The following is a 72,089-nucleotide window of genomic DNA, read 5'->3' on the forward strand; positions in this document are numbered from 1 at the left end:
AGTTGTACACATCAGATAGACGTATAACGAATATTATAATAACGAGATGGTGATAGTTTACGATTGCATGATTATATGTTTGAAAGTCATGTCTGTCAAATGCTTTGTCGTTGTATGGTTGTAGGAGAAAAAATTTGAGAAGGGGTTATATTTGATATGTTTGATGCAAAATTGTACAAGCAGTTGGAAATGCAATATTGCGAGTGCAGTTGTTATTCTTTAGTAAGAACCTCTCTTCACCTTTGTTACAGTCGTCCGAGAAATTACTGTCCTGGATTTAAAAAGAATAAAACAAATAGATTAAAAAAAAAATAGCCGTTTGCGTTCGTGTTCAGTGAGACCATTAAGCAGCTACAAATGCATGCAAAAAAAAAAAAAGCACAAAAGTCCATGGCATGACATGGATTATTAAGGCCAACTTTGCACATTCCACAAGTTTGGTCCTTGTATGGAGTCTACTAGATACAATAATATAAAATTCTTTCTCTTATAATACAACATACACATTGTGCATCGTAAATAGGAATGAATGCTGTTAAACAACAACAGAGGGCATACAGGTCATACACCGTTAGTGTCTCATTCGCTCCTTTTCTGTCAATGTTCAACATTGCCTCCATAAGCTGATGATGATATACAAAAAATAAGGCAAGTAGATTCGACATTCACCTCTTTTCAATGGGAGCATTTGCGGCGTGGGTTTAGCTCATAAGAATACAGAGTACCAACAGGTATGAATCAGAGTACGAGCACGATGATGACATCCCTGCGGAGACCATGGTTAGCCATCTTGTCTATATGTACTTGCAAAATATCACACCTGCATTGTTCACTATGAATGCTGAAACTCTTATTCATGTCGTTGATTTCCTACCAAACGTCAGTCGATCATCTTGCAGTCACAGGATGACTTGAGTCATTCCGCCAATGATTATGTATGGCATTCGTCGTTTTTACGCTCAGGAAGGCATTTCTGGCAGTGGCTTTCCGTGTATTTGATACATAGCGTACGTCACTTGACAACATTAAATGGTCACTATCGAAGGTTTTAAACGTATGCGCGCGTATGCCAGTTTGGCTATCGGTCAGTCGGTAATGTCACACGAGACATCGTCATACAATGACACCAAGTACAACTTGTAACCGCTAACATGGAGGCACCAACCGCATCAACCACATCATCGCATGCAAGGCGGTAAAAACAGTCATTCTGCGATCTCATTATCTGACAAGTCGCTCATAACCGCATGGTCAAACTTTCTGTTCATCAGCCCCATGGGTGTGACGAAGCTGGTAGAGCGTTCACGCGGCCGCGGTGGGCAATTGTCCAGGTCCATTTTGGGGACACTATTCTTTTTTCTTAATGAGAATTTCTGCGTAGTCGATGATGTCCGCTTCCGAACACGGTACTCGCTCATGAGTTTCTCGAACGCGTTGTAGACCTCCTCAAACGACTCCCGTACAGACACTTCGAGGAAAGCACAGCCGAGGCTTCTGGCAAGCTCCTCACCCTCGTCGGTCTCGACGATGCGGTCGTACTCCAGATCGCGCTTGTTGCCAACGATGAGGATAGCGGGATCGTGTGATCGCTTCGACGTCGCTCTGGCACAGAGAAACTTAAGACGCATGACCTCGTCAAAGCTGCAGCGATCGGCTATGGAGTAGACAATGATGAAGGCATCAGCCCATCTCATCTTCTCCTCCGTCTTGTCCTCCTGGAGAGGAAAACGAGCAGAGAAAAGAGAAATGAAACATACGGCATCAAGATGAAAGCACTCTTTCATATCATGCTGCAGATTTGTGTTTTCACCATTACTGTTGGGAACATCAGAACCCGATCACAAGCCAGTGGTGCAATCCACCAGAAGATGTTGTATACATACTGACAGCTAAACTACATATTACAGTCTTCTAATTTGAAGAGACGACGTTGCGTTCATACACCTTCGTCTTCATTTCTGAGTTATATGCTCTGCCACTGGGGTTAAATTGAAAATAATGTTTATTCCTGTGGTGATAATTACACAACACTTTTCCAGTCTATGCGTCACACGTATGGCTCGTTTTCTCTCTGCAGTCATAGTTACCTGGCCAGCTGTATCTAGGATTTCGAAGTCAACTGGAGCTGTCTCTTCGGGAAAGAAGGCTCGATGCCGGTAGATCATTTCTGCAAATCAAACACGAGAACAAAATCACATGAACATGTCATTTTTGTTTTAAAAAACGAAAGTAATGTAGGCATATGTAGACAGAGGACCGGAAGACAATAAAAGATTTTACATAGAGATTGCGAGTACCTGTGTAAACTGTTGTTTCTGACAACGAGGAGAGAAAATGAATGTCCAACTGATGGCCTCCTCATTCTAACAAGACTTAAAGTTATTCTCTTCTCAAACAAGTTACGGAAGTAAATACTTTGAAAGTCCACTACAACGAGAACCACAGTTACCCATTATAACGAATTCACTTCCCGCAGGTATCAACGAAGGGGAATGTCATTATTTTCGTCAAACAAAGTGTCGGTTCAAAATTGAAAGTGAATAACTTCAAATGTTCATTTTTCTTCTTATCTCAAAGACCGGAAGAAAGGCAAGGAGGATCTATCGCCATTATACCCCACCCACCCCCGCCCCAAACAAAAAGAGAAAATAAAGAAGAAAGAACAGCTTTATATCCTGGTTTGTACAATCATAAGTGATGGAAGGACAAGCCACGATGATCCTAATCAGATTTAAGACTTACGATCATCGACAAACCCACTTACGGCCTCACGCATGGGCCTCCGATATCAAGTAGCATAACGGTTGCATAATCAAGGGTCCTCCAAAGTCATTACCCGTGCCCAGGGGAATACAAAGGGGCATTTTCTGAACTTGGGAATCGTGAAGGAGGATTGACACATTGCAGCCTGCTAAAGGCCCCGTGTGATTGCTCCCTTGAAACCCTTGAAATAAGGTAGTCATGTTCAATACACGTGAAACATTACGAAATGCAAAGACCTTATCTTTACAACATGGAATTAGCGAAGGTTTTGGCCATGGAAGAGGATGGATATATAAAACCTTACGAAGATGAATAAGAAACTGTTTGAACTGTAAACATAGCACGGATGGTTATCTTCGAGAAGAAAGACTGGATGTGTCTATGCTTTTATCTCACAGCAGCTTGTTCGAGGACACTGTCTTGTATAGGGAAGTGAGTTCACGTAAGAGTATTATGGATAGCCCCGAGAACTTTGCACAGGTGAAAATACAAACACTAGACAATGGCGATAATGACAATCAACGTAACATCCAGAGACAATGCAGTCTACAATTGTTAATCAGCTATGTGAAATAAACTATGTCTTTCGGTCCCGTGGGCAACATGTTTCTGTACATTGTCGAGAGGACCCTAGAAAGGTGGTACCGTGGAGGGATAAAGTGTTAGTAAAGATGAAGGACTCACCTAGGGTGGGGTCGTACTCCCAAATAAACCTCCTCGTGACGAACCTCACAGTGAATGCTGGAAAGAGAAGATAACGGAAACAGTAAGATGCGTGAAATTGCGCAAAGTAATCATCATAATTATCATAATGAATGCTAGGCGATTTCATCGCACCTTACCGTTGTCGACTGCCGCAGAATGATTGATAAAATAAAACATTGATCAGTGAAGTAACTTACATATTATATTATGACCGCCGAGGGATATCAAATCAAATTGGTGAAGGCACATTATCAGAGAGAGAGACAAATAAAGGAGGGAGGTGGGGAGAGAAAGGGAGGGTTAGAGTTAGACAGACAGACGAATAGACGGAGGTTAAAATAATGTTCAATGTATACAACGAGACGGTAACATTATCATATGATTTGTAGGGTTGTTGGTTTTTTGTTGTTGTTGTTGTTGTTGTTGTTTTTTTTTTTTTTTTTGGGGGGGGGGGGGAAATGAGAAACTTGCGCATATTTACATAACTGCAGTCTTTAGTTCTCTTCCACAAAATGAATAAGATCATGATCGCTCGAATGATGATCGGTCGTGAGACTGTAAACACCTTTTTCAAATTCACAATATGCAGCAGAATTCTAAGATGTATAATATACATCAAAACGCGTATCCGGGCAATTACCCCCGGCCAATTTCTGGTCGGTGGTAAGGTTAGAGTAAAGATTAGGGTTAGGGTTAGGTTTAGGGTTAGGAGTTTAGTTTAGGGTTAGGGTTAGGTTCAGGATTAGAACTAGGTTTAGGGCCAGGGGAAGGGTGCGGGGTAATTGCCCAGGGGGTAATTGCCCTAGACCCGAAGCGGAAAGATGAAAATGTGAAAAGACAATGCGAACAGAAAGGTTACTTTTTGTCTAAATGTAAAGAAAATATCATGATATCAAGGCAAAGAACAGAGACATTAGGCCGGTTTCGGATAGCTTTTTTTTTCAACCCGACTAGAAAATAGGTCGTATTACAATGTATATGTATTTATTTTTGCAAATGAAATGAAATGAAAATAAGCAGGAAACGATATAGATTGAGATAAAGGGAGGAAGACAAAAAAGTAGGGAGAAAGAATAGAGAAAAGATAAAAGGTAGGAGGAGGTGGGAAGAGGAGGAGCAGGAGGAGGGGCAGGAGAGAAAAAGCAAGAGAGGAAGGGAAAAACTTTAGAGACAGGCTCTGTATGATACATCACCCTCTGACAGTCCCCTGGTAATTTTATCTGATATCATACCACCAGCTGGCATGCAATTGTCTACATCATTTCATATGCCAACGAAGTTGGCCCTTGGATTATCCAGGGGTTACTGTTGAACCAATACGGAATTTCATCAATAGTATCACGTCCATGAACGTTGATATATGTCAACCGAAATCCAAGTCTCGTTGCTAGGGAGCAAAACATCATCCAAGAACAGAAAAAGTTGGAAAATTGACCATGCCACGATGAAACGAAATAGGGTATCAAACTATATAGCAGGATACAAGTTTAGCGCTCTTCGTCAACTTCCACAAAACATAATCATTTTCATAATTTCTTCCCATTATAAGTACGCTGGATAGGAGCATTTCATTCTGATAAACAAATTCGACAATACGTTAATTTGTTCAGTTGCAGTCTGAATGAGTAGAACTGTTTATACATATAAGTATGCACTGTCAAGGATTGGTTTTAACAAGCAGGGGTGAGACGAAATATCACCTCTCTGTAACAAGAGAGACTACACATATTCACACAGTGCACTGTCAATGGACAAAGTTCGAGAGGCACTTTTTGTATTTTGTTTTTTTCTTCTGCCGCACCTACTTTATGAAATTCTCTGCCAGACCCACTGAGAAGTGAGATGCCAATAGACAATTTCAAACAAAAACTCAAAACTTATCTATACAAAATAGCATATTATGATTGTTGAATTTGAACTCATTAATGTAGTAATGTCAGATGTATTGGCAACTATGACCCTTTATGTACGTATAAGAAATAATTATTGTATAGAGTAATATATTGTATTTGGTAAATTGTAATTTTTGTTTTATATTTTGTATTGAGGTATAATTTGTTTGTAAAGCGCATTGAAAATCTTTTCAAGTCTGAAATGCGCTATATAAGAATTTGTTATTATCATTATTATTATTATTATTATTATTATTATTATTATTATTATTATTATTATTATTATTATTATTATTATTATTATTATCATCATCATCATCATCATCATCATCACCATCATCATCATTATCATTATTATTATTATTACTTGTAGGGCATACTGTCGTTACACCGGGCCGGCAAGGGTCTATCCAATCATATAAGGTACATTAGTTGTGTTCATTGCAGGTGATGAAATCTTCATCTTCTGTTCAAGGGGATCACACACACCATGGAGCTACAACAGGACATGAACAAACTTTGATGGGTGACCTATGTACACAGTATCCGAGGACATCCAGTCATTGGTCGGGTATACGATTAGATAATACGCATTATATTGATAAGGGGTGTTGATTCCAATCATAAGTGTAATGAGAAAATACTCACGCCACCGAGAAAATCAATACCAATGGTCGCTTTTTATTATAGTTTGTTTGAAGTTGTCTGAAATCGTTCTACGAAATCTCAAGGTGGCAACGCTCATTTCAAGACTGTGCTCGTAGATATCATCACCCAACCATGATGTGTCCGTCCAGGGAGGTGAGACGAACTCACCTCCCTGGTCCGTATTTGATTATAGGCCTATGGTTGATCTCAAAAACTATAGCGGGTCTGCGAGAAGCCTGTTTTGCGCTTAAGGCACAGACCGTTCCCATCGAAGCACCACATGGTTTTCAAACAGAAATCAAACGGGATTCCTCGATTCATGCGCTTGCTGGATAAACTTGAATATTGGTAGATTCCTATTCTACCCAACCTAATATTCATTCCCCAAAAGTCGTACTTGGGCCCTGCACATCAGACATTAACGTATCCTGAACATCATGTAGACTGGTGGTAGGCTGAATGCATGGCACTCTTCTGAGGCACCCTTTACGGCTCGAGACTAGCAACCAGGGTAACGATCCAAAAATCTGAAATCATAGACACTTGTTGACATTTCAAACATTCTGATCCAATTTTTATTGTTCTCATCGCCCCGGTGGAGAGCATGAGCGGGGTTGTAAGACAATACGTCAGGTAGGTAATGGGTCATAGCTTGTCGGGTTGCCATAAAAAACAGGCGGACATAGGGATTACGAGTTCAAGAAAGACAGGCTCACTCAACAACGAATTTGCCTATTTTGTCTCCGTCTAAACACCATTTATTCTCTTTCGTCCACAATATGACATTACAGTCGTTGCACTTACCAACTCGCTAAATTCTTTAGATTGAGACGAGGGGCAAATCAAAAATTAGATTGAAAATCTCAATCTAAAGATTTAGAACTAAATCTCTTTTCTCACTCTTATTTTGGATTTGTCCTTAACCAAAATCTTATAGATTGATTTCCAATGTAAGGAATTTAGAGAGAGCAAATATTCAGGGGAATCATGAAGGTAAACATAAAACCAAGCAAACACCCAGCCCTCACACAGAACTTGAACTGTTGCACAGAAGTATAATGTCCATGACTATTTCATGTTAATTACGAGCTCGTGTAACGAAACTAGATTATGTCCGGTTTACTATGCTACATACGGAACTGTCAACAAATCACTATTGATGCATGTCAACAAGTTGGTTTTTTTTTTGTTTTTTTTTTGTTTTTTTTTTGAGACAGCAATGTCTGATTTTAATGTAGGAGTCGACGACAAGCGATATTCACCACTTTCTCTGTGGGTGTGTAGATGATGGGGTCGGAAGAGGGGTCTGTTTACCGTTTTCACTAAAATTCGGTAGTTTTATTGTGTAAGACGGGTTTCATGACATATTTCACTTTCTTTTTCGCTTCTATTTATAACAGATAAGTCTTTGAGAATAAAGAGGCAATCAAAAGGTATTAACGACTTTTTTGAGCGTTGGTGGTTTCTTCGTTGTTGTTGTTATTTTTTTTTTTTTTTGATTGACTGAACAGATCTGTCAGAATAGCTGGTGTTAAGTAGGGAGTGCAGTTACTGTGCCAAATCATCGCATGACTGGTTAGACAGGTCTTCAACCTGCGAATCCCCATATCAAAAATCAAAACAAACGTCTGCTTAACGCTTAGACCTTCGAAGATGGGATGGTGCGGTGCGCAAATTGGCAACCTGCCGAACAATCACAAGGCCACGAGGTGTCAGGCGACTGGTGGTATGTTATATTGAGTTGCGTAACATTCCACGTGGAGTGCTTGTTTTGAAATCGAGAGAACTCCTTACGTCACACAACTCTGAATGTTATCCACTTTCTCATTTCGATGGATGATTAATGGGTTGGGTGTGATATGATCCAAGGCACTTTGATAATCTGGACATTGATTTCACTGATCACACAGATACAACATTCCACCATGAGTAACTTAGACTATCCCTGTAAAAAGTGACTGTTACATTTCATTGGGGAAATTGTGATACGTCTGATATTATATCATGAGCGAAATGTGTCAGTCTGATAAGTTTATATTACATCTATCGGTTTCTGTGGCACTGATTTGAATACAGCATTGTATTCTTACATACAGCTAGCAACTTCGTATTAGCATTCTAATAACATGCATGGACTTGTATGTGATACACATCACGCTCGTACAGCAATGCGACAGGAAAGAAATATGGCTTGCACATAATGGAGGGGGGAGCGAATGGAGATTTAACAGCTTTTGTAAGTAATATCATTACCAGAAACTTTATGTTTAAATATATTTACGATATGAATAACTGTGATATTTCAGAGAGTAAGGCGCTTCTCAACTGTATTTGCACTCAAATATGCCATAATGAGTCCGTAATATATTTCGATAGTCAATAACTCTGAAAAAAAAATGTCCATGTGATAACATGTACCAGAGATGATACCACCTATAAGTGGGTAATGTGGGCAAAAGCTGCGTTCAGCTCTCCGACAATGCATGCGTCCCATCTTTATGCTTAAAGATGGCTCAGGAAAGTGCATTCATTGAGAAATTTGACCCAATTCAGTGGTAAATACCGTATTATCGAATGCATCGTACAATGAAGGCGTTTTCAGCCGCTTGTCCAGACAAGAAACCTCAAAACTCGCCATTAATTACCCGTTTAAATCTACCGTTAAAACCCCCGATTTCCACATGATCGACCAAACAAAGATGAGTAAATTCCACTCGTTCTCTGTATTTCTACGACCAGACACGCTGTCTAACTTTCGAATTTGGTGAGAAAAATGAGGGCCCACACACTCCCCTCGTTGAGATACTGACGGCAATTATTGTTTGCTATGATGCTGTGACTCGAAGTAAAAACAAAACAAAAAATACTTGTGTCTGCCTTTCAACTTTTTGGTGATCTGAACGTACTAGACCTTAAATTGTCTTGGGCGAGGTACAGTATATACCAGTTCAATGACGGAGGCACAATGCCGTAATCACATGACATGGAATAAAGGAAATGTTAGATGTAAAGGTGATGTGGATCCTAGTTTCAGACTGATGTACTTCTGCATACAACGCCAGCAAGTGGAATGTCTTGACAAGACGCCGACAGATCATGATGGTAGTGGTTGTGATGACGGTGACGACAACCAACGGTGTTGATGATAATAATAATGTAAGGAGGATGAGAATTATGATATCATTAACGATGAATATAATTACAATGATAATATTAACACAGTGACTAATAACATTGATTACAATCAGCGTCGTAATAACCATCTACTATTGTCTTCTCCATGCATTAGAAGGTTCCTAGCATGTTTGTTTCGAACTTGCTTTTTTTTTTAATAACAGCTAGTTGTAATTTTGCTTTCACTGGACATTTTCGCTGTTATGATAACTTACTGGTATCATGAGAAAAGAAACGTTTTCTCTTGATGCAAGTAACATGAAACTTTCGTTGAAATTTTTTAACCTTTTACCCCCGCAGAAAGAAACTGTGATAAACACAAGGGTATCCGACCGAAACGTAGACTTCTTGACTAATTTACTAAAACGTTCCCTCGTCAGTACGTAATCATCGAGAATGGCGGGTTTATAAGATGTCATAGTTTAAAAATCAGAGACATGAGCAAGCTGCTATTCCTTTGTTTACTTAGGCCTACTCAATTTTCGTTTGTGTCTTTCTTGTTTTCTTTATGCTCATCCCTGATCAACCCCTGACTATTCATTTCGTGCCACTAGACTCGCGTTCTGTCTCGTTTTGACCGAAATTATCGAGATCGCATCGCATGTGCATGCCAAAGTGCCAATACTGACGGCTTGCAAAGGGCGTGGAAAAGCGTCGCGTCCAGCACTCTTTCTGCAAACACGGGAGGGGGACGACTTTGGATGAATGACGGGGTTCCAGTCAACTCGACCCGACGGTATACAAGCTATGACTGACAATGAGACTCGAAGATGTAAACGGACTTTGAGGGTAATCAAGCGTGAGTTGGTTTGTGTTATGGGTATACGTACTATGTAATGTGTGAATGATTGTCAAAAAGTGCATTGACACTAGGTATATCACCTGATCTCCTTTTACAGGAAGTGAAATCATTGTGTAACGTCAAAAGAGGAGTAAAAGTTAATCCACATCCCTGCTGCTCATCATGATCCACATATAACTGTTTGTCATCATCATGTGCTGACTTTGGATTTCTTCATGTTAACATTGTTGTTCGAAAGCAACGTAGGCAATGATATTATTGATTTTGATGATAACAAAATAGACATGAGAGCAGTGTTCAGTTTGACCAAGACACTGATTCAAAAGTGAAGCATTAATTGCATCTTATGATATATATAATATGTGAAGGGGTTGGAGAATCAAAACAGTGTGAAGTTATCATCAGTTAAGTCAATCTCGTCTTTCCATCTACGCATACATAATAATTCAAAGTGTCAAATAAACACTGAAAGTCCCTGATCGTAACTCCGGTTTCACACTCATCCACTGAAAACAAACAAACAAACAAACAGACAATACACCAAAACACCTGATTTACTCTTTGCTCTAAGGATTTCGATCATAGTAGGTAGTCTGATTCTGTAGTAGAACCTTGGCATTGTTGCAGTACACATTGTACCGGAATTCAATCGACATTGGAGGGATCGCAAAGGCTCACAGCATCTTTGCACAATGTCTGGATTAACAATACAATTAACATCGAATACTCGAGTACATCAGGAAATTAAACACATTTTATCCCTTATGCCGTCGGCTGCTTTTGAACACTAATACTGTATCTTAATCCTCTTCATCCAACCAAATTTGCTCCTGTCCAAATATTGTGAAATTCTAGCATCACCCCAAAGTTGTTGTCATATACACAAAAATGCTTACTGTATTCCCTCTTTTTCGCTGCACACGATAACACGTTCAGCATCAATAAGCCAAATCGGTTTGTCTCCCTGATAAGGGAACCATATCACCATGTAACTATTTTAATTGGCATTTCAAAGAAGCCGACATTGCAGCTCCGAAGTTTTTGACAGCATGGTTTGACCATAAGACCAATATGGAGATGATGATCGTTATAATATCTAGCAGGGACAAGCCAGAAAGAAAGGAAATATGGATTTTTTTTTTTCAATTGCGTAAATATAATGCAGCTTCTTACTGCAATCTAGTTGTTTTGTAAAGATCTTGTAGAATACTTTACCCATAAGCATACACAGAAATCACAACAATCCAGTTTTTGTCATTAGCTGTGAAAAGGCAGGGGAAGTTAATCCAATGGTCATGTTAGTCATTTCCCTCCCCTTCAGTCTAACTTCAAAGATGAGGTAGTCATATTAGCATTTCAGGGTAAAATACTTTCTTTTGACAAAAAAAAAAAAAAAAATCTCTTAATTTAATCATTTACTGCAAAACAAATTGTTAAATGTTATCTTCAAAGTTGGAGCAAAGTTTCGGGAAAAATATCAGTAGAATAATATAGCTTTCACTTTCACGTTTCTTTCCTGGTCATGCTCATCACTGAATACTCATCAAATATTATATCACGTCTCTTGTGCAGGTAGCAAAATAGAGGAGAACTTGATATTGGATCGAAAGTACAAGGTAACCAATTGATTGATTCATCAATTAATTGTCATCGAGAGACGGTATGTAGCCATATCCATGCAAAAATAATGCTTATCTTGAGCAATGTACCCTTCCAAACTTTGTTATCAATTTCTTTATTGTTTACTATATTTCTCGGCGCTGCATGAGCTTTTAGACGTTAACTTACGCTAGACTGAAGGTGATTTAATTCAAACATGTTTCATCTTGAAATTTCCTTTGGAAAGAATGACTGAAAGCCTGGTTTTTCCATACAATCTATATTGAGATGCTAAGAAAAGACAACTATCAGTTTCGTCTCCTGAATTTAGAGCCGCCGGGTTTCCTCATCAAATTCCGGAAGCATCAAAATAAACGCACGTGCTTTCCCGAATTCACACTACATTAAAATGATATCTACCTGACAACGGATTAACGGTCTGTTGCTAGCGACGTAACCACGCAAGCCCTGGGAGGAGATTTCAAGGGTCGTATTTTGAAAGTCCATCGCCACAGCGTCGGTCTTACCATGTGCATACTCCTTCCCATTGTAATATTATACGGGTGCACCTGAGCTATAAAAACCAATGTGGTATCATTGATATGAGAATCCATCTTCATGGACATGGAATTTCATTAACAACTTTTTACAGTCAGCTCCGTATTGTGTCGTAAACTGACGATCCATTTAATTCAAAGCACGCCTCTATCTAGTCTATACCGATTAAGTATTATATCAACCACTAATTTATCATAACTGTAAACCTGCACGTGAATGTTACGTCGAATGACAGATAAAATGGTTACAGCTCGTTATTCCGAAGGTTCGTTATTCCGAAGGCTCTTTATTCCTAAGATTCGTTGTTCCGAAGGTTCATTGTTCCGAATTTCATTTTCGGATTAATCAATCTTCGGAATAACGAACCTCCGGAATAACGAAACAAATTTTCGGATTAACGAACCCTTTTTCATTTTCGGATTAACGAACCTCTAGGTATAGGGAATTGCGTGTTTCGGATTAACGACCCTTCGGAATAACGACCCTTCGGAAAAGCGAACCTTCGGAATAACGAACAGCACCCGATAAATTACCCTTGTTGGTAAAATCGCATCAATTGCAGTTGAATTAAAATGTGAAACATTATGATGTTTTATTAAAGGAATGACTTTAATCACATTCCTTATTCAGCAAAACATTTTGAAGAAAAGCTACACTAAAAACAAAGTTTGCTCGTCATGTCTGGCTACGGACATAGTTATTGTTGAGAATTCACACTGACCTGGAAAGAGCAATATCGCGTGTCTGACTAAGAAAACCTTCACATTAATCTGTTATGGTGGAGTAAACCTACAAAGATCCTCTCTTGTGTCACATTTTTCTTTTCATCGTCGACTTCATACTTTCCAAGCAAGTCACGTAGACCGTCGCGAGCCGTGTATGCAGTCCGCAATCGTCAATGACCACGGCATCTTTATTTAGACCGCGACATATCGAGGGAAATATAGCACACGTTAGGGGTGCTACGTGGGTGGAATTATGTCGCTTTGTTGATGATTGATACCAAGGTCACCCAAGTACCACTAAACTGTTCACTTTTTTTTTTTGGAATACATAGTCAAGTCAAACATATAAAATTACGTTTTCTTCTCCTTAAAGATATGCTGATTATATATACACGTTTAATAGTATGCATGTATGTCTGTCTGCATGCGTGTATGTGCTAATGTAAATTACAATAATACATCATGTAGGGCCTAATATATATGAAGAGTTTGTTTGCAAAAACCGATAAGTCCATTTTTGAAGATTTTGAAGTACGGTCTCTGTCACAAAGTACAAAATGATACCTTTTAAATGATATATTGGTCACTACATATAAAGGTATATTTTTTAAGTTACGGTCAAAAGAAGCAAAAATTTTCTTATTATTCTCTTTATTTTTCTTGACCTTTAATTGCAAATATCTCCATTTGACAAAATATGGACTTATCGGTTTTTGCAAACAAACTCTTCATATATATTATATATATATATATATATATATATATATATATATATATATATATATATATATATATATATATATATATATATATATATATATATATATATATATATATTATATATATATATACATATAGCCTATACTTCAACGAAAAGCACACAAACACTATTTTTACATACACACTTGTTACGCAAAGTATAGGCCTATGTTATAGAGGTGATGATAGCTCATCCACTGTAGCTCATTATGATCACTGTACAGTATTGTATTCGTGACAACAATTTAACACCAACGTTGACTCGGGATTCCAAGAAAAACAATATGAAACAGAGACGTACAGACATGTGCGATGCTTAAACTTCATCGCAGCACAATAATTGCTCTCTCTATATGAAGAGCTTGCTTCCGAAAGGCGCTAAATCCATCATTTTCAATGGATTTAGCGCCTTTTGGAAGCAAGCTCTTCATATAAGGAAAAAAATCAATTCTGTTTTTTCATATATATTCCTGTGTATGGCGAGCTTGTACTGGAAAGTGGAAGCACACATCACAAATAAAATAATATGCAAAATTATCTACCATAACTTCAGAGGTATATTAAAAATACATTTATGAGGGCATGCAGTTTGAAAATAATCATTCTCGCATATGCATTTCCCGACTTCTGTAACGGGTTGTTATAATCATAGACTTCCTGCTTCTCAAATTGGTGCGAGTGAAGGCTGATCTGTAGTAGATCCAGATTCTCAAGGATCACTCCTCTCCTGACAGAGCTACACTGGCTTCGAATTCACCAACAAATACCGTTTCAAGATCTCGCTGATGGTTCACATAGCACTTACTGGTCAAGCCCATTTTACTGCACAAGTCTCGCATAAACACTAAACCTGTGCAGTTCCAAAATATACCCTCCTTTTGCAAATCCCAACTTGGAAAAACAAACAAACAAACAAACAACAATAAGACATTAGAAGACAGAGGATTTGTTTGTGTATAACTATAGAATGAATTAGCATTAGAAATCAGGATATCCCCAAATGTCATGACAGGATAGCAACATTCAAATTAACACTTAAAATGTATCTCTTCACTTAACTGTTTGGCTTACCAGGAGTTCTTGCAGAAGAAAATATGTACCTCAGTTCTATAATTTATCCATCGATATATTCTTACTAATAGAAGAAAAATGTAATCTCGCCTATATATGACAAGGATATATTATTTAAGCACACGGAGATGGAAAAACGTGGTGAATCACTTCACATTCATGGTTAATCTCCATCTACAAAGACACGAGTTGTGTAACTCCGATCACATGCCGCTGTGCCGTATATACATAATTATGAGAAATGTGAAAAGTAATTATAATCCAGATCCGAGCTTTCATATTACTGCACCTTAACTGATGGTTCAGGTGTACTAGGTGTAATATATTTCCTCTCCTTTCATTAGTTGTTGGCATCATTATAAAAAGCAAAATTTTTAGCTTGGGATATTCTCGTTAATAATCAAATATCCCCTCCTTATATCCATACATGTATCGATCGAAGCACTTACTTCAATCTTGTCGTCTCGAACACTTTGTTTTGTACTCACATACACCCGCACTATGCACACACACTAAAAATGTATTTTAAAAAAAAATCAATTTTAAAACATTAAATAAGTGCCTGCTTCCTAGCTGTGGTGTGGGTGCAGGGCTCCCCCCCCCCCCCCCAATCGCCGATTACATCTTTAAGAGATTCCATTATGAGCATGTCGACTTCCTTGGCATACGCGCAGTCTCTAGTGAAAGACTGTATCCCTTCATCTCTACGGACTGGATATTGAGAAATCTGCCCTGGAACGTTGAATATATCGAACGTGATATAAAGGAGACCAGAAAGAAACAGCGCATGAGCCTGAAAGTAAGGCCACGCAGATGGTATTTGTAACTATGGCAACCACTCACTCTTTAGTATCCTACCAGCGTGAAATCTGCAGAAGGTATTGAAGTCTCAATGAGGACATTTCGCTTCGTATTCGCCCCTCGATATGCAAATTACCATTGCAGTGCATACATAGAAAGGAAGTAACCACGATCGATTGAATTTGAGCGATAACAAGCCACGAGTGGTTTTAAACCAGGATTTGATGGATGCTGACATTCATGTACTACAGTAACTGATGCTCTATTGCAAGTCAGATTTTGGCGAGAGAAAAACATCAATCTGTATTGTAATAAACAAGAAAGAAACACACACACACATACACGCACACACACACACACACTGAGCATTCCAATCATCTTCCACACATTATTCCACACACTCCAACAATGTTCTATCACGAACCGCGAGAGCTAGATTGAGGTTCCCTGCCGTGAAAAGTAAAATGATTGTCCGTTATGTTACATTGCTGTTCGCCAAGTTCTATTCTCTACTCGCATTTCAAAATATCATTAAACCTGTGAGGTGCAGCATAAGAGTGATCGTACGTGTAGACTGGAGAGTTTGGTGATTAGTGCTCCAATTAAAGGGATGGTATATTTTTGGTTAAGATGGGAATTCAGGTGTGTGTTGTTGGTTTGTTTTTTTTGCGAGGTAATTAGAAACCACTTAAATGAAATATTAAAGATCAATCAAAGTTTATTCAATGAAAATCGGTTTTGTAACGGCCGAGATATCCAAAAAAAAAAAAAATGAAGCTATATAAGGTGGGACCTACTTTTTATTAAGACCAGTTTGTTTTGCTTTGTTTTTGGAAATATCAGCCATTTAAAAAACGATTTTCATCAAATAAACTTGAATTTCTTTTAGATTTGTAGTGGTTTCTAATTATCTTGCAATAAGAATCTGAATCCTCATCTCAGCCAAAACTGTACCATCCCATTCTGGACCAGGTTTAGTTGGGTAAAAACGCAGTGGCCTTCCCAGATCAAAAACGAACGTATTGTGGGCCTTCACGCAATCAGTGACATGTAATATGTTATTATCTATCTGTCTTTACATTGGATGTAACCACTCGAAACACTCAGTTATTGATTCTTTTATGCTTTCGCTTTGACAATGATTAAAAAAATGTCTCCCTGGAGCAAAAATTGTCTGCATTTTTCTTATTCTCTCCCCATGGGAACTACCTTGTATAGTCATTCAGAACAAGAGTATTGTTCAGCTGCCTCAGTTTAATGAGGCGTTAATAATGCATTTATTCTACAAATCACAATGCACTTTTACGACTCGAAATAAAATGGTACATGGCGTGTACAACCGTGTCAAAATCGATCTTGTCAAAACCTTGAAAGGTATGGTGGTGTTAAAGTGTCCGATGACAAAGCAAACTATTGCTCGGCGCATTAGTATCGCGTCATTCAATTCGGTAGTTTCCACACCAGCCGCCAATACGCAGACTGCATTTTGAGCACCGGTCAGGCTGTTGTTCAATCCGTTCCGTACACAGGGCTGTACACGTGACGGCAAAATACTAATGAATGAAAGGGTCAATGACTATTATTCACAATGAAGAGGGGAATCAACATCTATTGAATTAAGGGTTTGGTCATTAAAATGGAGTTCAGGGAATACACGCTAATATAGGCCAACTGAATTTAGTTCACAGTCTGCCACAAAGGTGGACGATAAAAAAAAGGCCTAGTCCGTCATCACCTATCGCAATCATATCATTTCGTAAAGGAATGATACATAACATAATATGTGAATGAACATGCATGGAAGCGTAGGATAAGAACTCAGTCCTTGGTCTATATAAATCTATGAACACAAGAAAGCAAACAAAAAAAAAAATAGTTAGGGAACTAAAGCCTACAATGGGATCAATTATTGGAATGTGATGTGCTTTGGGAATGCTGTCACAAATCTTCTCATGGTCCGTTTACATGTTTCGTGCCAAATCTCTCTCCCACTCCCTTTCCTTTGTTGATCATCACGTTGCTGCTGCTGTTGGTGTCTTTCGTATTCATTACGTTGTGTTTGTAGATAGCATCATCGATTCTTCTGTCACGTATTTCCGGCCTGTAAACTAGTTCACTGCACTTCTCGAAAAGACCAGGTCCAGATGTAAGATACATCACAAGTGATCGCCTTCTCCGATGTACAGTCTGAGCTAAATCAGGACGATTCAAGTTTGATAGAAAAGCAGTGGATAACAGTTCCGCATTGTTAAACATGTGCACGTGAGCTTATAGGCGCGCTATGTAACCGATGATTTCGCGTCGCCAAGGAAACCGAGTGCAAGGTGCCGACTGTATATGGCAGCTTCTTTCTCTTCTTTTTTATCTTCTTTTTTTATTTCTTTGTAAGTACTGAGGTATAACTCAGTCAGCATTGATATCAGTATTCGTCGGTGACATAAAGAAAGCGTTGTATCTTTACGGATTTATTCTATACTGTATTCATCGCAGCCTCGATGAAGAGTAACGGCAGTATTCATCGGTTCTAATCTCTGCCGCCGGTCATTTTATCTCCAAAAATATATTTCCCTATAACCGATTCACGCCACTTCATCGTGTTCTAAATACGTCTGAATCGTGAAGGGATGAAATGAAGACAAGCATGACATACATTGTCAGCTGTGCCAACTGTGAGAATAACAAGAAGAGAGAGGCGGACCATAATAATATCTTCTGGAATCGAAACAGGTTTATGTAGAGAATTATATATAGGCTACTTTTGCAACCCTGATAATTAAGATTCCTTTTGTAAACTGGTCCCTCGTATAGAGGTAAAGGTAATTCAGACCTTCCCTCGGAATGATAAAGCAGGAAACTTCTTTATGATGGAGGGGAACTAATATACTCCAGATTTCCAGTGAATTCATTTGGATCCCGAAAAAATTCCATCAGTTTTTTTTTTCTTCGTACAAGAGGGGAGCGTATTCTCCAGTGACATGAGGTATAGCTTGTTATTTCTTATTCTAAAATCTCTGAGGTGTGTTTCCATAAGATTTCATACACGATGTTTGAAGACATTATTTTTCAAGCGTGCAAAATTTCGTGACGTTTGCAAAAGGGATTTAAGACTTTAAAACGATTTCCTTTTTCATTCCTTGCATCAACAAAATATGAGCGGCAAGAAAAAAATGCAACGGCCTAAGCATATACTGAAATGAAATGAAATTACTTTTCTTTTTTGCTTATTGCAGCTAATATATTATGGCCAATGAGTTTTGTGTGTTAGATTAACATAATATATGGTTCCAATCTGATACTTGTGATAGTTCGCTTTCATTTTGTTATAAGTACAGTAAAACATGCATTTACATGCACACCAAGATATCATACATACGGCAGGCATGTCGAGTCAATACAAAGACCAGTGGTGACTGAAGAACCTACACACGATGATCCTTAATGTCACTTTTGGCTGCTACGGGAACGGCATATACCTGAGACAGTATTTTATGTGACTATATGTTTTCCTGCATTGCCCTTTATGGGTTCTTTGTGGCTAATGCCTTTTGTCAAAAGATCCGTTGAGGAAATACATAATAGAATTACATCTTAGTCTATGCGTGCAAAATGCCCGAACGAAATGGTGAGGTCATCACTAGACAAATAAGATGGAATCAAGAAAGTCGCATTTCGCGCTCTTCAGACAGTATAGTCACTATGTCAATCTACCCCACGAGAAAAAGGATTACAGCTGTGCAAGAATTTGATTGTCTTGGAACTTGCATTCTAGGTCGGTATGGAAAGGGATTTTATTTTCATCTCATCAGCATGGTCCATCTTTGCTCCGATTGCACATTCCGTGATATTAAATACCGACATGAACGGCAGTTTCTGTCATATTTCTGCCAATGCTCTGGCGAACTGTCCCCTTTAAAAGACAGATCGCTCTCCCGCGTTGTCAGGTAGGCACTTCAATACGACTCTAATGATCATTAATTGAATGTTGTGATTATGACATGGACCATAATCATCGTTATGAGGGTTCGAAGGGCGCATTTCTGGTCCCCCATGGTGAGCCCCAAGCTATTTGGTCACTTGTAGGGATCTACCCACCAGATTCCAGCGGTAATATCCGGATACTTTCCACCCCCTCCCCAATCTATGTTTGGTTGTTGGTTTTATTTTACCCTGTTTCATTGCTGACATCACAATTGGAATGATATATGCACGTACACCGTGCTGGTACCACTCCTGTTTGAAGAAAATGTTCCGAAGAAATCTCCTAGGGATCATTGACTGCGATACTATGGACGGAGAAAATTTCACGGCGCCATATTGTATGGGCTTTATTCGGGATCCTGAAGATCAGGGGTTTAGAAACCAAGGCATGAAATCCATTTGTTTACATTTTCCCTTCCAATGTCATGCTCTAATTGATTCGTTTGTCGCGATGACATGCAATCGATAAAATCACAAGAGAACGGCGTCAGAGATCAAGATAAAATCAAATTTCAAAAGACCCTCGGATCAAGATTTTGAGTCCCGACAAGCGCTCATGGATAAACAGTGAGCACTGCGCAGCTCCGATATTTCTTTGAAAATAATTATTATTGAGGAGTTTGATGCTCTTTCTCTGGGATTTAGACCCCTAGTCGAGCACATTTCCTCCGGAATACGTGAGTCTGGAGAATCAGCCGTTGACTCGGCTTGGTTTTGGGCACGTGTTACCGTCAGAATGAATGGATAGATCATGGAGCATGTTACGGGCCTAATTAGTATACAGTCAACTTACACTCCCAAGTCAGGCAAGACAAACAGCCCTCAAACCCAGCATTCTTGAAAGTAACATGACTTCAGACACATGTCAGAATAGTGTTGTTGTTTTGTTGTTATTTTGTTACTGTTGTTGTTGGTTGTTGGTTGTTGTTTTTTTTTTTGGGGGGGGGGGGCGGGGGGGGGGGGGTGAGGGTGTGATCTAACCAGGGATCACCTCCCTGATAAAGTTTCAAATATTCAACATGTGCCACGATGGCACGATGATATGTGAATCCTGCAAAGTAAGGTACCGTACTTTGTCGGAGCGAAAAGCGACTTGCGACTTCCTTTGGTCACAATCTCATAGAAATGTGTGATATTATGCTGGTCATTGTATTTTTAACGAATACATAATAATTATGTAGTGACATTAGCTGAAATCTGCACGGTCCATCAACAAATATTGCTTGTCAAATACAAGATTGAGAATTTCCTTTGAAGTGCGTCACCGTTGTTTGATACATGATCTCATCTTCAATGGATACTGAGAGAGAGGACGAGAATCTCGTCATCTTCGAGAATGTGACCTTGAACTTCACACATACACACACGTCACGTCTCATTACTCCGGTATATTGGGTCAGACACAGTGGTGTTAGGAAATGAAAATCGGGCTGTCAAAGCTAAACCGTTTGAGCGTTGATTGCATTTGAAAAGTTATGCAGCTGAGAGGGTGACGGGCCAGATTGGCCACTCGTCATCGTGGGCGGCGCGCTCATTTTTCTCTCATCCCATTATCATTATATTTTTTTTTTCTTACTTTAGTCTCCTAGAGGTGATGGAGATCGGAATGCTATCCGAGTCAGTTTGGGCGCTCACCTAGATACATGCAAACGGTCTGGCACAAAACACATCCTCCGGTTAAACGTAGGATCAATGGAATTATATCTGACACGGGGCTTACGGATTGTGTCACAGCTATCGTATTCATATGAATGGAAATGGAAAGCCTTTATGCCAGTAAAATCGATACTGACAGGTTTAAATACCCGTGTGCTGTGTTATCTCTTTATTATGTTTTATAATTGGTTGTATCCAAAACTTATGACTTAATATAACATCGTATGGATGATTTTGCACATATTATTGTGAGTGTGAGTATATATACCAACAGCGCCCTTCTATTTTCTTTGCAAATACAGTTCTGCAAGAGAGACAATGTCATGGTTCATCCACCTAATGAAAGCGACAGCCAAAGAGCTAATTCTTCTCTCTGTAGACAAACCAACCCTAACGAACATTCATGAACCATCATGAACACAATACGTCATATATGTCATCACTGAGCGATCAAAACCTCTTTCCCTGCAATAGCATTGGTTTTATCCCTCCGCCTCCAACACACAAAGAATCCTACATAGCCTCAGAAATACAACGTCAGGGGTACACATGGACACAGACATACAGACAGACAGACAGACAGACAGACAGACAGACAGACAGACAGACAGAAAGAAATAAAAACACACATATATACGCAAACAACACACACACATACTAATACAACACACATGTTGAAACTAGAAGAGAACGTGGATAGCAAGAATTGCATTCACGAAGAATCGTTCGGAATGTCGGTAATGCGTAATTATTTTGCCCTCAAGACGGGAGCTGAAAGGACGTTGGTGGACGGGTGGCGGGCGGGGGGGGGGGGGTGCTGTATGTTCATGATCATCAGAAGATTCATTGCGCGTTACAAAACACATGATATAGCGATTAAGACATCGTCGTCGATTACTGTGATTGTGATATGGCATGAAGTCTGGCGCGACTCCACTCCTGGTCGTGCTTGGTTAGTCAATCGTCTTGTCTCCTCCCCAACTCACCAAGGATTCAGATGCGGTGTGTGCCGCCATCGCCTCCTGGCATACCAGAGTAAACCACAACCTATCATTGCGTACGGAGCAGAACATCTCACAACACATTCCTTCCTCAGATATTGTTGGTTTAATTGTGACTTTTCTGATGCTCTGGGATTGTGCACACTTTAGGAAATCCACTAAATGATAACAATGAAAAACAAACTGATTCCAGCTAACCTCATTTTATTTCTGATATCACAGGAAAGAAGGGAACACGTTTCGTAGCGCGGTAGGGGGGATCCTTGTAACCAAAATGATAATGCTCAATTATGTAATCTGATATTGAGGCGTAATAACATTATCTTGTCTCAAGAATTAATTTTCTTACTCTTGGGAAAGCTGTTGCCTGTTCACACGATGCAGTTCGTGCTTACCAACTTTTCTTATTTACCCTCTATTTCCAGTTGCAGACGACTGCAATTAAAATTCAGTTTTGTGCATTCTTTCAGTGTGTATCGGTTGATTAGCTTGTTCAATTCATTTTCTGTCACAAACAACATGGATTTATCCATTGGTAACTGACAAACAATCTTATGACTCCTTTAAATAACCAACATCTTATCAGAACATCCTGTCAGTATGGCAAGTTTTTTTTTTTTTTTTTTTTTTGGATATCTGAATTCAGATAGATTACTACTTTAACCTTATTTGTAGCATTATTGTAGTTACTGTGAATATCGGCGTAAATCTGCCCAACCCCTCCCCCCCCCTCCCAACAATTTAGACTCTTCTCAGACGGAGGCACATGTCATCTGGTAGGTATAAAATCGGTGCTCATGTGAAAACTGCTATAACATTGTGGTGGTCGGCATATGGTATGTTCGGTCACGTAAAACCACATTCTTTCAAAACCAGGTTAAGCCGAGGACAAAAACAGAGCAAGCGGCAACAATTCTGTAATATGACATTTAAGCACCGCATAATATGTAATGGGAAACCTCCGTTCCAAGGAAGGATCGTGTTTTACTCTATTACCATGTCTACAGACCCGACGATTATGAAGTCCACGCGATAACACGTCCTCGGCTATTCTGGGTCACGAAATTAATTTTGGAAAGCAAAAACGTAGACGAACTTGATATCACAGAAAAACACGATTTTTATCAAGTTTTGTGGCTCCTCAATGTGTGACATTGTTCAGGATTGTCTGATTTCCACAGCACTGGGGAAAGTAAAGATGTTGATTGATGTTGTGTACCTCACGTTCCCTGATGGTTCCACCACAGGGTCTACTGTTACGTACACAGCGCCACTTCGGTTGCTACTAGTCGGTAGCACACAATCTTTAAATGTGCTGTATTGATGACAGCTTAAAATGTCATGCGATGTAATGATTTCTCTAGATGTTTTCACGAGTTTCAATCACTTTCTTGTGTGTATAGAGCTTGCTTTTTCTTCATCATGTGCTATTACGGGGGGGGGGGGGGGCTGTGGCATAGTGGATAAAACTCCCGACTCCATATCGGAGGACCCGAGTTCGATTCCCGCCCGGCCCGGTGCATATGTCCTTGGACAAGATGTTTTTACCCACCACGTCCCTTTCCACCCAGGTGTATAATGGTGCCTGGCAACGCCAGGGTAATGATAATGGCAGGGCCCTCTGGTAGAGCAGTGGTGCTACCCTGGATAAAGAAGACCTTATTGTTATTACATGTACTATCATATTTGAAATCGGTCAATATGGCTCTTTGCCTGCATACAAAATGTAGCCAAGATGTGTCCAAAAAAGACAAACCCGTTATAGTTCGATAGGAATAAAAAAAAAAAAAAAAACTTTTATGTTGTTCCGTGAAATCTGTGCTTTTCTCATAGCATCGCTTCATCCAGCCTTTGACATTTCGAAGCATCTTTACATGCTGACAACATTCACCCTCTTGTTTAGTTTAGCGATGTTGGATATTAAAGGCATAATTTACCATTTGCAGATGAAACAGAAACCCAGCATTAGTGCTTTAAAATAGTTCTAAAATGTGAGTTAGGGATAGAAACAACCACTTTTAAAATTTGAATCCGTATAATCGATGTTAATTGTTGTTAAATACACAAAATGTGAACAATAGTTATAATAAAAATGTTTCCAGACTAAACCGTATACAGTTACGGTTTATTGAGAAAAAAAAACTGATATCTCCTTATATTTTAGGTTTATTGCAAATATTTCATATGGTAGGATGTTTTATGATACAACAGACCTACACTGTTGGTCATATGCATCAAATGTGATATCTTGAACATTTTTGAAATCACTGCTCCCAAAGGTAAACTGGACCTTTAACATTCTTATCTGTTGAACTTTCTCATCATGCAATGTTATACTCTAACCTCAGTCAAATTTGGCTCATTCTCTGTTGCTATATAATTAATATTCAATTTTCCAATTTCATCGTGCCCACTATTAAAGGCATTATTTACCATTTGCAGATGAAACAAAAACCCAGCTTTAGTGCTTCAAAATAGTTCTAAAATGAGAGTTAGGGATAGAAACAACCAATGTAAAAATTTGAATCAGTATAATCACTCTTAATGTTAAATATACAAAATGTAGACAATAGTCATAATAAGAATGCTTCTTGACTAAACCGTCTACAGGTATGGTTTAATGAGAAAAACAGTGACATCTCCTTATATTTAAGGCTTTATTGCAAAATTTTTATATGGTAGGATGTTTCGTGACACAACTAACCTACAATATGCATCAAATGTGATACTTCGAACATTTTTAAATCACTGCTCCCGATGGTAAACCGAACCTTTCAAGCTCCAAGCTCCATTCGCCTCGACAAAATCCCACTTTACCTTTACGAACGCTCTGCATCAGACTGGTTAGCATTATTTCATCGGTAATGATGATAATGATTAGGGGAAACAAGCTTGCCTCATTTAACCAAACATCATCTTGACAGGGCAATTTTCTTTCATTGCATTAAATGAGTGTTTATTCTGACGCCAACTTGTTCGACATGACAAAGTGTAGTGTTCAAAATCTCTCTTGAGCAACCTGTCGTCAATCAACCCATATTACTGGCGCGGACAATATTAAAATACATCAATCACAAAGTGACATGAATTTATGAATATTTGTTGTAGAAAGGGATGGCGCGGAGATGGGTATGAGGATAAGAGTGAGAGGTGACAGCAGTAATAATATATACCATCTAACTTTGAGCCACGCAACGTGCTTGGCGCTATAAGTACACTTCAATCAGGAGTGCGATTGGTAGATGATTGCTATCGTTATGAATGTAATGTTTCATTAGCACTCTAGTACTGACAATCTTTCTGCAATTTTCCAATCTCGAGACCGAAGTACAAACTCAACCACGACACTGGTTAGCTCTTTGTAGGATCTTCGATAAATCTGGAATGATAGATTAGCAAGTTTCGCGTGTGTAATTATGAATACTGGTGACGCAACTTCCGTTAAGATGAAGATCTTACGTGGAAATTCATTCTTGGCGGCTGAGAATGCTGACCTGCTTTTTCCCTCCCGTCCCGCCACCATCCAACATCCCCCTCAATCAATCACTCTTCCGATATATAGCTATGGATGAGTGACTGTATAGATGCTGGCTTGGCTTCCGGGCGCATCACCAGGCCTGGAGCAAGATTTATCATATATATATTATTTTTTGCTTTAGGGAAGACCCTCCTCGTGTCTTGCATAGCAGTCAAAGTAGTTTGCACGCTTTGCGCATAATATTCGTCTCACGGTTGAGCCGCGAGCATGCAGGCACTCCGACAAATCAGAGCTTGTGGTTCACGCCGGAGATATGGACGAGCTATTTGACTGATTACTGAAAATCGTGCAGGGTTGAATTAAGACAACAACAAATTCTGCAGAAAATCTGCCTCGGCGCATGAGAAGACTTCGTACGCACGATCTTCTATTAATAATTTTTGTTCTTCATGTTTCAGTTCGGAGAAATGCAAATCGCATTCATTACGCTCGACAGCAACAATTTCGCCGCTGCTGAAAACTGAATCACGACTGTTGCTTGTTCCTCTCAAAGTTGTCCGCATGTTGTAGGAGTATACTTGCATAATTATGACGACAGAACAGTTCCTGAAAAAAAAAAAATCCCGTGTGGTTTCGTTAGTACCATATTTTTCTCATACATAGTCGATTGCTCTATATTTCATTTGACCTTTCTTTCTCCATAATACACATCCATGCAAACAAACACTCCTTCTTACAGGAAAAAAAAAATGCTGTGTAGCGGTTGCCCATCATACACATGTCGATCACAGCTCTTTGAACACTCGCACTGGTAATCAAGATGATGTCGAAAGCTGATTACATCTTCAATATAATAACACTCAGACAAGCCAACGAAGTAGAATTAACAAATAACGCTTCATGAAACCCTGACCTATGCCAATATGTATTATTACAGGCTTTATGAAAGGAGAGTGACGTCATTAAAAATTCGCCTGCCGTTTCATACAGGCGCTATGTAATGTACCACATCTGAAATATTATCTGTGGTGAGGCAATGGTCAGATCTCTTTTCACTTCCCTGGTCAAATGTGTGTAACCCGACGAAGCACTCCGCACGTTACTACCTGTCGAACTTCTTTCATTACCCTGATCGCCAAGCAACCTTTTGAAACTCATTCTCGTAAGCCAGGCAGCAGCGTATTAGGTCAGTTATGCTTTTATCCCGAATCTCAAGAACAATTTGATCTCATTACCGCTACTTGAATTTCAGACTCCATAATTAGAAGTCCCGCTGGGCATTTCGAACCCTGGAAGAACGGTGAGACGTGAACGAGATACACCCATGTTATGAGTTCAGGAAATACTTTGTGTGATTAATCCTCTAAGCACATTTGACCCAGCCAAAGCACAGCACGACGTGAGCAATGGGGAAACTTAAAATATTGATCTATATCGTCAGGGTGATTTTGAACACCCTCAAGGATAATAAAAGACATGAACATCATTTAACACGTAGATAATCAAACTGAAATCGATTATTCTCTGTATACAGTTATTTCTATTATATACTAGTACAAATTGCATATATAATATAAATTAATACAATACGATAATATCATAAAATAACATAACAAGGCATAATACAGATATTGCCTTTTTAGAGGTGCAGTAAAACATATGGCATTCCCGCGGTGGTTATATTATTCCCCCCTCGAGATTATCTTTTTCCCGAAAGCGCGCAGCGCCAAGTGAAAATATCGATTCGCGCACGAATATAAACAAAACTAGCGTCCACATAGGAAATACATATAGCATTATGATTTGAGATTGCATCGATGTATACGCATGTTGTACTGTATTATTGTGAAAAAAAAACAAAGAAACTGGATCAGACGTTCTCATGTCTACCATCTACTGACAGAAAGGATTATTGGTTTTGTAAGGCGAATTCTTCTGATCAACATAATCCAGAAGTACAAAATTCTAACAAAATATGAGAATCAGTTTATGACTATAACCTTAAGAAACTTTATTCATGAGTGACACACCAAAACAAAAAATACGACAAACAGCACTGGCAAAGGAATGTTTATGTTTTTGCCAGTATGTTTACAGATATGTATATGTGCGTTGTTCGCTTGAGGCAAACCCACGTATTCTGTTACTATTACGATAGGCGGGGTTGCCATGTGAACGGAAGGTGTTGGGTAATTACATCCCAAATCCCGGGTTTGCGTAGAGAGGAAAGTAAAACAAATCTCACATCATCCCTGAATAACCGAGGAAGTGCATTAGGAGTGTTACAGTGACAAACAGGCGCTATAAACTGAAGCTGAAACGCCTACAAGCCTTCTGCGAGTCGGGATTGGGCCAGAGGTGTTAGCAGCTCGCCACGCTGTCAGAAACCATTACTCCCGCTGCTCCCCAAAAAACTTTGACTCGACTTTCAACCCCGGTGGATTCGACAGGGGCGACATTCTTTTAAGCCTCGTTCGCCACCGGCGGGCAAAAATGTCATTCTTATAAAGCTTATACAGCGTATTTGTTTTTTATAATGTGGCAAATCAAGAGGGACACACTGCGTGAGAACGGGGGATCCAAATAATGGTAGAGAGGGTGGACAAAGTTCGGAGGAGAAATAAAAATGACACTGAAACACAAAATACAATGCGGCTACAACTTTAGCCTGTAAAGTTCTGGGAAATTTTGCCGCAGAAATTACAATCTTTCAATCATTTAATCACCATTTTTAATTCAACGGCAGATTTTGAATAAAAAGGAAGATTACATCAAATTCATATAATCTGAATGAAATCACAAAGAAATCGAAATTTGCCAATTTCAGAGAGGGGTATGAATAATGGAATCTTCTGAGGTTTGCTACCAATTTACAAGGATCAGTTGTAAATTTAGAAGTCAGGAGGCTTTTGGAAATTTTGCAACCAAAACGAACAATTCAGTAAGATAATTCCTTACTGGGCTTACTCTACTCTACCTTAAGAAATAACAACGAATAGACAAGATTTGATAAAGAAATATAGTGCCGAATCACAGAAAATAATGTGGTTTCCGAAATCGATGGGTTAGACCCATCTATAGCATGAGATGTTCTCAAGCATGCTAACAAACGTAGCCCCAAGATGTCTTTACCTCTTCCCTTGCTGATTGTTTAATATGTCACGCACTGAAGTTCTTAATCCTAGTTGTATCATACATTTATTGTGAGCAAACAACCAAACATATGGCTTCGCCATGCAAGCTTTACATATTAGATCTATGCCTTTGGATGTAAAGAAATTGCGTGAAAGCAGTTTTTCTTTCACGTTGTCAACATGTTTTCCTGCTGAGAATTTGTCGACGTAATACACGGTCTAAATAGGCTTAAATGGATTATTATCAATAGCATAAAGATTCCTGATTTACTGTATGTTTACAATGGTATTCAAATCAGAAGTAACAAATAAGCAAATCACTTAAAAATCAAACCATTTTATTTGATTCATGATTACACAATGCAGTATTCACCCAAGAAATCAGCAGTTTGACCTTACAGGTGATTGACAGAAGTCTCGAATACATGTAAACAACATAACAGAACTTCCCCGTTTCTCAGTGTGAGACCAGGAGGCTAGCTAGAACCATGGACCTACAAGTAGGTCCATGCTAGAACTAGGGAGGTACTTCCCTACTAAAACCCATAAATTCAACACATGCTACCCAGATGCTCATTTTCAGTCATAAATGATTTTTATTTTAACTTGGAATAGCTATATACTATAGTTGTATGCGCTTAACCGAAAAAAGCCACTGACATCGAATTAAGACAATGTTTAGGCGATATGCATGGGGTTATAACGATAATATTATCAGCAATGAGTGAATTACTTGTCAAAAGATGAACATTGTGAGAACAGAAATTATGATTGCTATCAATAGAATTCTAAGGCTTGCAGCAAACATAAAATAGATATGTGAAATGCTACATGAACACAACACACACACACAAACAAACAAACAATTAAACATGTATATTGACTTCTGGGAGGGATTCAAGAAGGAATACTATGTATATCATTTCTACAATGCAATATTTATCATTTTGAGACAACACTAAAACCAAATGAAACGTTCTTCGATTGATTTGATATATCTCTGGTGAAATATCCAGAAGTTCCAGCTGCCGATAAAAATAGGATTTTCTCTAACCCTGAAATAAATCCTACATATTTTCTTTCCTGTCAATGAATGACAGAGTCAAACGAACTCTTTTTTTCTGACTGGCACATGACGTGTACAACGCGCGGTATTTTCCAAAGAAACTGGGTTATTTTTCTATTCTCCTCAAAACGCCATAGGACGTTTCATCAGAAAACATAGCTTGAATAAAGCAATAACAATCCAAATGGAAGGAAATGAAAACAGACCTAGATTGACGAAACCACCAACCTCACGTGGCCGAAGGGCCCTACATTAACAAGATTGCCCAGAAAGAAATATTCTCTTGAACATGACTGTGAAAAGGAAGGTTATACGCACTCTTTAAGGAGATTTATTAACAGCTTCACCATTCAATGTTATCACGTGACGTGAAAATGGTGAACTCATGTATAAGTATTCTAGACCTCGACAAAAATTTGACCAATATAAAAACAACAACACACAAACAAACGAACCCTACAACAGCATACCTACCAACATTTCAAGATGAAATATCTTACTCGTGGATTGCAAAAATCTTATTTTATATGCAAACTGAAGTTAAAAATCTTACTTTTGGTCAAATCTTCAGAAAATACACATGAAAGGTATATCTAAATATTTTTTTAAAATCTGATTTCTCTGACAGAAAATCTGATTTTGCTATTTTTAACGTAAAAATCTTACTGAATCTGATAAAATCTTACTAGTTGGCAAGTATGCAACAGAGAACAGATTTATATTATCAACATTTTGTTCTCTTTCTCTCCCTTGAGTCCCCCCCCCCTCATTATATTCCGTTCTTTATCTTAATGGGCTAAGAGACCTTAATTCTTTTGAACGATTCTCATCATTATATCGCAACTCTGAAGTCTTCTAATGAACCTAGAACATGCACGTAAGTCTGTATAATAATCCATGGAATTATTGTTTATTTGGTTAATTGAATGAAAGAGACCTTGCCATTTATAAAAGAAAAAAATGACGTGCATGAACTTTCGTTGAAAAGAAATAAGTAATCTGAGTGTTTGCGCAGCAATGGGGGAAGGTATTGGGGACTTTCATTTCTGTCAGTAATTTGCTCCGAGCATACTGGTTGTAATCATCCATAATGATAGTCTACACCTCGGGAAATAAATCATCTGTCTTCATTGTCGGTTATCATATCCTACGGAAGCTTATCTATAAGTGCCACCGAGAAAACGAGATAGTTCCTCGTTTTCTCGACCTTTCCGGGCCCGAGAAAACGAGAAAGCAAGTTTTGAGATCTCGTCTTCTCAACTTCTCAAATCTATTTATTCATTCATTCAATCATGCATGCAATATCTCATCAAGCGCTTTTTCCAATCATTCTCTTACATATTCATTCATTCATCATTTTTCATTCGTTCATTCATTCATTCATCTTTTTTTCCCCTCGGTAAGGAGTGACATGAGATCTAATGTATTGTCTTCTCGCCTTCTCAGACCAGAAACTGTCGAGAAGGTGAGGAACTACTCTTCTATCTTCTCGTTAGCATTTCCAAACTTCTGTAGAATATCTTACATACATGTTTGACCTTTCGTTGTAGACTTTGACGTTCATGCGAATCGGGTTGTTCAGTCAACATTGGGAATGGGAGCCTCTACATAGGCTCTGAAAGTGAGCTTCAAGTGGAGACAGTAAGTTCAGTGTCATTGGCCATATATTTGCTAGGTCATAACCGGACACGATTTGAGAACGGGTAATATAAAGGTCGACTAGAAAGATTAGAGGCACGCACGTTGAGGTCGACGAGGAGCAGAGTGCCACAATCTCACGTCTAATACATCGTGTCTGGAGAAGTGTTGGGAAACAAGGTCCATTGGGATAGAAGGCATGGAAGGAGGGGAGAGTTGGGTGAGGGGGGAAGTGGAACGGAGATGGGGGAAGCTTCACATGAGAATGAATACATCATATCAATAAAGATCGACGTGCAGGCGCATACGGGATTCACGATGTATTGACAGGTTTCCTCACTTTTCATCAAAGTCGTTCTCATGCTTACAAACTCAATTCCTCTTTTTTTACGAGCAAACTGCGTGGCAGGAACTGATCGCATTAGAAAGATTTTCCAGAGGAAAACACGGTCTAAGTTCTTTGACCGTAAAATAAAAAGAGAGATGGAAGAAGAAGAAGAAGAAGAAGAAGAAGAAGAAGAACAGAGGGAGAGGCGATACCGGTTGAAAAAAGAGAGAGGGAGAAGGGAAACAAAGAAAGAAGAAAGAACTGATAGAAGAGGGACATATAGATAGAAAGAAAAAAAAAAAGGAGAGAGAAAGGTTTGATTTCTTCCCAGTCGTGCTACTTATCACGCACTTGGAGGCCAGGCATGCGCTACTCAAGGCTCGCACTGTGCGCGGGCATTTCCTGCTAAATATGAATCAGAAACGTGTGTGTGTTATTTCAAGTTCCACTTTGGGCTATATTTAGACCATCGTCTCGCCACTGCGCCATAGGAAAAAACAATATTACCATCGCGAAGATTATAAAGAGGTAAAGTGTGTCACTCTACGCTGTGATGAAACGGGAAGGTGGAATTGTTTCCCCGGTGATGCCAACCCACACATCTGTTACAGGAAGTTGGAGTAGTTCCCAGTAACATGGTAATGAGCATAGGTCATTCAGTCTGTCTCGACAAGACATTACAATCTCAAGGCACCAAGTTTAGCTTCAGTCGCGCGCGATTGTTGTTGGCGGAAGAACTGATGATACACATAAACGAATGAGGAGTCGACGCAGAGCCATGCCTCGTGTAGGCAATCTCAATTAACGGAACGCAATTCGTCTCTCGTCGGTGAAGGAGAAAACTCTACATTATATAATATGGGAACGTTACATCATTAACGTGTCATTGTCTGCGATCATTGGCCGGCAGCATAAACGTAGAAGCAAAACCATATAATAAAACCAAAAATATTATAAATCATTTTAAGGTATTTAAAGTTTGTCTCTTGCATCTCACAAAAGTAAATTCATAGATCTACCCTTTGCATTAATCAATATATAGATAGTAGGCTATGTCTTCACTATGCATTCTTGTCATTAATTAATTCATTCGTGTCCAACTGATAATGTTAATTCACTTCTTTATTCCTTCGATAATCACGCAATTATTCATTGAATCTCCTCATTCATGCAATCACTCATTAATCATTTCTGTCAATAAAAGCATTCTCTCATTTATTTATCATTTTATTCAATTAGTAGTTCTTTCATTCTGTCATTCTTTAATTCATCCATTCATTCATTCATTTTCGGTTAATGTGAGATACAAGCCCCTCGGTGGATATAGAGCGGGATAGACCCCATCAGAAAATCACAGGAAACACTACTTGGCATAGTCATCATCAAACACATTTACACTCGGAGAAGGCAACATTCCCTTGGCAGTATCTGGTAGAGGAGGTACAAGGTGTACAGCGGTAATACCGGATTTCTCCCCTTTATATCATTACCTCTCCACGGGCTTGTGGCGCATTTTGGAGGCCACTAATACTGTGCGTTTCCGATCTGTGAAACAGCACAGAATCTCGAAACTGAGGGATATATACCGAAAATTGAATAATCAATGCGTCCCCACCCATTCACAATCGACCCATCTCTATGGTCGTACAAGTAGAACTAAGTGTGTGCGATCTATCAGACACTTCATATGAGTATATTGCATGATTAAGTAATCATATACATGTATTGAAATTGATCACGTGTCTTGCTCGTAAATAACAGAACTATTTTATCAATATGATCAATGCACACTAAACTTTGATAGAGCTTTGATTTTAAATGCACATAAATTGCAGGGTTTATTACACTGTTTCTCATAAACAAATATTAAACATGAGGTTTGATATGTTGCTGTTGTTTTTTTTTTCGCTTTTTCTCACTAAAAATTGCGAGGGATACACGCATCGTATATAGGGGCCGTCCGCTCTATGCGGTCAGAGTTGAATATGAATTTTCTCTGAAATCAACCTCGGATCCAGAGGTGGCCCTGGAAGAATGCTCCATAGACGACATTACTGCGGTATGAGACAGTAGAGGGATTTACAATTATAATTATGTTTGCGCCGCTATGTGTGAGTGGAATGCAGTTTTAGTGACATTCCTTCCATATTTCCATCACTCTCTATCGTCAACAATACACACTGGCATCATCATACACTAGAACTGACCACGTAAATACCTCGAAATACACTGGCTATAGGCTCGAAAAATTCAAAGGGAGTATTCCAATAAGACAAAGTGAAGGTAAGTGCACATAGCTTTCTTGTTTGCTTTCTGTATCTGCTTTTTGTATCGAAGGAAAGTTCCAAGTTCTTTTCGAGAAATGCATCTACGGACTTCAGAGGAGAATCGTCATGGAATATGGAAACTGACGATAAAAAATGTATAAAGTATTATAATCGATCCTGTTACATAGAACGCGGTACTGAATGATTGACCCATATTATTAGAAGAGGATTACACATTCATTGCAATACCAACAGAGATATATTTCTTATTCACTGGGTCACTTTTCTCTGCACATTCACTTATGCTATTTTCATCTCGCAGCATGTCAATACTTTCCTTGTGGAAGGCAATGACCGCTGCTTATCCAAGTAATAACATTGCCCTCTCAACCTTTTGAGTTATCCACCTACTCACTTCCCCTCCTCCCGCTGGCAAGTTCCTTAAATAAAAAAAAAAAATCCTTGCGGCGGTGTAAAGGGGTGATTTTTTGTGTGTGTTATGACGAAGTCCCAGGTATAAGGATCCATGCCTTTAACTAAGCCGCAAAATTTAGTGTCAACAATGAACATGGGTTGATTGGTGCGAAAACCTGTCAAATAGTGCTGCCTTCATCGTCTTGCTTAGCCCCAAAGACAGAAATTCCATTGCACTATTATCCTACAGCAGACGAGACTCTTAAATATCCGCCCTGGTACGACAGTTAACCCTTATACAGTCTTGTAGTTAATGACCCATGACCAATGGCGTGTGTATACTGTAGGCCTCCCTTACTCGCTTGGGGCACTTCTTCACCTTCAGAGGTTACACGGAGGGCGGGGAGCACTGGCGGCCTGAATCTGTGGGCCTGCATATGGGCCTGTAAAATATACTTGCAAAAATACAAAATATGACCCAGCCCACCCCCACCCTATTATAGAGCAGAGCGATGACAAGATATTCAGACGGAGAAGTTCTACACCACGTATCATAAATCAGTTCGTAAAGTACATTTCTCCTGAGCAAAGAGTTCGGCCATAATTATCTCCTCACGAGGAACTTCGGCGAACCATTAGTGATCTGGCAACATTGTCTAGACAGATGATGAGTGTAGAAAAAAATGAAACCAGTTGGAAGAGGCAATAAATCACAGTCTTTCAGTAAAAGCCAATATACATTAACTCCTTACCAATCGAATGCCCACAAATGCTACTGCGGAGGGAGAAGTCCGTCACGCTCTTTCGACTTTGGTTTTGAGGTATTATCGTTCCACGATGCACTTTTGTTCTTGTTGTAACAGAGGGATCACTGATGAATAGGCCTTCAAGGATTCATTCCCAGAAAATGTCATGAAGTAATATCTTCTTTGAGACAGTGGTTACCATTCCGAAACGGAGGCCTATGGTTTATCCGCTATACACTATCGCAAGATCTCGAGCCAAGAAAAATCACGCCAGTGCGGCTGTCATAACATCGAAGGGTGAAAGGGTTCGTGAATCTTTCAACTTCGATGAAATGCCTATCGTTCAGGTGTGACTTCTTTAGGACTGCCGCCTCCTCGACGTGTTGGTTTCATTATGCCTTCTCGATAATTGAGAATCATTCCAAGATGAATCCCAGGCGGTATAATGATACATTTGTTTGCCTTCGTATTTCCTCGAAATACTGGTGGCTACACTGCTGCTTCAGAAAGTACAACTTCTGTCCATTCACTATCTCCCGCGGCAGAAAAACAAAAGAGAGTATAATATCGGGTAAACACGAAACCCAGTGTCCAGCTGCGGATGAGCTTGGGGGGTACACCAATGCGACACAAACAGCCTCTGCATTTTACCAAACTCTATTTCTACGACAAGAGATGACAGTAAATGCGTTGTTGATTAGAAGAGAAAGTACAATGGACAAAAAGTAAAAGAAAAAGAAAAATATCAAGCTTTGCAGACAGCATGTCTGTTTCCTGGAAAGTGAAATTGTTTTTAAACATGAGTCTACTTGTATGATCACACGGCCACGTAGATGATTTTATCAGAAAATAATTTCCCCTTTTTCATGTTTAAAAAAAAAATAAGACGAGATAATGGGTTTTAAGATTGATGGATGGACTATGAATGGGTCGCTGGAAAGAATAGATATACAAACACCCTGCATGGGGAGGATAGAAATAAAGAGATCAGAATGGGGAAGGGAGGGGGAAACGAGGGAATAGTTTCGTTGTCTTGGTTTGAGCCAAACTTGAGGTTCCATTTTGAAGTATTTCAACAATGGGGCGACGAAAAGTTAAGTGCGTTTACATAATCATATATCATATTAAATACATTACATACTTTCTCGTCGCTGTGACTTAAATTTTTATGAAAATATGGTTAGTAAAGGACTCAAGTCACTATGTATTATTACAGACATTAAGAGACACCGAAAAGTTGAAAATATCAAGTTGGTAGTCAAACCTAAAATAAAACATTGTGTCATCCATATGACAGTGCATCAGCATGATTTCAAATAAGACCATCCAAGGAGAACTGCGTAAACATTACGAGCTGAAGACGCAGGGATGTATTTTGGCTCGTACAGTAACAATCGCGTGATCTGCGCATTCCTTGGTAGATGTTTCGGATGGTCTGCGTCCTCACGACACACACTGCGCACTAATGACCCTTTAATACCTATAAAGTCACTTATAGGCCATCGCCAGACCAAGCGGTTACCTCGTTATCCCTTCAGCATTCACAAACGTTCTTTGAAATGTAATCTCACCGTTAACACCGTTTCGTGTTGATTATTTCGGAAATGAAGCTATGGTAGCCTCGAAACTTCCAAAGGTCGTCAAGCTCCGCTCGAGTTGACTTTGGGTTGACCTGTCCCAGCCTTCGACATCTCATCAACAACTCTGACGGTGGTAGCCAGCTGGGGTTTCATATGCATTTAAAAGAAAAGCTTCCTATGCTATGTGAATGACGTCATGATGTATTTTGAAGATACTACTCTAATCTCTCGAGTAATTCGCATATAGGGCATGACATGCCTCACCTGCAAAATTTATCATTTGATTTGTGATTGTTGTGATGTAGTAAACGCGAAAAAGCATCAACAGCGCGCGATGCAAACACTCCATACGAAAATGACATGCATGGTTAATTTGTTGGTTAACATGAACAGAGCCCGCATGTTAAGTCAGGGTATACTTTCAGAACCAAATCCTGCCCAAAGAAATACAAGGGTAGATCCGTCTCGACTTCGTAATGTCCTGAAGCAAAGGTTGAGTATTTTCGTTATGATCCATTGTGACTTGTATTCTCTAGTGAAGTTTGAATACATACAAAATATTTCATCCAATGTCACTGCTGATTTGTGGATATTTCCTTTAATCTCTGACATGGCACATGTTAAAATCCATCATCGACAAACAGTCACGTCATTTTTCTTTACATCAGCTATTTTTAGTGTGAATGAGGTCTCATTTTTTCCCCTTCTGTTTTGCTTCTCTGAGTATGTGACTCATTCGCATAATGCTCTGAGCACATAACATGTCGGTCTAAGACTTCGCTTGGATTAGCGATCCTACTGGATGAAGTCAAACCTACAAGAAAGGTTGTTGCTTTTAGAATATCTTCAGCCAGTCTACTTTCGCTTACACTTCGCGAGGGAACACTCTTATATCACGCAACCACTGTCAGCTCAATATACGTATGATTTAAATTCTTGGCTAGTACTGGCTAACATCTTATCTAATGTACATAACCTATATTGTTGTCCAAATTTCTCTGTGATTTATTTGATAATCTGTCCGTCATTGTACGTTTCCTTGTACAGTTAAGGAAATATTTGTCTTCACCACTAATCCCGAGTGTCAGTAACTGAAAGTCGCAACCCTAATATCAGACATCTGAAAGGTGTGTTACAGTTTCACTCATATGAGAGACATGGGCCTCTGTTACATGTATTTTTATGTTTCTAGCCTAGATCTACTTCTATCTTGTCTGCACAGCGACGATTGCATTTCCCTATATCTCATTACAAGGTAATACCGGATCAGAGGGGCACAACTACCTCTTTCCTCATATCGCGTTTCTCTACTCCCCGTAAGTAGAGTTCAAGTCCCGAGTGTGACGGTCAGGCGCTATCAAGGTCCAACAAACACCAAAGATCTGCTGCACTCTCTTTCACTAGTGAATTTTGCTGCAACTTTTATAGGAAAATGATCCATTGAAATCCCCACATTTTTTTTTTTTGCCAATAGGCCTATATAATACCAAGGAGGTATGATACCTCCTTGATAATACAAAGCAATTGTGTGATGTTTATGTGTTTGAAGCAGCTTTACGTGTCTAGGTATTGGACGCAAGGCGAGTTTGACCTATAGACAAGAATGAAAATAATCCCATTAAGACATTAAGCCTGCGGGATTAACAATACTATGGGGCGGCTTTAACAATACCTTATGAGGGACGGTAAAGAAGTAATGCGTCCCTTTTCAGATGTGGTCCTTAATTACCACGGTAGCACAAGAACCAGCGACTTATTGATAAAAAAGAAGCTACACGACTTTGAACTCTAGCTTTAAAAAAGAAGAACAACTGGTAAGACTGTATTCTCTCAAACTCGTATTGATACCAGGTAGCTGCGGGGAGGGGGGTACGTGAGACATGTTTTTGGAAAACAAGATAAAATGTTTACTTCGTGTCTCTGATACACAAGTCGTAATTGTTGTAAAAATTAGTGCTAATAGAAATTCATGATTTTAGGTGACGTCTCGTAGTTAATGCAATTCTTCTCTCCATGTTAAATCAGACTTTAATAAGATACATCGGCATTGCGCTCCTTAAACGTGTATACAGTACTAGCATTAAAATATTGACATTGAGCGATAATTTACATGCCGTCATGATGCGATTTCCACATCTTGCTTTAGCCAAAACATAGTGACAGATACACTACAACTCTGTTTCCAGGAATACTGTGAGCGTTCGAGGGAAGGGAAATACCCTGTTGGCAGATTTGTGCTTCCTGATATAGCTTACGCAATTTGACTTTATCCTGAATTCTTGTGAAATGTTACATGTTATCTCGATGCCCGTTGTCTCAGCAGCAAGATTAATACTGTGTACCCCCTTAAAGGTCTATTGAACTCAGAGGCTCAATAAAGTGCAAGGTCATTTAATTTGAGAAAACTTAACTACCCGTACATTGCAGAGATTTATCGATGTATTGTGTTTACACCAATCTAAATCGTACACCACGCACAAAGCACAGAGGTTGATGTGCGACACCCCAGATTTATCACAATGGTACACTAGTAGGTGTCTGTGGTAATCGCTACTCCATGTTACTTTATTGTTTGTCACTCGACGTAAGTTTAATTTCCCGTTCATTGAAAGCATCTGCACATGTACACGTATAGCGTGCGCTGAAGGAATACTAGTAATCGTTATATTTGGCATCGTGAGTAAGGAAAGAGGAGGAAAAACGCATGATAGAGGGAGAAACTGGCATAAACACAGCCTCGGTCTACGTTCAGAAACAGATTTGTGCGCTTGTTTGTTGTTGTTTTGTTAGTAAATGTGTGAATAAGACGTAACAAGCCGGTGAAATTCTCTCTTTACACGCAGACAACTAATAGACATGGACTTGACCATGAATCTAAGTATGAGTATGTCGGTTCGGATTAACACGGGGCCAGAAAGAAGCAATATAGGCAAGCAATTTCACATGCTATTCAATATTTGCTTCAAGCCTTAAATATCACAAGTCATGTCTTCAATTACGTGTTCTTCTGAGCACAATGTGCAAGTTTGTAATACCTCCTTTCATTTTACGCAGATAACGCCGATTTGTTGCTTTGGTAACGACAACTGATCAACAAAAGTTTTCTCTTCGAGAACTTCTTCCCTGCAAACTTGGATAACGAGTGCATTAGTGATTGTGTGACAATGGATTTGACTTTGTTAAGAAGGATAAATTTTTTGTTGCTGCAGCTGCATTACAAAAATAGTTCATGTTTGTGAACGAGAGAAGCAACTCTAGCTGGTATTGTGACGAAGGATTAATGGTCGACCACAGAAAGTTGATTTCATAGGATGGAGGCGTGGGAGAAGACAGACAGTGGTTCTTTCTACTCATGTAGTGACGAATGACGGCATGACAACTACCACGTGACTACCCTGGACCAATTTGATATGATCTTCGGGGACATTTACGACCTGGAGTGACGAATTTCAGAGTTTATCAACGTCATCCATCACTACTGGCAAATTGGCGGCAACGTCTTCCATCGCAGCCCGGGGCAGGCCAGACGATTCACGCGATTCTGCGCATGCGCGTTGCCTCAACGTGAACCACAACAATAGGATACATCAGAGAGAATGGAGAAGAGTTTCGTTGTGTTTTGATGCCTTTGGAAAGAAAACACGCACTTCAGCGCACAATGGCTCTTACCGTGCTCATGGGGATGCACCCTTTGTTGTAAATTTGCAAAGCCAAACAGGTCCCCTCTGAAACCTCATAAAGAAAAGTAGCTGCCTGGATTTTCTATACACACAGCACGAGTAGGACTAAAGTGTATCAACACCTCTTAACTAAATCGCTAATCCACAACTGGAATCAATACTCATGTAGGTATATCAAATCACCTTCTTAATGCTACAAGCAAGAGCTGACCAAGCACACACCACAACGTAAACTAAAAGTTATAACGCAGTACTGACAGACGTCAAAACAGTATGCAGTCGATTAATTATTGAGTTATGATACCTTTGTCGACTACATTATTTAGTAGGTCATTGCTTTCTGCGGTCTACACAAACGATAAGGAAGAAAGGTGTAATTTACGCCATGACCCATAACTTGCAATATGTCATACTCTTTTTATGGTTTTCGTATATAGAGCTGACTTGACTGTTTTACGTTGGAGAAACTTTAACAAAATCGTACAACATTCCAGCGCTGAAGATTGTATATCTATCATATACTCTAATTCATTGAAATTAAGTTGTTGTTTTTTTAATTCAAAATTTAATTAGATTTAGACAAATTTAGATTATCAGAAAATAATATATTAACTTTTAAAGTCCAATGAATAAGAAAACAATGATCACTTGTGAGCAAGCAGCAACTACGGACTGGACCGATGGAATCAGGTCCTAATAGAAGAACTGTAATCTATAGGCAATGCTTTGCTTCGGATGAAGCCACAGCTGACACTGGGACTCGAACCAGCAACTTCGTGATTGATAGTATGCGGTCTTATCCACTGAGCGACAAAAACTCCAAAAATAGTTAGGAGTTCCGAGTGGATGTGAGGATCCGGGGATAGCTAAATTTTCTACGAAACTGTAGAGCAGGACCTGAGACGCGGCGCCGTATTTTGGTTGGTGTCTGTTTAAATCGTGTCTCATGAAAGCAGCGTAAGTAACGGACTGACTGACGTATCAACGGGAAGGAAATGAAATAATGACTACCTGTCGGGGGAACTTAATAAAGCGCTCCAACCATTATGGATGGAGCAATGCCATCGCTTTTGTTTTTAACTGAGGCGGAGCGTAGAGCGGCGGAAGAGAAAGATAAACATGTTTACAGTTTGCTTTATTTACCTGTCTTGCCGACGGAGGCTTGCCCGAGGACGATAACTCGGAGCGGCTTGCTGCTCTGCACCACGCCGTTCCGCCTGGCGGTGATAGAACTCAGCGACGTCTTCCGTTTCAGCGAGCCGATGTCTACCGACTTCGCGTTGCTGGTTGGTGGGGGCGAGGACATCTTCGCAGTGTTCTCGGGCATTGCCGCTTCGGTGGCGTCGTCGCGTCCCTGATCGAAAGAAACGGTGGTGTAAACGTGCGACTGTGGTTGGTGGCAATCACAGGATGCGATGTCGCCACACTGTGGAATGAAGGTGTTCTTAATGTTAGTCGACACAAATCGACGGATCAATTTTTCACGTTTGATTTGTTGAGAGTCAGAGACACATTCCAAAGGAATGTTTACAACCCCAGAATTTCTCTTCTAGTATTAATAGCGCCAGCAACCCTCTTGTGTCCCAAATTTTCCTTCTAAATCGACGCATGTATATAGCACTCTCACCTTGTACAGGTACCCCATCTGATTGATTTTATATAGCTACAGTAGCTTTCTGCTTTTGTTCAGCAATGTTGGAGATAAAAAAGGAGCGAAAATCAATAGTCCATGTAGTTAAAACTCCATTTGTCTTGAAAAGTGTTTAAGATGATAAGCTGAGATTGAATAAAGAGTCGCAAAATCATTGGACTACTAATCTCAGCAGGTGAACAACACGAGTAGATTCTCAGTTGCAGAAATATCTTTTCGGTCTGACCTGAAGTCGATGACGATGAGTTCAAGATGGAGAATTGACGTTTTGAAGTCTTGCGGCAGTTTTTCTCTCTTAATTCGTCACTCGTTTGGTCTCATGGTAAGGAATGAGCGTTCCACATGTGAAGTTGCCTCACTATACAGCTCGCAGGCAGCATGTTGGTGTGTTATGATGGGAGACCTTGATTTGATGACTCAAAGTCGATGGATCGGCACTAATACAATATGTCCCGTTATTTCCATGGCGATTTCGAATCCATTCTATGTTATCAGCAGAAAACCTCCTTTATCATAATACTTTGTATTCGTGCCGGACAGACTGTGACTAACTCGAGGTAATTCTCTGAAAAGGAAAAGAAATGCAAACACAACCAGTAACACTAGGCCAGAAAAGTAATTGAGTTGTCTGGCGTATGGTAATCACCTGACTGAATACGTGCGCAAAATGTATGCAAATCATGATTCGTCTGTGAGGTTGTAATCAAACAGACTCTCATGCATATGCATTAAATGCAGGCTGATTAAACGAAACTTTGTAGAGATAAAAAAAGACATTAACTCAACCAAGAAGGAAAGATGTTAAATCATGCGTCCCATCGACCGATGTTGAATAGGGCTAAGCGGTAAAAGTATGCATTCGAGATGATATACCTCTAACAAACAAAATCACCTGTATGTCATGTCTCGGATGAGCGGTTGGTATGGCAATAAGCGAAGTCACGCTATCAGCAAGATAATAATCCCAACTAATTAGTGTCCCTTAAATCATTGTAGGAAAAAAAAAATGAGCATCCGCCCTAAACCAGTTGCAAGGGAGGGAAACGTTAGACAAAGTTATGGATATGGGGTTTTCTGCTCTCGAATCTTCACCTGTTGAATGAATCCGAACCTGCTCACCTCTTCCAAGCGCAGCTCGGGCAGCCCGTCGACACAATAGGGTGTAGGTACGGTCGCTCACACATCCGCACGCACTCGCTGTGAGTTGTAAAATGAACTGAGGGGAGCTTGCACTTGCGCTGTCCTTCTGTGTGTTGTGAGGGTGTGTGTGTGTATGACGTGCTACCGCATGTTGGAGCCCTGCAAGACAGAGGGGCGCGTGCGTAGACGCACATACGCGTAGGACCGAACTCGGAGGGGCGCTCGCCGGAATGACACATTATGATTTGCCGGTGACTTCAGGAATTTTCATCTATCTATCTATCTATCTATCTATCTATCTATCTATCTATCTATCTATCTATCTATCTATCTATTTATCTATCTATCTAACTATCCATCTATCTATATATCCATCCATCTATCTATCCAACCATCTATCTATCTATCTGTCTATCTATCTATCTACTAGTATCTATCTATCTATCTATCTATCTATCTATCTATCTCTTTCTATCTATCTATTCATAGTTTCTCTCTCCTCGTGTTCTTTTTTCCCCCTTTTCCCTCTCTCCCCTCTCTCTCTCTTTCTTTTTGTTTGTATGTATGTATGTGTGTATGTATGTATGTATATTTGTATTTTATACACACACATTTATTGTCTGTAGTATCGATAATCCCCTCGTTTCTCTCTTCCACCTCCCTGGTTACTCTCAACCACACATGCCCACAAATTCACACTTCAAAATACTAATGAGGAAGTAATAATAATTCACGCAGCACCAAGTTCAGTCATCGGCGAGATGAGTTTATTTATGTAAGCAATAATAATTGTCTGAAATAAAACATTTTACTGTCGTCCATAAGATTGTAGTTTTATGGCTGTCATCTATTATTCCGGTTCAATTGTGTCTCTGTGAGAATATATATAAGCATGGACCCTAAGAGTGAACTTATGATATTGTAATCAGTAATCAGCGGTGTTTCGAATCCATTCTGGCGCATGTTCTTTCAATTGAGCTGTTGCTTATGAAACTCAGTTCAAATAAACTTCCGTCCGGATTCATCAATTCTAGCTAACCGTATTTTTTTCTTTTGTGTAACAACGTAACGTAATGTAAGGCACACATGAGGGTATCTTGATATTAACGAGAGGGCATGCAGGTAGTTGATTAAAACATGAATTAGACAAAGACATGCGCAGACACACAAGTATAAAACGTAATGGCTCGGGAAATTTGTACAAGGTTGTAACCACAAAGTGTGTATGTGTGTGAGTGTGTGTGTGTGTGTGTGTGTGTGTGTGCCATCATAAAACAGTAATATCGCTTGATTTTTATCGTCATACAACGGGTGAGTTTCGTAATCCCACTGTCCAAGGATACAGCACAGGGACACCTCCATTTTGTTTTAAGAGCTTCATTAGTTTCTAATATTCTATGAAGAAAATGTATACATGCACAAAACTGATAAGTGACATGTAAGGCGTACTAAACTGTAATTACATCTTATTGACCGATACAGATTTCAATAAGAATCAGCTGACCGAGTCAGACGAACCATAGCTTCTTGCATAAGCAATAAAATATTCTGTAAACTTATCTTTTATTATGTATTGTGATGTAATTATGTATTCAATTAAAATATGTTATATGTTTCTGTTGGAAATGGAAAAAATGAATGAATGAATGAATGAATGAATGAATGAATGAATGAATGAATGAATGAATGAATGAATGAATGAATGAATGAATGATTGAATGAATGAATGAATGAATGAATGAATGAATGAATGAATGAATGAATGAAATTATTTTTTCTAAGTGATTCACGTCCTACGATCTACGCATTCTATACGGATCACTGCTTTCTATTACATTATCTATTCTTTGTTACCATTGCAAAGTATACACTACTTTGTCGTTATGAAATCATATCTCTTCCTATATTTTGCATTTATACTTTATGACTTGTACTTCTTTCAAATTGTCAATATGAATTGACAAATTACATGCTATTCACTTTTCGTTTGGTTTGATAGATTGAATTGAGTTGCATAAGTATGTACTAGGCTAATACAATTGTAATGGCACTGCGCGTCGCAGTACGTTGTGAGTTTTTCTGACGATATCTATTTGAGCATTCTCTTTGTTGTTGTTGTTCCTGTTTTTTGTTCACTGTTCGCGGTGCACAGACGTTATCTAAGAAACAAACATCGTGAATGCAAAATATCTTATACACGAATAACAGCTTTTTCTTTCAAGAGGAATCATAAATTGATTGGAAATAACAGCTCTTTTCTGTTAATCGATGATTTGCTTGGACAACTCCTTAGTATGAATCAATACACACCATGTACACATTGTGCTTGGAGGACTTGATAGACGAGTCATCTCTAGGAATAGCAAGGTGAATTCATGAATTTCCTTTCTTTCCTTTTCTGTCAATCTCTAGAGTTTTTGAAAATTTCATTTCACTTTTACTTCAGACAATGTCTTGTGTACAACACAGGCAATCCATAGCTTAAGTTATATTTGTCACTTACGACAGCGATATGAATATGAAAATAATAAGTTGAAGTGCTGATACGCGGGCTCTAATAAGATTTTTGCAACTTCTTTCATTCACTTTGGATATACATATGACTTAATGGCTGTTCGCTTGGAGACTTAGGCGATAAACGGCACTTTCGCCGGGAGAGCCATTTGCATTATAGGTGATTTGTCAGAGATGATTTCTGCAGCTCCTGAGACGGGCACACGACGACGCAGTAACCATGGAAACCCATTATACAATTCCACTTCGATAATGGCTCGGAAAATGTATTATTACAGCATCTATACACAGTAGGTTGGCGTTTTGTTTACCTATTGCGTGAGGGGGGAAAATAGAATATGATTCTTCAGGACCATTGGGAATGAGAGACAGCCATTCAAGACCGTGTGCCCGTACTGACAGATCACGCACTTGTGTTAGACGAATGCTAATGGCTATTTTGTCCACAGGAATCATATTTCTGTCACGTGTCCTAAAGCGAGACCGCTATCTCATCATGTTCGCGCAGCTGTATGACAGCGTATCTCCGATAGCGTGAATTTCACTAATGCTTTCAGTCTGTTTTTTTTTAATGAAGGGTATTCTGCAATATATATGTATATATATATATATATATATATATATATATATATATATATATATATATATGTATTAATACAAATATTATATAGTATTTCCCATCGTTTCTAGATATTTTTTTCCTAATGGCTGCATCGCTAACACAGAGAGGATGTTTAGTGGGCAGGGCTATTCACATACGAGTCAGCATTTAATGTCAAGTCTCCATCTAAAATCCTTCTTTACCTCTACAAAATATTAATTGCCGAGAGTATACCCGAAAAGAGATTAAATTGAAAATGAGCGGATTTTGCTTAATAAATATGATCCCCTTGTCGGCTTGTCTCAGGTCATGGTCCTTCTTCTCCTTGCACTCCACCACAATGTGTATCAACATTATACGGATGAAAATCACTGAAAATGAATCAGTTGTCAACGTTTTGGCTCACAGCACGTAATCTAACTCTTTTCTTCAGACAGCAATATGGATGAAAGGCTGTGGAATTTTATCGAGTTTTTATCGTAAGATCTCCACTGATCAATTCTCAGTGATTCATCGATCACATCGATCAACTGGCTGTCACTTAAATCTGATTTGCTCCATTACTCACAATAAACCACGTAGTCATTCTCTTTTTTGTTCACTTCACCGTTATATCCATAACAATAATGCGTTCTGCTCTGCCCACCGTGATCGCTGATATTTGGAATTATTCAGGGCTCCGATATGAATGAAAATTATAAAGATATCTTGAGTTTTGCCTAGATTAACAATAATGAGATTGTGGCGTCTCTTTGATGAGGAGCGGAGGAGAGTAGCGACTCTCAATTGCACTGCAATGAAATGTGAATGCCCTCGACATCAGCACGTGAAGGATCAGTATACTATGATACGACGTTGCCTGTGGTCGGTTGAAGGCGGTATTACGTGATTACAGACGCTTACATGTTATATACCGCGGAAATAATTCGCTGTAGTAAGTTAACAGCTAGAGCTGGGGATATATTACACACCACTTTCTATATTTTGTATATACTCACTCCAATAGGTCAGCACCGAAAAGATGATAAAAGAGAAAGATAGTATTTGCAGAAGTTTTTTTTTTTCTTCAGAACACATTTCTTGTCTTCAAAGATATAAGGAAAAGTAGAAATTGAGACTATATAACACATTATAGCTAGACTCTCGAATGACGCCATGAAAGCCGAGAAAATGACGAAAGCGAGCAGACGACTATAGAAGATGATAAACACTGAATCACGTCATATATCATTTACTGTAGTAGCTGTATTAATGGTGATACTCTTAAAGTACGTTATACTCGGGGAAAGTTATCTTCATAAACGCTGTATTTTTAAATTGTTATGAATTTGAGTGACGTAGCAACATCGCCTGGAGTTCGCAGTTCCTGACTCGCAATCTTTGTTGAGTATCACACCTGTTTTGAAGGTGTTGAAGCTTCCATGTTTGTTTGCCACCATCCTGCCTACGTAATGTCACTTGTCCTCGAACAGTGTCCACGCACCTCACAAACACCGTTACGATCCCGTAGAGAACAATCGCAAACAGGCAGATGGACAGAAGGAAAAACATGAAGAGAAGAAACCAATAGTTTATACTTGAACTGTATGTTCCCTTATCTTCTCAGTTATTACAACTATCCATTAAAAAAACAGTAACAATGGATCAAAAAATCACAAAGCGTGGACTTGGCGAATATTTGGTTTCTTTGTCTCATGTTTATGCTTACCATCGGAAACAAAACAAAAAATGGATATTGCGTTTTTGGTCGAGTACGTGCCTCAGCAGGACATGCTTCTCATGATAAAAAAAGAAAGAAGGCATTTACAAAGGGAGAGGATATACAACGTTTTTTTAAAACTACCAGGAGAGTTGCCACGGGCAACACGGACTTAAACCTCCGCAATAGCATTAGTCCCCCTCGGTCCCAGCAGGCTCCCGTGCACTTACAGAGATGATGCGCGTCACAACCGCTGGTGGCATGGTAAGATACGTGCACGACTGGCAGCTGAAATTACCCGCGTGTCGGACGGCGTGGGCCTTTCTCTGCGGTACAAAAGACCGAATATTTCATGCTATGCAGAGCTCAACAAGATTAAGGAGGGATTCCTGATCACTTTGTGTAAGCAAAGAAGATAACATCGCAGACAAAATGCAAAGAAAAAGGGGGTAAAGAGAGACGATAGTAACAGCGAATTCTTACCCTTTATTTTCCTGTGCAATTATTCGATTTACAATGATCATGATATTATTGTCAATGTTGATAAAAGAACATAAGAAATACATCGTCTAACATAAAAGTTTGCATTGTTACCCTTTCTCATGGAAAAGCATAGGGCCTAACCAAGTGACCAAGGAAGTGTTATACAATTTGGTTTACCACAACGCATAATATTTCCTTGCGGCCATGTTTACTGTTATTGTTTTTACAGTCATTACCATACATTACCATAACATAGAACTTGATTTGAGTTAGACGGGCCAATTGAATAATAAAGTCTTTATATGCATGTGAGTGGTCATGTCGATTGAGGCTTGGATTTGTAAAAATTTCATTCAGAACTCAGTGCCTGTTCGTAATACAATACGAACCGTCTTTCATCTTTATTGAACGGGTAAAAGTTCTTTCACCTTGTCACAAGCAAGCCAGCAAAATAAGACGCAAGCATGCATTGTTATCCAGCGCACTATTAAATCTCATGTCCATAATAAGACAACCGGTTGCAATCGGCAGTCTAACAGGGTGTATTGCCTTGAATAAAGAGATGTAGAGATGCTAACCCGAACAAGCGCCTAACAAAAAATTGAGCAAACAGAATGATCGTCCCTTCGTATGTTTCAGCGCTATTAGTCAACCGAACATGTTGAATTGAGTTAGTTCTCACCATCTCATATATGATATTCGTTCTTGAAAAAAAAAGAAGAAAATGTATGTAAGATCCAAACGTTACGAATATTAGCTGTGTAAATGACTGTATAAGTATTTTGTTGATTTGTTGATTTGTATTGATTTTGAAATGCAGAAATAAAAACTGAACTGAACTGAAAATACTCCAAAGTGAAAAGAACAATCAATGAAATAGAGACAAGTCTGAAATACTATGTAACAAAACAAAATTGCAAGTCTCGTGAATATGAATACTGTAATTAGAAAACGATTTTACAACAATGATAACAGTTTCAAGACTAATAGTCCTGTTTTGAAATATATTCTTCCTCCTTTCTTCACTGAGAAACATTAAGAGACATCAGAGAAATAGGAATAACTTTAAAATGTTTTAATTAACAACTTCATCCTTTCACTAGCATGAGACCAAAAATAAAGAATTATCTCTGATATCAATTAGAGGCATCTTTTTTCCCTACTGTTGTATAATATGTTGTCATCTTTTCGTCTTCTCAATTTCAAACAGAAATAAACAGCCGTAATACATACGATAAGTTAACAGAAGACGCAGTAGAAATTATTGCTGTATCATCTCTTTGTGTACCGGCCTTCATTCTTACAGGGTAAGCAATAACCTTATCAGAAAATAGGCTTCTGATAAATCGAGAGTGTCGTTCGGACGGTCGATTGTTCAAACAAAAGAAATCGATGCAGAGGATCGCGATCATTAGCTTTATTTTACGAGTTTACATCGTTAGCGACTGCCTGTGCGCTCGATTGCCTGACTGCGGCCGATCGAACCCTAAGCCTCCGAGGAGATTTCGTCAAGCGGTATCGTCACGGGGGAGAAGTTTCCATTGTTCAAATGCCACACTGAATCCACGTAGTGGGATAACTGTCGTAGTATTTTGGTAACTGACAACCACTAATTGAATGATGAGGGAGGATTAGAATGAAAGCGGGATTAAAGCGGAACAAGGCACCGAGTCAATATCATCAACACGAGTTACTAAACTTTGGAAGTCGTCGCTAGCTTGGTTGTCTCACAGAAGCTATAGAGGTCGCACCGTGCCTTGTTTCATGGCTGCATTATTCAAGGGCCTCATGGTAGTAAATAGGTATACATAACTATTTATATATCAGTCAATTCCACAACGTTCAGAATGGCTGTTTCTGTTTGTCATGGTGAATCAAAGGGCTTGAAAATTCACTGAAAATATGCTTTTCTATCTTAGATAAAAAGTCGTGATTATACATCAAAATTAAAAAGATTTCCTCAAAGTGGACGTGAGTGTGAGTATGAAGCAGCGCTATAAATTTAATGTGATACGCGTGTCTCTTTAAAGCTCTATGACATCAAGATTTTCCATGTAAGCCTACATGGCAACTTAATCGATGCTCGTCACCTAAACTCTCTCACGCTTTGCTTCTCGGCTGACGGTTAAATCTGCATCGATTGGGTTCGATACCAAGCTCTACGATACCAGTTTTAAAATGTTTTACTTTCATCGATACAGTGGAGTCTATGACGTATGCGCGTATATCATAAAAATGCACAAACAGAAACAACGTCGCTCACGGAAATTATAAGCTCTATAAATTCCGTGAATACCATTCATCTTGATTTTCTCTTTACAAAAATCATAAGCATACTAGAGATATCTAATTAGCACGTGCGTTTAAAGGAAAACAGATAAACAAAAGTTTTCCTTAGCCAGGCGATTCCCTTTAAATTTGACCAATATTCTCAACGCTCCATTTCATCACACTCCATGAAAAGTTAAAAGAACAAACAATCGCATTTCATTCACCACGGAACTTTCCCTTACACATATCCCTGATGTCTACTAATTGAATCAGGAAAGTGGAAAGCGAACTCACTTTGTAACTCTGCAAGCCATGCACACGACCTATTCTTCAGCGTCCAGGGTGTGGTCGCGGTGAGGAAGACACGTTAACGGCTCCCCAAGCTGAGTCATAGTAATTGGTCCCATTGAGACCATTTGGGCGTGAGGTCCAATTTGTCAATGGAAGTGGGTACAGGAAGATTTAAAAAAATACGGGCAGAAACAACCTATCTCGTATGTGATGTATGGTGTGAATAATATTCATTTTTTTCATTCAATATCATACTCACCAGTTTTACGTCGATATTTAGAGGTCATTGACAGAAGGGAAACGATTTTGAGGTTCGACAGTGGTGCGACGGAAGTGCACGGTATATTGTAAACAGGAATATGCATTCAAGAGGAAAGAGTGATAGGGAGAAGAAGAAGAAGCGTATGTACAACTGAAGAATATACATTAAGCATCGCAGGTGAAAAGCTGCCGATGTTCCATCAGTAAATAAGCATCACTGATAAGATGTTTTTGTAGAACAACTTGAGAGAAAAGTTTTTTTTCGCAAACACAAATGTTTGTGTAAATCATGTTTCGGTTAGCTTCTGTTGATTTTAATATATTTTCATTTTAAGAAGAAAAAAACAGTATTGTGGTTGCCGTCGGTTCACGTATATAGTATCTTCATGCTTCGTTTAGAACAAATTTCATTTTTTTTAACCAATTAAACGAAAGTTTTGTTTTCTTTTTTTTTTATTGTTTTAAATGCAACCAAACAACAAAGAAACAAAACAAACAATATAAACAATGTACGAATGACCAGCCTATGGCAATAAAAAGTGTTCAGTAAACAAGTCACCTTAAACTATCTGCCATAATGGAATAACAAACGAAGATGGATATCTATGAGATATATAAAAGTAGAGGATCAACCATTACAAAAGCAGGACCACTTCCTCAAATGGCATTGTATTTTACCTTTCTTTTGTGCTATAGCATATTCAATTTTCTGTTTATACTTTACTAAAGCCATGAATGCATCAAAATTCAGAGTTGAACCTTGAAATCTACATCTATGAATATAAAACTTAAGACAAAGAAATAAGAAATTTATACATGTACAAAATTCTATGTCATTATTTACACCAAACATCATTTAATTATTAAAGAGCGAAAAGGTGTATACCTTTTTTGGTCTTTTCCGCTATGAAATTAAATAATTTTTTGCCATAAAGGTAGTGTTTTAGGACATTGTACAAATAAATGAAAAGCAGTTTCCTGTTCTTGACTTCAAAACATACACTCTGGGTGTTCTATTTTTTTAAATCTTAAATAAGAATGCATTTAAACCAATAACATCATGAAAAACCTTGAAATAAAATGAACGAAGTTGCGTTTCAATAGTACATTTATAGTTATCCATATGAATAGCATCCCACTGAACTGTTTCATCATTAATGGAGAGAAGGTCTTTATATTTACCTGTTCTTTTCTCACATGATGAGTCACAGTGTACATTCCTTATTACCAGATAAGCATGTTTTGAAATTTTCTTTTATTTTTTCACAAGCTCTGTCACTATTTCATCAAATAAATCTTCATTGGTATCCAAGGAAAAATCAAACCATGAAAGATAAATACCATTCATTAAAGAATTATATTTCTCCTATCCTTTATTGCAATATCAAATTCCAGAACTAGCTCTTCAAAGGTTTTGACACGACCCCCTATGTGCAAATCATTAATGAAATGAATTCCTTTCTCAAACTAGTCAGAGTAATAACAAAAAGGTCTATGTTTCAAACTAACTTCTTATTCCACCATATATAGTCCTGTAAATGAAAATTTGAAAGACCAAGGTCTTTCAAAATACCTTCTCTATAAATGTACCATACTTTTTAGGTTTCAACCAACTGAGAATTCTTAAGCTTGTTCAAAACACAACCTGGGGGGTTGCTCTCCACAAAACTAAGCTATGTTCATAAAAATTCAATAGCATTATCTGTTCAATGTGTTTCAATGTATTTGACTAATTAGGATCTAAGAATTTTGCAACTCATGTCATCTTCTGAGCCTGTGCATAAACAGCACGATCAATTATACGCAAACCGCCTGAATCATAATCATTACACATTAACTCTCTCTTCATTCTATCTCTACCCCCTTTCCATATAAAATTAAAAAGCATACTATTCAGTCTTTTAAAGAACAAACAAAGTACAGTGAACATAAAAGTCAGCTGAGGTAAGAGCAGTGCTTTGACCACAGCTATCTTTCCTAAAAGTGACTAATTTCTTTGTTTCCAACTCCAACAATTAAGTGTATGCTCTATTTGTACTAATTTGGGTACATAATTTTAATTCATACAGAGATTTCGTATTCAGCGAAAAGAGATCACCCAATGCTTTCAATGAATTCTCCTTCCATTGTAAACCTTCCAACTGAAGAGGATGAGAGGTAGACCCTTTTAAGGATCCAATGTGTATAGCTTCAGATTTTGATAAATTTATTTTACATCCTGAGAATATTGCAAATTTGTGTAACAACTCAAATAAATTTTGGAAAGACTCTGCATCACCATTCAAAAATACTGTTGTATCATCTGCATACATACTCAACTTTTTTTTTTCATAATTCCCAATGGGTATACCTTTAATATGTCTACTGCTACGAATAGCAATACCTAGAACTTCTATGTCTAAAAATGAAAAGTAGTGGGGATATTGGGCAACCTTGGAAAATACCTTTAGACATGGAAATTTCATCAGTGAAAAAAAAAACCAACATTATTCATCACAACGAATTCCATTCTTCATGCACACGTATTCCTCGTGGAAAAACAGTAGAATGTATAGATTTCGACCATTTCTTTCTGAAGTGTTGACTAATCAAATGACGTGTATTATGTGTGTGCTGACTCCAAGAACCAGTCTGAACCATTCTAAAGGCATGAGGAGGTATGTGACAGCCGCGCCGACACGAAGACAGAACAAATGAACTGAATTTGAGGAAACAGTTCCCCCAGTTTTTGCTGGCAATTCGATACAGCTGCAATTACAGCTACCGCTGGTTTTCATTTGTGTTCAGATCCAGAACCCGGCGAGGAAAGTGGAAAGGGTTGAGTCCTGGGGCCAGAAAGCAGAGAAATTGAGGATTTGTTGAATGCATCCGACTTGACCTTATTTTGTAATCCTATATCATATACCAGACACATGTGGGAAACGCATTTCTGGAATGAACGAAGAAAATGATTATAGGGGAGATCTTATTTTCCGTGCACTCTTGCACGTGTGTGTTTCGTTCCTCTCGAGATGGGGGGGGGGGGGGTACCATGAGGGGTAGTCTAGCCACAAGACCCGAGATTTCGGAAGTTTTGATTGCCCCATTGCACCAATTCAGCAAACACATGACGGCAGAAACATATCCGCGAAAAATGTTAGCGTTCATCCGTGTCAAATGATGGACAAGTTATTATCAGGACATACTAGTAGATTCCCGTCGTTTATCCGTAAAATCAAGAAATCGATGTAAAAATAAAAATAATTTCTTACCTTGCTAAAGCCGTACAAATATAAAGACATTGATTCAAATGTGAAAGAGAGTGTAAAGACGGGTGAAGACAAAATAATGCTGCGAATTCAATGACATGAAAGCCATGTGATGCAAGCTACTGCTGATATTAGAAAGACTAGTCATCTTTCACACGATGTTGACAAAAAAAAAAAGAAAAGAAGAAATCAGAAGAGTGTGAATTCCTGGTTGCTGACGTGAGACACAAGAATGAATGGAGTGAGTTTGAAGTAGGGTAACTGTTATCGGCTAGAATTGGGCTAATGCGTGCATTAGCAGATTTGCAGCACGTGCGATAATATTATGTTTGAATCCAACAGCAAAATCCACTTAAAAAAAGAAAAACAAATCCTCAGAAACGTATATGTTTTTTCAGGTCAGTGCGTGACGCGACGTTTGCGTTACAATGTTGATTTATGTAATTGCCAGTATGTGATAAGGATTGAATATATTATCATTATTATTTGTTTAACGCTTATTAAATTCATTTCGGTTTTGCAAGATTTATTGTTTTCAAAGTTTGTGTGGTCATTTTTTTTTTATTAGTGCATGTTCGTTTCATTAGGAGACATGGATATTGTCCTAGTAAAATTCACTGAATCGCAGATTATACCATATCTTTTTCACTATGCAAGGTGTTTACAGTTTGGTTGACACACTCAGGCACGATAATAATATAATTTTCCCTATAAAGCTCTGCGAATAGTTTAGGATTTATGTAAACTGTAGTGTGATAGGACCCAACATTAATTGTAACATTGTAGTAGAGGCTACTGTGTAATCCCGTGAGATTTTTGTGCCAAAATTGACTTTTTTTTTGCTAACTTTATCAATTTGGGGGTGCTGAATCCAAAAAACTTTGGTTCCATTTTTTCCAACCACGTCTTCAGCCAAATCCAAAATGGCCGCCATAGCAAACTGATTGACCACAGAACGAGTTCTGTGATTTTGACCCATATCTCATGGAGTGAGCATTGCAGAAGCTTCAAATTTGGTGCAGAATGCATGGTTGTGATGTCAGACACTCTGATATATCTTTTTCTGATATTGTGGATTGTTTTGATACAATTTGTAGGCTGCTATCTCGAATTTCAAAATGGCCGCCATAGCAAACTGTATTTTGACCCATATGTCATAAAGTGAGCATTAAAGAAACTTCAAATTTGGTGCAAAATGCATAGTTGTGACGTCGGACAGTCTGATATATCGTTTTTCTGATATTGTGGATTGTTTTGATTCAGTTTGTAGGCTGCCATCTTGAAATTCAAAATGGCCGCCATAGCGTTTTTACCCATATCTCAAGTCGCAATTATTGTAGAAGCATCAAACTTTCAAGAATGCACATGCTTGTGGTATCCAACGTTCCAGCGTGATTTCCTAATTGTGGATCATTAGGCCACCATGTTGAAATTCAAGATGGCCGCCATAGAAAACATATGTGATAAGCGCCTTAGGTGAATTTGACAAAGTTGTCCTACTTAGACCGAATTCATTTCCAGGTCACGCAGAATGACAGCCATCTCTCCATTCAAAATGGCCGCCACAAATTCAAAATGTAAGGACGAGGTTCCAATGACGTCATGAAGCCATGTCGAAGGGCAAAAATTGCGTATGGGGCGGGGGTCCCATACCAGAGATATTGATAATTATTACGTAGACGCTGACATTTCAATTCTCCTGATGGATCTTGTAAGTTTGCTTTAATCAGTGCATCGCATGTTGTCTGCTCCATCACTGGAAAAGGAAATGATAATAGTACAATTGACATTATTGAGAGATTATGTTCTGCAGTTTGTTGCGGAAAAAAAAAAACAATTATAGGTCTGCTTTTTCATGCCTTTCATGGTGCCGGCTGAAGTTGAAAATTTGAGGATGTCTCAAAGAGCAGATGGACCAAGAAGTATCTAAACCTTGAATCATGCAGAATGTGCAGTGACACAGTCCATGCCTTCCAGAAGTTGGGCGTGGATGACTTCAACCAGGGCAATCTCCCGCTTTACCTTCGTAGAGTCTTGATACAACACAATATTACGAGAGCACCCCTCGTAAACTCTCACAACCTAATTTGTGGCTCTACACGTTACAGGGGAATATGATATATTACATTGTCGTTATTTCCAGAGGGTATGCATTAACTGTTCAATTAAATGCTTTGAACTTCCTACACCAACGGTAGCCACAGAATTCATTTTCATGCCCATTTAGCAAGAAATGCAAAAGTCATTATTTCCGGAAGAATTTAGAACCAATTGTCCTCTGTGTACAGCCTTAAAGTGCTATGACTTTAAAACACATACAGGGAATGTGCCTATTGAAGACATTATCTAAGTGACTATCCCATGAATTTTTAGAGTATGGGGCTAATATTGTAAACTCTACAACCAATTAAAATCGTCTAAATGGGGCATTTAGTCACCCATCGCAGACACAGTTATTAGGAGGTACTTTTGAAAGTCATTTGTTTTGACACCAGAATCACGTGATTTCCCATTCACAAATGTTTACCCAAATGCAATGCTTTGAAAGGAATGTTTACCATGGCAGCCATTTTGCATTTCAACATGGCAGTGTACCTACAGGAGAGGAAGCACTCCTGCCTACGCAATTCACTGGAGTGATTGACTTACACCATGAGTGCTCCAGCATGCTTGAGTTTGTAGTTTAAAGATCTTACAGCACCAAATATGGTCGAAATTCATCTTGAATTTCAAGAGTGACGGCCAATATGCCAAATAATCCATTATTACAGAATATATAGGCCCTATGTGTGTGTGTGTTTGTGTTTTAAAGAATGAACACTGTTCGTCACCGTAAACATTGATATGTCTCAAAGTTGCTTGTAACCAGAAATACAGTATTAGCTTGAAAGCAGCCATTTTGAATGTTCAGATGGCAGCCTCGAACGTGATCTGCAATTTCAGGGAGGGGAGAAGTGCATCTGAATGTTCAACATCATGAGCCCGGTTTATGCTCGAAATGTCAACTCTTTGTATTACTTAAAACATGAGATATGGGTCAAAATATACATTCTGGAATGGCGGCCATTTTGAATTTCAAGATGGCCTCCTATGATATCAAAATGAACCATCGTTTCAGAAAAAGATGTTTTAGAACGTCTGATAGCATACACATGCTCTTTGCCCAAAATTAGAACTACAATGCATACGATATGAGATACAGGGCCAATTACATTTGTTATGGTGGCCATTTTGAATTTCAAGATGGCTGCCAATGAAAATGATCAATCATTTTAAAAAAGAAATGTTTATATTAGCATGTCTGATATCATAAGCATACTTTTTGCCCCAACTTTATACTTTCCATAATGCTTACGACCAGAGATATTTAGCTATGGCGGCCATTTTGTATTTCAAGATGGCTGCCTACAAATTGTATCAAAACAATCTACAATACGAGAAAATGGTGTATCAGAATGTCTAACATCATAAACATGCTTTTTGCATCAACTTTGAACCTTTTATGATGCTTACATTATGAGAATTGGGTCAAAATACAGTTTGCTATGGCGGCCATTTTGAAATTCGAAATGGCGGCTTAAGACGTGGTCAGAAAAAATGGAACTAAAGTTTTTTTTTGATTCAGCACTGTCAAATTGACCAAGTTAGCTAAATAAATCAATTTTGGCACGAAAATTTCACGGGACGCAATATTTCGACATAGCAGACTGTACTATTGGGAACGATAGAGATCGACAGTATAAATTTAATCAACAACGGTGAAGTTAGTAGACTATGGATTAACTCGTAAATACGTGATAAAACTGTTTATTTTTATCAAGCACACGTTCAGTGTTCTAACCTATATTGCCAACGTCATAACAATTCCCATACACGCAGCATCTTGTACACGAATGTTGAAATCTAGATAGATTAGATAGATAGAGAGAGATTAATGTGGAGACATTGTTGTGACCATAAAATATTACCACGATGGGAAAAGGAGTATGATAATGAAAAGGTATATAGTGTACGCATTTACGTAATGGGTATTTGAATTAATGAATTCAATTCATATCCTCTTTTCATAACATACACTTCAATCTTTTTCGAAACAAAGGAATAATGCAGACGATACACTGTGCAGTGAAGAGAGTATACAAAAAATAGCGAAACATTTATGATTATCATAAATAACTTTAATAAAACATCAAAGCGAACAGTACGTAACGTACAAAAAAAAATAAGGGTAAAGCGGGAATTAAGTCCAATAAAGGAATTTATTGAATTATCGCTGCGATATCAAACTGCCTTGTCTGCACACTCGTGTACTTTCCTCGCAAATGATGCGATAATTGTCATGTCATTGGTGACATCACAATATTATCGATAATGCACTTTTGGTGTATATTATGCTGTTACAGATTGTTATTAAATGTTACCCTCTGTATTCTTTTTTTAAAGATCCCAACTGCGATCTTCAACTGTAACAATTGTGTCGGTAAACTGAAATCAGAGGGACACGAACCTGTGATTTTAAGGTGCCTAAAGTTAAATGAAAGAAATATTTATTAATGCAGAATTGGAACAATACAGAGGGTGACATTCGATAACAATCTCTTACAGCACATCCTTCCATCTCTGCAACCTTTCATTTCAGTCGCCTTGTTCACATTGGGCTATCTAAAAATGCAATGCCGAATTTCAGAAACTGCTATTTGTTTCAATTCAAGTTCATCGTGTCACTGCCGGCAACCAGGTATAGCCTTGTGGTTGTGTAGCTGCATAGAAACAGTAGATGATAGGTTCGAGTCCCATTGGTGTCGCTTTTTTTTCAGTTGCGACTTAAAAAAAAAATACAGCGGGTGACGTTTGATAACAATCTGTTAGAGCACATCTCCCCTCAGCATTAATAATCTCTTTCTTTCGTTTAACGCACCTATAATCACCAACCAGAAGCAGCGTGTCGAATAAAACATATTCAATTTCAATTTAATTTCCTCTCACTTTGTTGCAAGCTCATTTGCAATAAAACATGTGGTATGTTTATGATATATACTTCGCATTTTGCTGAAATATCTTTGGTATTGCATCATTCAGCGTTTCCTGTCGTGACGTCACATTTTAAGATGATATCAACACAAAATTGATACTGGCTCGTGACAATACTTTATATGGTAACAGTATAGCGGTGTATTAACCTCAACTGAGTTTGAACCCGAACTCTTTATTCATCCAAAACATCATGACATAATACTAATGACATAATTATATCATTACACATTATCATCATGATGTGTTTATAATTTATATTCGATGCTAATCATGCTAATTGATTGAAGGAACCAGAAAATAACGCAAATGCTGATCGAGTTAGCCACCTTTATGAAACTATCGTTTCATTCGTGTATACTCCGTGCAACCTATTATTTTTTGTTTATCACACTTGTACCTGTATGAAATGCTTACATGGGCAGTCTGCATAGAGTGAATGATTCAAACAACTTGTGTAGTACTATACATGCATAAAGAACAGAGAGAGTGATGTGTTGACAAAATAACACAAACATGACAAACTAGCGTTATAAAATGTCACCATATTGTATTCCTTGAGAGAGGCCCAATGTAGCCTACAGGTTCTGTAGAGAATTAAGGGTCACAAGGGTGCAAATGCTAGTTTCCTAGTTATAATAACTATGAGACAGCTATGATAATGGTGCGACACTTGTAACACTCATACAACATCAAAGATGATGACAATGGTATTATCAATGATTACATGCTGACTCTGCAAATATATCGTAACCGTGGCTATTTCCGCAAATCTCTATATCCTCTTTATCTTTCCAAGGGTGAGGGGACTACAGACCTATCTTGCAAACTTTGCATTATGCATATGGGCCCATTTTCCTTCAAACACAAACAGCGAGTGTCGTCACTGATATCATCACTAAACACCTACAGGCAATAAATAAGAGGAAAAAATATGTCCTGTTTTATCCATTCCTCTACGCGGGGTGCGAGGTCATTGCAGAATACGAAGACAAAGCCAAGAATGATGATAGTGATGATGACGACGATGATGATAATGACATAAAGAAAACTTGACCTCACTGTCCAGTAAGATGTCGTGTCGAACAGTTGCTATAAGGAATGACTCAGGTCATTTACCATGATGGATGTCGTCCATCCTCCCTAATCTTGACCTCGATTGAAGGTTCAAACTGACCACCAACAGCATAGAATTACCAGTTGACTTCTTCCCGGCCTATACTACAAATGAAGGTCAAACATTACACAGGGTCCTTCCCTAAAAGCTTCACCAAGAGGGTTGGTTACAGTATATCAGCACCGTAGTGCTTCTTATCAGTGCTGTAAGAATTATGTTGAGGTGATCATTTTATTAGGTTGATTACTAATTTGATAAGATGATGACCTTAAGTCTCTCATATGAATACTTCTTTTGAATGTTGAATATCGCTAAGTGGTGTAATCTTCTTTTATCTTCCGTTCCATCTATTTTTGAACATAGATTTAACTGCAAAGTAAAGAATCTGGAGCAGACATGCAGGCATACCTCTCTATTGTCTTCTGTAATGAGGTGGTGACGGGAAATGGGTATGCGTCATGAACTCGACACCCACGAGTCATACCATACAGTAAACAGGTAACACAGTCCGCGAGTCATACTGCCCACGAGTCATACGGCCCACCTGTCATACAGCCCACGAGTAATACAGCTCACTAGTCATACTGCCCACGAGCTATAGACACTATGTGACAAGGTCCAAGAGCTATATACGGTCTATGAGATAGACACTAGGCAGATAAGGCACACTAACTCGACACTAGGCAAATAATTGGGCTCACGAGCTCTACATTACGTCACGTAGTGAAGAGCTCGTGCAAGGACCTTTCTCTTTGCCTGAAGTGTCGGACTCATTTGCCTATTGTCAACCTCATGGATCCGGTTTACTAAGTGTCTAGCTAGTGCGCCTGTTTCTCTTGGTGTCTAGTTCGTGGGCTGTATGGCTCGTGGGATGTATGACTCGTGGTCCGTATGACTCGTGGGTGTCTAGCTCGTGGGATATGACCCCCTCGAAACTCCGTTGACTGTTAATCTATAGATCACCGAAAAAAAAAAAAAAAACACTGCTTGAGCCACTGCTAGATACGAGTAATGGTCTTTATGGTCTTTACTAAAATCATATCTGTCTCATTACTGCGGCTGTGCTTTGCCTGTGTTTGTTTTGATGGTCTGCAAATTTGCAATTTTAGTGGGAAAGATATGAACGGATTTTCTACATTTTCTAAGGTGAAATGAACAGGCGATAAATTTTTGTTATGATCTTGATCTAGTGTTGTTGTTGTTTTTTTCTTGAAGGATAAAACGGCGTTTATTTCTCATAAGGTTCCCAGAGGTTTGGGTCCTGTATGAGTGTTTCTTGTCTTTTAAATCTTAAACAGCAAATAACAGCCTTTCCTTGTTTTGCTGAAGGTAGCAAATAATTTTGACTTGGTCTTCGTTAGACAAACAAACAAACAAACAAACATCAATTTTACGTTGTTTGTTTCATTTTGTCGCCCTCGAGGCACTCTAATAAGTCGCCATGTGGCAGGTTAAACAAACATGCAAACAAACAAAAACAAAACAAAAAGCAAGCAAACAAATAAACAAACAAAAAATGCCAGACCAAAAACAAGCCTACATCAGTCCCGCCGACATACCTATAGTAGTCGAAACGAAAACGTAATAAAATAATGGGTTTTTGTAGAGCGATTACTCACTGAAAGACTCGTTACTAATACTTCAGAGCGGTTGGCAAACCAAGACAACTGTCACAAATAAGGTCTTCAATAAATATGGAGATAACTATCAAACATAATGCGCGTACATTTTAAGTACAGATGGTAATTTTTAGTACAAAATGTGATGTAATTTTTGCTTTACAATTACTGTCTAAATATATGTGTATTTTTGTTTAAGAAAGGGAGATACGAAATTTCTAAGATCTTACATCACTATTCATATAATTGTGCGTATTTGTGATCTGACTTTTCTGGCTTTCAAATTAATCAAGAAGCCTTACGTGAATGTACGAATGCGTAACCATGGAGCTACAACTCCATGGCGTAACCCCGTTGTTTGTTTCCACGCGCTTTACACGGGGTGACAGAGTAATAATATTCTTTAATAATATATATCTTGTGGCCCGATTATTCAACTACTGAATCTCGCTCAACAGCACTAACGTGAAAACCACTTTAAGGAGTAACCTGCAATTTCGATGCTGAAGTTGTTATTTCGTGTACCGCTCCACTTGCCTGCACACAATAGTGGTCCAACAACAACCGTCGTAAAGCTAATGCGATATTGAGGTCAAAATCGATTCGTTAGCGTTACGTATCTCTACGTTGGTAGCTGCATATATTTGGACTGTTTCTATTAATTCGACCAGCGTATGTTTTTGATCAATACTCTTCGCGTTTGATTCCACATGCCCGAAGGCAGCAGCATAGATTTCGATCACATTGGCATGTCGTCTTTAAGAAAACATGATAATAACCAAGGAAAACGGCCAAATTAATTGAGACCGGTGATTTATGACCGATTATCGTATTTCCCAAGTCTTCTAATATTTATATTTAGAAGGGCTAGAAGAAGAGTTGTGCCATATCAATATGTAGAACAAGAATGTATGAAGGCTATATTCAGCCTGGCGGCTCAAATTACTATTCGATTGATTCTGATTATATTCACAATACTTAGACCCAGTATGAAATGTAGGAGAGGATGCAACATACAGCATGGGCATGAAGCACGTATCGAATCACCTTTGCATAACTGAAATGATCCTCTAGAGTGGAGGGATGGGTATACAGGGCCCCCTATAAGTCATCAGGTGAACAAGGACACGCACATTTTTCACAGTTATTAAGATTTACATAATATTTTCTTTCTTGTTTCACACAGGTTTGTTATGAAAATTAGTAAAACGTCCTTAAATGAAATAGTTCTGTGCAGGTAGTGTCCATTCAATGAATAAGCTTCATCTGTAGAAAGTTAAACAAAAAAGACGGGCGGTGTATCACTGTAGGTCTACATGCATATTGTTTGTTTTTAGTAATTATTTCATCAGGGTATTTGTCATCATTATACAGCGCGTGAACTTACCAACGCCTACGTCAAAACACATCACCGTAAACATTTACTTCTCTCAATTACATCGATGTATTTGTCACAACACGTATCTCTCACCTTTTCCCTCCCAAACGGAAAAGGTTTCAAACCATTTCACATTCCAACTATACACAACGTGAAAAACATTCTGGTATTCGAATAGTCGTTCGTTGATAACAACGTGTGAACAGCTGACGTCATCAAAGTTCATGATTTTGTGCGTAAGGTGATTCCCATAATGAGACCTTTGGGATTATTGTCAGAGTTGGCACAAAACCTGAAGCTCATGTTACTTTGATTACAGAGCAGAGTGTGAGAGTAATACTATACCCACATAGAATTTGTACCTACCTTGCAAACAGGCTCATTTTGCTAGCATTCGTGTAACACTCACGTCAGACATGAAGCTACCTCAGATATCATATAGGCGTTTCCGAAGCCAACCGTATGCTGAGAAAGCTCTGTGAAATCGAAAGTGGAAATGGTCAAAAGGAAGGATGACCAGCTAGCCATGTCTGAGAGTCCTTTCCTTCAGAATATCTACCACACCTGAAGGCTGGAATTACTTTCTCATTTGAATGGCGCTATTTTCTTATCGGTTTGTTTCATCACAAATAATCTGGATAGATTCAATGATTTCCGTGGTGTCAAAAATGTAGGCCCTCTTAACTTACAAGATTACTGATGTTGATTTACCCTAAATGAATCCTTGGAAGAAAAAGAAGAAGAAGAAGAAGAAGAAGAAGAAGAAGGAGGAGGAGGAGGAGGAGGAGGAGGAGGAGGAGGAGGACGAGGAGGACGAGGACGAGGAGGAGGAGGAGAAGGAGTAGAAGAGACCAGGAGCTAGTTTGGAGGCCGTTTAAGACGGATTACTGTGTAAATGCGATAAGATTAACGCAAACCTGCGATTGTGACAATCTCAATATTGTTGTCAACAATTCTTTTGGTTGCTGACAGGAGAGGAAATTTGGATTATTGTAGTTCAACGACTTAATCGGATTTTTTCAATGCCACCCTTTGGTTACTTGCCAGTGATAGAAGGACATAATTATTATCCTAAATGCATTGTTGAATACAGATTAAACTTACCTGGTTATTTATGATGCATCCATTGCCGTTTCATCAGATCCACTATGACAATATCATACAACCCTCTATGCCGGACGGTACATTCGGTAGCGATAACTGATCAACAAGGTTGCATTGCATGGCATGTTTGCACATTGTGGCTGTGGTGCTCTGCGATTTTAGTTTGATTCAAATTATTTTCATTCAAATTAAAACATTATCAGGGAAATCGCCGAGTTACCCGACATGATCAGACAGATGATGGCTCGAAAATATATTTCTGATAGACCTAGAGGCAAAAATAAACAAAAATGATAAAACAAATAAAATGATAAACAAATCCTTGTAACAAATTGACGAGTTCCCATATCTGTGTATGGCTGTGTGTATGTGTATGCGGCTTAATCCTCATTGTCATCCATATTTTACAATCAGGTTGTAGCCTTGGTTTACCCTCAAGTGATGTATATCCAGGAAAGTATCATCATTGCCAATACATTCACCCTTGGCCACATGGAGGATGCGGATGACAATGTCTTTGATCCTTCCGTTAAGTTACTCCCCCCACCCCCACCGCACTGATAGGCTTATAAATGCCACCGAGAAGATGAAATATCTTCCCTTCTTTCTTTTTTAGGCCTTCTCGACCTTTTCGGATGCGAATATGAGAGAAAGCGAGAAATGAGATACCGTCTGCTCGCCTTCTTGGACCTGAAAATATATAGAAGGCGAGATATTATCTTGACTTCTCTGAGGCACTTAAAAGCTTCCCTATACCAAAAACAACACCAGCAATATCCAAAGAAGTCCTTGGGTATAGGTTTATGTGAGCAACACATGAGTGAGAGTTTTATTACAAGAGGACTCGGACAGGGTGATCGTGTTGAAATGAAAGACAGTGTAACCTGAAACTAAAGAGTTCAAACTAAGACAGATAACATAAGAAGAATGAATCAAATCTAACCCACTCTGCCTTTGTCGTTTGAGACACAAATTGTATTTCATACTCTTTTATGATAAAGGGATATTTTCTCCTTCATGAAATCATTCCAAGTATGTGACATTTCATTGTAAGCACATGCCTCACCTTCACAGTGACACTGGCACAGTAGCACGAGCACAACAAACACTTATTGTCACAATCCTGTGCATTCACATTATTTCTTTGTGTCGTTTTCCATACGTCTACTATAAGTGCTTTAGCCTTCTCATCCAACCATGGCTGCACCAAAACTTTAAAAGTCATAACTTTTTAACGAATTGTCAGATTTTACCCAAACTTTGCTGATGTGAAAGCTCGCAGATAAATCTGCTTGACTGGACCTACTTGTGAAAATCATTGAGAGAACAGTTTCGTGACTTGCCCGAGTCACTTCTTCAGCTCTGACTGGCTGGCGAGCATCCACACGTGATGGGTAAATAGGCGATGTTACTGCCTTTATTGTTTGGACGTCGTTTAGACGTTACTTACGTGCCTTTGTCATGCTACATGTAAGATGGATGAAGCTAAAACTAATTTGCTGATGTGCTCTACTAATATTGCTGCATTTCCTCTGTTCACATACATATTTGTGATTTATTTTCTTCAACACACTTTCCAGGATCAATCTTAATTGATTCTATTCAGTATTAACACAAATTTTATTTGTGTATTTCTAAAAAACATATAGCTGAAACATGTAAACGTGACACACTTAAACATTATAATCGCACTTTAATTTGTGCTCATAAACAACAATTTTCCTCGTAACTTTTCAAAATCATTGTGATGGCGATTAACAGGATAAGGCAGATATCACTTCTATACCTCGAGTTCCAGTTGAAAAGAAAGAAAAATATCACATGCGACAACACACACATACGAACACAGTCATGCACCTACATGCAGACACACAGAAAGTATTCAACGCCATAACACAATCGTATAAAGAGACCAGCGACTGTAATTACTGTAGAAAATCAGAAGTGAAACGATGTCACCATGGCAACTTTACAAGCTTCAAAGAGAGAAGGGGGAGGTGGGGGAACTCCCCTGTGGCAACAAGAACACTACAGATACCTAATAATGTGTTGGTGAAAAGACACGTTTTCATCTGAAAACAGAGTCGTAAGAAGATTGTTCCCGTGTTGTCAATTTCACTAATTATCTTTTTGCATCTCAGTTGTACAACGACAGACACGCATGATAAGAACAAAGCAGAGATTTTAACCCTCGACTGCTCCGACTATCGAATTCTTTCATTTTGCACGGTAATTCTACTTAGCTACAGTGGCGTAATTCCCAAAGCTTTCAGGCGTGTGTGTTACACTATGCGCAGGTGCGGCTTGTAAGACAAGGTAAAAGTATCTTACAATAAACGATTAGAGTAGAAAGAATTTGCTAATGTCAGCAGTGTTTCGAACAGATTCTGTGGAGGTAGTGATTGTAAATTGATAACTGAAGGCATTTAATGAGCACAAGAAACAGACAAAGAAAGGACATCGCGCTCATAAATTGTACAACCTGCTGAGTGAATAATGAGAGACACTGCCAATCTTATGTTTGCATGCTCAATTCGTGTCTGTGTTGCATTTTCTGCATGAAGTAATCGTGTCAAAGACCTAAGAAACTATACAGTATCTGATAACATCATATCACTTTGTCTAATGCCTCTCTGTTATTCAACTGTTTTTTTATTTTGTAGTTGACATTGTACAACAAAATTGAAAATATAAATCCCAGGTATTTTCACCTCTGACCCCTATGCTTCTGACATTTTACTCTTGAAAGTATAGGTCTCTATAGAGTTTAGTTGGCTCACCCCCTTTTAACATAATGTAAGCCTGTCCTAGTCTGTGATGTGCAATTTCATCTACATGATATACCACGTGGCTACTTTTCTGAACGTATATTTTTCTACCTGTACGTTAAACAACAATGTCCGTTTGCAGCATGCGGGTGTGTGTTGAAACTGTGATTGAAACAGTCATGAATAAAAGTTACTGGTTGCCAATCCTGGTGATGCTAATTACGTTGTGATATCATCCTTAAAGGGGAAGTCCAGGCGATTTTCATAATTTCACATCATGCAGTACATAAATCGACAGCTTCATATTTAGATTTGTGGAATTAATTGTAGTTCTAATTTAGCAGAGAAACCAATACTATGAACATCCAAAACAGTAAATTACACTGAAAAAGGTAGCAGCTTTACCATAAGAATGCATGAGTTCACTGGGGGCTACCTTAAGAATGATTGCAGGAGTATGAGGCTCACATATTTCAGAAATGCAGCGGTGCAATTCCATTACAGTAACACTTGTAAACCATAACTGTCCATAGACGGTTTAGTCCGTTTTGTTTTAGTATAACTATTATTCACATTTTGTATATTTTGTATATATAACAATACTTAACATCGATGATACTGGTTCGAATTTTTAGATTGGTTGTTTCTATTCCTAACTCACATTTTAGAACTATTTTAAAGCACTAATGCTGGGTTTTTGTTTCATCTGCAAATGGTAATTTATGCCTTTAACAAGGTCACTGTGTAGATTTTATGCACGCTTTCTACTTTTGTTCTGCTTCCTTGAGCCCCCACTCATTCATTTTAATGGTGACGCTGCCATGTCATCATCTTGTTCATTGTGATTTGTTATAGATTTTGAAAACATTCTCATTCCCTATCCCAATCACTGTTAAGTCTGAAACTATGTTCCCAGTATAACCAATTTATAGTTATTCAAACACTGTCAAATGTAAAAGTATGAAAGTTAGCCGGAATGTCCTTTTACCGAGAGAACATTCCTTATCCTCTCCCTCGCCCCCTCCCCCTCTCTTCACTTCTTTCGCTTCCTTCTCTCTCTCTCTCTCTCTCTCTCTTCCTCTCCTTCTCGTTGTCTTACGTTTAAGACCGATAAGCTGCCAGTACAAAAAACTAAATAAAGATATCCCAGACCATTACCTTTCCATGTCAATAACTATATTTTTTTTTTTTGCTTTGTCACTGTCCGTTCGGTTTTTGTTGCTGTAGAACACCTCAGTGCTCAGTCAAATGGGTGAAAGTTTATAACTTGCAGTGTTTTCCCCTTTCCAGCCTCTGAGCATCACTACGACAAATGGACGAGAAGTGAATGATTAAATACCACCATTCTAATTCGCGTTTGTCTGTCGCACGCCTAAGTGTTTGCAAATACCGCCCCTCTGTAACTTTGTGTCAGAAATCAGTCAGATGAGAAATTGCATGTTTCCACTGCGATCAAAATTGTCGCAACGTTTCCCATCACGTTCATTCTGTTTATTGACTTGCTGTAGAAGAGTGAAGTGTCGCCTGACGTAAGTTTTTATTGTATTAGTTTCTTTGTGGAGGAAGCTACGAGGAGGGGTCGTGGCTATGTAAAGTATTCAAGAAGGTAAAGGTGCTGGTGAAAACGAATAGCGTACGACAGTAGTCAAGTATCCCATTAGGTTACCGCTAAATGGTGATATCTGCCTGGAGTATTTGCATAAGATTCAATCTCTGAACATGCATGCGTCATTAGGACTCAAATACTGAACGCGGAGCAATTCAACTACTTAGTATGTTGTAAGACTGGTAATTCCAAGAAATGTTAATCTCTGAAATGGCATTCGATTTTGTAAACAAGACGTGGTTAATTTTCTTATTTGAGAGCACTGCGCAGTTTGTTTTAATGTAAAGATGAATAAGCTCTTGGAGAAGCGAATCGCAAACATCATACATATCATACTTTCACTTCCACAAAATAGCAATGTAACGACTGACACTACAGTATTACTTCTGCTACATTAGCAAATACAGGTGCGCTGCGGTTACATTAATTACTGCTCTATAGTTTAGAAATCATGTGCCATCAGGCCTTCGACGACTATTGCTGGTACTACAGTTATCACCTCTGCTTTTTACTACTCTACTGCTCTTTCTCGAATAATGATGTAATAAAGATGATTAATGCCTTTTGGTTCATGCAACGTTGTCTCTTTCTTTTATTTCCCCATTTGTTCCTCTGCTTCCATTCCTTTTCCCCTCCGCCTCCTTCTCAGTCCTCTTCTTCTTCATCCTACATGCTTTTTTTTTTTCGTTTTGATTTGATTCCGTGTCTTTTTTCTCTCTTCCCCCTCATCCTCACAATATGCTTGGCTGATATGTCACATTACATCTTGTCTCGTATACCACGTGAGAGGCGGCAGTCGCCCAAATGTGACTGACCTGAGTGACTGCCTCTAGCTCCCCTTCAAATAGAGACGATTCATTTTCCCCATCGAATTTGCAGGCTGGAACAGAACAACCGGCCTAACAACAGTTCGCCATAATTCACCGTGTGTATTTGAAAGTATCAAATCGTGGCTCGCCCCCGATGACACCAAGTCACTTGAATGTGACACGAGTTCCTGATACGTTATGGAAGGCGTCATAAATCACACAACAAATGTGGATTAGACAACCTTGCAATGCAACACTTTGCTCTTGGCTGTTTTATGTATGGCATCTTCACTGATCCGAAAAAAGAGTCAAATTATACATTAAGTGACAAACAAAAAACCTCTGTTTTGCGCTGGTGTAGGGATCAATTGGAACTAGTTCTTTTAACTAGAATCTGTGATAGAATAATTCAAAAGCTTAAAAAGGGGTGGTGATTTAAGACCTCAACAAGTGATGTTGTGCTGCTGTATATTGGGCAAGAAGAAGCGCTGAGATGACATAGCTGTTACAACGTACAAGCAGCCGAAAAGGAGAGCATACTTGACGTCAGGCCAAATAGAAAGCACACGCTGGCGTTTTATTCAACATCGGTAGGATGCAATTTCTACTTTGGAGATAAAAACAGGAGATTGTCTATTACTTCCATATTCAAATGTGATGCAGAAACCCATATACTGATGTAGGAGGCACAACAGACGCAAAGACATGTAGTGGTGAACCCATTGCGCTGTTTCAGGCCTGATGTTGAGAATGGAATTTGTCTCTCTATGAAAAATGGATGCGTCATCAGTAAATTCCACATTGTGATTAATTTCACGTCTCTTGCGGACTGACCCTTCCCCCGACATTAACACTGGTAGATGAATTGACTGATCAGCCCAGTAACTCGTGCGCAATGGGCAGATGGAGGCGAATGTCGAGATTTATCTTTGATTTAATGTGAGCAAATGTCTACTCTGTATTGAGTCGAGGCACCGTGGCCAAGGGAGGAGGCGGCCTAGGGTTTGAGACCCGCCACGGATATTGTATCCTTGTGAAAGTCACGTTGTCCACAACTCTCCATTCAACGGCGTAGCCAGGATTTCATCTTAGGGGGGGCGGTTAGTCTGCGAGGGAGCGAAGCGACCGAGCCCGAGCGAGCGGAGCGAGCGAGGGGGGGAGGGTGTGGGAGGGGGGTGTCCCCCCTCCCAGGGTAAGAACTTTTTTGCATTTGGATGTTGTAAATGGTGCAATTTGATGCATGTTTTTGCGCGTTTTATCGACGTGAAACAGTCCCACTTGTTTATGGTAGCAGTTTATTTTGATGTAGATTATTATTGAACAATTTGCCTATAAAAGGGTATAATTTAGATACACTTCTTGTATTAATTCTTTTCACTGAATATCATGAACGCGACTGAACCCGAGCGAGCGGAGCGAGCGAGGGGGAAGGGGAGGGTGTGGGAGGGGGGTGTCCCCCCTCCCACGATAAGAACTTTTTGCATTTTGATGTTGCAAATGGTGCAATTTGATGCATGTTTTTGCGCGTTTTATCGACGTGAAACAGTCCCACTTGTTTAAGATAGCAGTATATTTTAGTGTAGATTATTATTGAACAATTTGCCTATAAAATGGTATAATTCAAATATTCTTTTCACTGAATATCATGAACGCGACTGAACCCGAGCGAGCGGAGCGAGCGAGGGGGTAGGGGAGGGTGTGGGAGGGGGGTTTCCCCCCCCCCCCCCTCCCACGGTGAGAACTTTTTACATTTTGATTTTGCAAATGGTGCAATTTGATGCATGTATTTGCGTGTTTTAACGACGTGAAACAGTCCCACTTGTTTAAGATTGCAGTATATTTTAGAGTAGATTATCATTGAACAATTTGCCTATAAAATGGTATAATTCCAATACACTTCTTGGATTAATTCTTTTCACTGAACATCATGAACGCGACTGAACCCGAGCGAGCGGAGCGAGCGAGGGGGTAGGGGAGGGTGTGGGAGGGGGGTTTCCCCCTCCCACAGTGAGAACTTTTTACATTTTGATTTTGC

General features: G+C 38.9%; 1 protein-coding gene across 1 annotated transcript; it reads right to left on the reverse strand.

The window, feature by feature from the left end:
• Nucleotides 1–600: 600 nt before the first annotated feature.
• On the reverse strand, nt 601–41,790 carry LOC140229188 (ras-related and estrogen-regulated growth inhibitor-like). Its single transcript, XM_072309455.1, has 4 exons — nt 41,607–41,790; nt 3,448–3,504; nt 2,088–2,167; nt 601–1,715 (listed from the first exon to the last, which is right to left on the reverse strand). The coding sequence occupies exons 1-4, from the start codon at nt 41,788–41,790 to the stop codon at nt 1,206–1,208; spliced, it is 831 nt and encodes a 276-aa protein (XP_072165556.1). The 3' UTR covers nt 601–1,205.
• Nucleotides 41,791–72,089: the final 30,299 nt, after the last annotated feature.

The sequence above is a fragment of the Diadema setosum genome, chromosome 5, assembly GCF_964275005.1.
Source record: "Diadema setosum chromosome 5, eeDiaSeto1, whole genome shotgun sequence".
NCBI lineage: Eukaryota > Metazoa > Echinodermata > Echinoidea > Diadematoida > Diadematidae > Diadema > Diadema setosum.

Excerpts from the sequence above, each read along its gene's own strand:
- LOC140229188 (XM_072309455.1), bottom strand. The coding sequence starts at position 41,790 with ATGCCCGAGAACACTGCGAAGATGTCCTCGCCCCCACCAACCAGCAAC. Across the intron at positions 3,505-41,606 it reads AGCCTCCGTCGGCAAGACAG|CATTCACTGTGAGGTTCGTC; the intron begins GTAAATAAAGCA and ends TTCTCTTTCCAG. Across the intron at positions 1,716-2,087 it reads TCCTAGATACAGCTGGCCAG|GAGGACAAGACGGAGGAGAA; the intron begins GTAACTATGACT and ends TTTCCTCTCCAG.